The sequence below is a fragment of the Vigna umbellata genome, chromosome 1, assembly GCF_029865625.1.
Source record: "Vigna umbellata cultivar VRB3 chromosome 1, Vumbellata_1.0, whole genome shotgun sequence".
Classification (NCBI taxonomy): Eukaryota; Viridiplantae; Streptophyta; class Magnoliopsida; order Fabales; family Fabaceae; genus Vigna; species Vigna umbellata.
In genome coordinates, this window is record NC_142165.1 from 21,613,032 (window position 1) to 21,685,120 (window position 72,089).

General features: G+C 30.8%; 4 protein-coding genes and 1 pseudogene across 5 annotated transcripts; 3 read left to right on the top strand and 2 right to left on the bottom strand.

The window, feature by feature from the left end:
- Positions 1-7,224: 7,224 nt before the first annotated feature.
- LOC124848958 (small ribosomal subunit protein eS21-like) lies at positions 7,225-8,877 on the top strand. The gene is made up of 4 exons (XM_088109494.1): positions 7,225-7,320; positions 7,405-7,466; positions 7,586-7,718; positions 8,631-8,877. The coding sequence occupies exons 2-4, from the start codon at positions 7,417-7,419 to the stop codon at positions 8,694-8,696; spliced, it is 249 nt and encodes an 82-aa protein (XP_087965620.1). The 5' UTR covers positions 7,225-7,320; positions 7,405-7,416; the 3' UTR covers positions 8,697-8,877.
- Positions 8,878-9,647: 770 nt separating this feature from the next.
- On the top strand, positions 9,648-18,176 carry LOC148204907 (putative protein phosphatase 2C 40; annotated as a pseudogene).
- A 6,761-nt stretch (positions 18,177-24,937) lies between these two features.
- Positions 24,938-26,440, bottom strand: LOC124836905 (uncharacterized). Its single transcript, XM_088100305.1, has 3 exons — positions 26,339-26,440; positions 26,136-26,211; positions 24,938-25,782 (listed from the first exon to the last, which is right to left on the bottom strand). The coding sequence occupies exons 1-3, from the start codon at positions 26,384-26,386 to the stop codon at positions 25,103-25,105; spliced, it is 804 nt and encodes a 267-aa protein (XP_087956431.1). The 5' UTR covers positions 26,387-26,440; the 3' UTR covers positions 24,938-25,102.
- Positions 26,441-29,142: 2,702 nt separating this feature from the next.
- Positions 29,143-34,391, bottom strand: LOC148204908 (uncharacterized). The gene is made up of 5 exons (XM_088109498.1): positions 34,299-34,391; positions 34,072-34,125; positions 29,564-29,617; positions 29,418-29,489; positions 29,143-29,300 (listed from the first exon to the last, which is right to left on the bottom strand). Exons 1-5 carry the CDS (start codon positions 34,374-34,376, stop codon positions 29,178-29,180), a joined length of 381 nt encoding a protein of 126 aa, XP_087965624.1. The 5' UTR covers positions 34,377-34,391; the 3' UTR covers positions 29,143-29,177.
- A 16,359-nt stretch (positions 34,392-50,750) lies between these two features.
- LOC124827938 (adenine phosphoribosyltransferase 5-like) lies at positions 50,751-54,069 on the top strand. 2 transcript variants are annotated; one of them, XM_047301128.2, is made up of 6 exons: positions 50,751-50,937; positions 51,096-51,206; positions 51,999-52,091; positions 52,719-52,868; positions 53,183-53,241; positions 53,650-54,069. In XM_047301128.2, the coding sequence occupies exons 1-6, from the start codon at positions 50,841-50,843 to the stop codon at positions 53,719-53,721; spliced, it is 582 nt and encodes a 193-aa protein (XP_047157084.1). In that variant the 5' UTR covers positions 50,751-50,840; the 3' UTR covers positions 53,722-54,069. The 2 variants fall into 2 exon arrangements, with proteins under 2 accessions (XP_047157084.1, XP_047157085.1); XM_047301129.2 differs by lacking the exon at positions 51,999-52,091.
- The last annotated feature ends 18,020 nt before the right edge of the window (positions 54,070-72,089 follow it).

The following is a 72,089-nucleotide window of genomic DNA, read 5'->3' on the forward strand; positions in this document are numbered from 1 at the left end:
TATTTAATTGTTAGTAAATTATTTTTGCCTATCTATTTCTAGTTATTTACTTTTTGTTATCATGGTGTGAATATATAATTTTATTTAATTTTTTATAATTATTTATTATTTTTCAACTTTTTTAATACTAATTTACTTTTGGTACTATAAAAGAATTATTGCATTAGCTATATAATCCACACTTTTTTCTTTTCTTCTCAAAAAGACTATTTACTTTTTTAAAATAAAATAAAATAATTTTTAGATTGGGACTATGTTGATCCACTAATTAGTTTTTTCACTTTTTAAAATTGGTTATTTGGTTTCCTTAAGTATCTTTTTTCAAACATCACAAAGAGGAGAAAATATATATTTTTTATTTACTTGCTTTTATTATTAGGTAGTTTGTTCTTAAAATGAGTTCAATTGATTATGGTTAAAGAAGAATAAGATATTGACAACCACACCAACCTACCTAATGTATTCATGTGAACTCCATAAAAAGTTTCACAACTAAAATATCACAAACTTTTCTATTTGTTTTTTAGTTTCGAAAGTAATTATAATGTAAACTTTGTAATTATACTTATGACTTTAGTCATATTTTTTGTTGAAAGGCATACATATTACATTTTTTAATATCACGTTAATGAGAAGCAATTTGAATTTTTTTGTTATCCCTTATACTATCTATTTTATTTATCTACTTATATTAACATGTAAATCAAATATATAAAATATCTAGTATTTCATGTTACAATTTTAATAATTTCATTTATTAAGTTAATAAAGACGAAGATGATTTGAAAACTTTCATTGAATTAAGGAGGTAAGTTAACTAGTGAAGTGACAAGTTAAATTCAGAAAGTGATTAAATAAAGTAATAAATCATCTAATGTTTGGTCGATTGGGTATAAAAAGAACACAACAAATTTTTTCTTATTTATCCTAAACTCTAACTAATGGTCCTTTAATATACACTTAAAGAGTTCCGGTAGTTATTATAATAATTTCAAGACGAGTGCATTAAGTGACTCCTAAAATTTATAAGCACAAAAAATTATCTGAAGATAGACTATACAAGTAAGAATACATAGATATTCTCTATAATGATAGAGTATACAAGTAAGAATACAAAGATATTCTCTCTCAATGTACTCTCCTTACTCACTCAATATCACTTATAGTAACAAGATGTGAACACCTCACAATCTTACCAAAACATAGAGCAATCCCAACTCCCTAAACACATTGAGAGCAATCCCAACTCTCAATGAAGAACACCACAATTCTCTCCTCCTAGATAACCTGCACAGGAACACAATCCACTTGATTGTAAATGTAGAAACTGATCTTCAAGGAATACACTAGTAGTGCAGATATGATCAAAACTCTTTCAACTCAGCTTTCTTGTAAGAATCTTGATGATTTAACCCAAATATGATATTGATTCTCCAAGATTGTTCTTAGACGTTCCTTCAACCAATACCTAATCAACAAGTTAGTTATGAAATTGAAAGTTCATAGAATTGTTATTGAAACAACGCGCAAGACAATTATTTATAGGATTTTGAAATCCTGATGCACTTTAATCAATTACGCAATTAATGTAATCTGTTAAGCTTTTCCTTCTACTTTAACAATTTTACATCTATTTCAGATTTAACAAATTAAACAACGCATGCAATCTATTAAAAATTTTATACAAGCCAACAATCAATTAATATGACCGTTATAGGCAATTTAAGACTTTAAATGAAAATGATTTTCACAAGACAAACAATTTAACCGATTATGAAACTTATGAAATCGATTATGTTCAACACTTAAGCAAGTTTCCAAATCAATTTCCATTTCTAACGTATCAATGCACTCAACAAACACATGTTGGCATAACAACATGTTTTAATTGATTATACAACTAATGTAATCGATTACTACACAACTATTTGCCCATGTTAAACATATATTGATATTTAGAGAAATTTAATGGATTATATATAATGTTTAATCGATTATTTCTACCAAAAATATAATGTGCAATATGTTTAAACTTATGATTCATTTATACACAATAAATACATGTATCAAGCATTTCAAGCATAGACATAATAATGATAAAGCAATTGTTATGTCGTTTGTCGTGCAAGAAATCAAAAAATATTTCTTTTGTTCATCATCGAAAACATATATATATATATATATATATATATATATATATATATATATATATATATATATATATATGGGTAAAGCTCCCCCTATCAACAATATGTATGAAACTTTCTTTGAATATCCTTATGTCTCTAAACATTATTCTGATTCTGAGTAGGCTTTTGAATAAAGCTGACAATCTGCACAGAAAAATAGAACACAAAACAATAGACAAAAAGTACTTAAACGTACATTCATTCAAACCATTAAACGACCTATGCATTTGATGTGTTGGATGATTTAAGCGCTTAGGCGTGATGCTTGATATAATCATTTGATGCTAGTCTACTTTGAGTTGCTTGTAAAGATGTTTAGTTGTATATTGTGTAGCGAAACTTGTATTTAGACACTTTATTTTTTTTTTGTCCAGACACTATGTTGATTAGATGCTCTATAGCGTTTAACGCTTTTTAAGTTTATGCATCAGATGCAATTGTGATATCAAACATTCATATATCAGTTCATATCGTTTAGCACGTTATATTGATATCTAAGATTATTCGTTTCATTTAGACTCTTATTGGCTAAAAAACCGTTTGGATATTAAATCATGAGCTTTAGCGTTTTCTTAAATGTTTCCATTATATCATACATTGTTTGTCAATCATGTCTGTTAGACAGTATTTAGTACAAAGTGCTATATTTAAAAAAACATTGTAAATGATTATTTCATTCAACACTTTGGATAGATAATTGTATTGACAAACACTTTTTTTCAGTGTTATGCTTTAACAAATACAATCGATTAAGTGCTTCTTTGAAAAAAAATATTTTGTTAAATATTATACGTTAAACTTCAAAACACGAGTTTCTAGACAGTCTAGTCTTTCTAGACGATCTTGTTTTACCATTTTAAATCATCCATTTTTATATGTTTGAATATCAAAGTGCATCATAAGAATCACATTGTAAAGTATATCATTTTAGTCAATCAGAATCTCCATTAGAGTAAGTTTATATTTTGTTCATTTGTTAAGTCATTTTGAGTTTTTGCATGCATGTGTGGTGCCTTTTGTGAATACAAGGAACTCAAAAGAGTTTAAGATGAACATTTGTTTGTTTATGATCACTATGATATGTTCAAATAGTTAATCTAAATTTTTTAATATAGGTAGAGTATGTGAGATAAAGTTGGTGGAACTTAGTTGAGACATAACTAAAGTCCAAGAGAAGCTAGTGATTTGGTTGTTTATTTTGTAATGTTTAGTTAGTATTGTTAGATATATTATCTTTATTTTATATTTATCTTTTATCTTTAGTTAGTTTGTTATTATTTCTTATTTGTATTTTGGGCTTGGCCCATATTTGTTCTATTATAAATAGAGGACTCTATATATATATTCAACACAAGGGAAATTAATCTCATATGTAGTTTTTCACTATATTCAACATGGTATCAGAGCCTAGTTCTTTTGAGGAAAAAGTTTCTGGTGCCTCTGTTACTATATCCGTGGCTATCGGTGATAACGCCATCTACTGCCGGTGCCAGCGCCTTCGTCTATCGTTGCCACTATCAGAGTTCAAGTTTCGACTAACGATCACATGGTTTTGATAATCTCAGTCAGGCGACCACCATGTCATTAACGACGCCTTCATCGGAGCTCCTACGTGCTCTTAGAGCCTTTTAAAATTGTGGATCTACTCCCTTTTTTCATCGTGCATGGTGGCATGTCTAGTAGCAATTTAGAGAGTCAAGGTCGCTTGTTTTCCTCTTTCAAGTTCAACATCGCACATTCTGCCAGGCAGCTATTCAGAGCATCGAGGTTGCTCTTTTCCTTTTTAAGATGCCTTGATTGGAGAATTTTGGATTTTTTTATGGTTTCTCTCTCTTGTTCATCCATGGCTTCTTTCGCTGGTGTCTCTTCTGACCTCATTTTTTTGTCACCATTGCGTTGACCCGTCCATATATATGTTTTGTTTTTCATGGAAAAGATGGTTCTTGTTAGTTTATTTATTGCCGTGGTGGCTCTCCAACAATTACCTCTTTATCCAGTAGTGGCATTCCTCAATGGCGATTTGCAAGAAGAGATTTACATGGAGCAACCTCCCAGATTTGTTACTCAAGGAGAGTCTTCTGGGTTAGTATTTCCTCTTTTATGCCGTTGCAAATCATTAGCAATTTGGTGTCACTCGAATGCAGAAACAAATATTTTCACTAAGTCTTTATGTATTATATTAGTAACAAGCTTGATACATATGATTTGTATGCACTAGCTTGACGGGGAGTGTTAAATATATTACCTTTATTTTATATTTATCTTTTATCTTTAGTTTGTTTGTTATTATTACTTATTTGTATTTTGGGCTTGACCCATATTTCTTCTATTATAAATAAAGATCCTATATGCATATTCAGAGCCAGGTTCAGGTCTGGTGACCAGACTCAGACGAGTATGTCCCTCCATGGTAAGGTAAAGCCTCGGCAGGTGGCCGATGGCAAATAGTCAGATGTATCATGAGAGTGGGAGAGCAAGAGATGCTCAGTGAGGGGTCATGGATTTTGAAAAAGAGCAAAGTGAAATGTTGACCATGGTGTACTCGAGGATAAGAAAAGACTTTCATGATAGAAGAGATGGAGAGTCATAGTCCTTCCTTTAAAGGGAAGATTGTTAAGTACAAACAAACATATTTGTGATATACTGGTTTAGTAAAGTAGAATGTTTTGTGAATATGATGTTGAGAAATTGTATTCAATTCTGATTAATGAGATATCAAAAATGTTTTGAGTATAGATCATTAAAATATATTAATTGAGTCAATAAATTTTATTTGAAATCAATTTTGAATTTAATATAAACATTTGACATTAGAAATTAGTAAAAACATCCAACGTCATATATAATATAACATAGAAATCAAGTTAAATTGAGGTGTAGCTTTCCTCTGCATGTTATATTTTTTTTAGCTCATCATATCATTATTAAAAAAATTTAAATATCATTAATTTTATATAACTAAATTTCGTTACATAAAAAATGTCATATATTTTCGAAAGTACTCTATTATTTAAAGAAAGAAAAACAAAAATTACGATAACATGCCACATCACAATTTAATTTAATATATCAATTCATATATTACAAAATTAACTTAATAAATTTATTGAAATTATTATTATAATTAAAACTTTTGTAAAATTTTAATAATTTATATTATTATATTATTTATTTTTCAGTTACGAACAGTTTATTTTTAATTTTAAATGGTCTGTTATTATTTTGTTTCAATGAAATAAATTTAACAAATAACATTAAACAAAAATTAAATACATTTACTGAATTTTAAAATAATATTAATACTTTAGAAAAAAAAATTTATTGTTTACATCCGTTGGTTATTACAAACAAGATATTATAATAAATTTAATTTTTTAAACGTATATATGTTATTTCATAGTTTACGTAATTAAATTAATAAATATATTTAATTATAAATACACTGAAATCATTAATTTAAATCAGTATTTACATTTTTAACTTTTATTATCAAATAACATAATAATTTTTTTAAAATTACATTTAAAAATTATTTAAATTAATAAATAAATTTTAGATATTATTGTAAAACATTAATTATTTTTACTATTTTATTTTTAAATTTTAAAAGTTTTCATAATTTCATTTATTATAGAACAATTAAAAAAATTCAATTAAATTAAGAAATAAGAAAATATAATACAAGTTTTTTCTACCAAGTAATATAGAGACACAGTTATTGAGATTGAAAAACTTAAAATTGAAACTGCAAAATAATTCTAGAGGACTTGATTGATCATCTCACAATCTTTTATTTATAAGAATAAATTGATACACAAATACATGATAAATAGAGTAACCCTAAACACAATATAATCATGATAAATAAGGTAATCCTAGACATAATATAATCATGATGAATAGGGTACCCTTCACACACTATAATGATGATAAAATAGGATAAATATCATAACAGAAAAAATTCTCATTCATTATGTGAGTTAAGTATTATTTTGATAAGTTTTGTTGAATTTCAAAATTATGAACTGTAAATTTAGGAATATGGAAAGTTCCGACATCTAGGAATAAATATTGGTGATTTTTTTTTTCTCATTATATTACTTACTTATTGTAAAGTATTATTTTACAATAGGATTACATTTATAGGTTATCCAACAAAAATATATATATATATATATATATAATATATATATATATATATATATATATATTATATATATTATATATATATATATATGACAGGTGAAATAAAAAAAATATGAATATTCTTTGTTGTTTGATGTGATATTTCCCTTTCATTATGTTTTTCTCAATTTTACATAAAAGACACTAATTTAAGTTTCTATAAAATAGTATTGAAAATTAATGCATGCTTTTTTTTTTTCATTTGGGTTTCATGACACATTTAAGTATGTATTTTCGCACAAAATTTTCAATTATGTTTTTTCCATTTAATTAGTCAGTATTCTCTTCTATTAGTAAGTGGCAACAAAAAAAATTAATGGTTTTGATACAGTGGAACTTTTATGGAATAAATAAACACTACCGTTCTTAAACACAATTATATAAAATGATGTAGGTAAAAAATTGTGAATGAGTGAATATTTTATTTATATTTTTTAGTGCAAATAACTCATTTTCACATAATGTGAAAATATATCAATTTAGTTTTGAAAAAAAATTCTAATTTTAGAACCTGTCAAAAATCACATAATTATCTTCCGTGGTTAAAGTTAATAAATTATTTTGTTATTAAAATAGAATTTTAGGGATGCATTTGACAATAAATTAGAAATTATTTCATTATAAAGCTATAATATTTTGAAATAAATTATTATATATATTTTTTTACATATTAATAGTATTTTTCATTTTTCATTTTTATAAAGACTAAAGTAACTATGTATCGCGATGAAGGTTGAAATTCTCCATTTTCTTTTAGAAAATTTTAAATACAAAAAATTGATTTAGAGAGTAGAAAAAAAAACATATTTTAGTGTCCTTTGTTAAATTCGGGCTTTCGAAGAAAGCCCAGCCCAAGAGAAGAAGACTAGAGTTTTGGGATTTATAACAATCGTGTCCCTCCTAGTTCTTTCTCTACCGCACTCCTCTTCGTTCGTCTTCTTCTCTGGTGTGCTTCCTCTCTTATGTGTTTCTGTTCTTTCTTGATTCTTTGAAAATTTCATGTAATCCTTGTTGTTACTATCTTTCTAAGGTTCAACCAAAGATGCAGAACGAGGAAGGACAGATCACCGAGCTTTACATTCCTAGGAAGTGGTATGTGTCATTTTTCTATTCTTTCCATTAATTGTTTTTGGGATTTCCTTTTAAAAGTGATTTATCTGTTTGTTTGTTGAATTTGGGAACTTATATCGATTTTTGTGAATATGGTGCAGTTCTGCTACAAACAGGTTGATTACTGCGAAGAACCATGCTTCGGTTCAGATTAACATTGGTCTTGTGGATGAGAATGGTATCTACAATGGTCAATTCTCCACCTTTGCCCTTTGCGGCTTCATCCGTGCTCAGGTCTCCATTTTCATATCTTTTGGAATTAATTTATTATTATTATTATTATTATTATTATTCTATTTATTAATATTTATATGTGAACTGTGACTTACTTATTTTTTAGGTTATGCCAGTGGGTAGAAGTGTTTTGTATTTTTTGCTATGTACTTTTTTTTTTTGGTTTATTGCATTAGTTCTGTGATTACTGGATGTGTATTGTAAATTAGGGTTTGTTTTGCGAAATTATTGGGGTTGATTTTATGTGCCTCATAATGAATCTCTTTAGTAGAGAAAATAAATGTTTATATGCTTCGAATTGAATGTATAACAAATGGTTTCCTTTTTTATTTAGAAAAATTACTTGCTTAAATTCAGCGTTAAGAATTGGTTTGTTGTTCACTAATTTGCTGGGTCGATAGAGTTTCTGTTTCAGCGGTTGATATCAATTTATTTGAAGGCATTGGATGTTCTTGTAAATAGTATTTAATGTAGCTTCAAGCTGAGTTATTAACTATTTTCTTCTTTTATTTCCCCTTCATTTTTCTCTATTAGAATATTGGTTTTTCTTTCTTTCTCTGTAAATATCATACATTGGCGTTGTTAATTCTTGAAAATATAAAACAATTAGAATTTGTTTCCCGTATACATGCATCTGTGTGGTCAGCCGTAAAAATCCTGACAAACAGATCATTAGTATATATTTTTCTCGTTTCATTGTTGGTCTAAAGATAATGAAATTAATGCAGTGCAATATGATGAATTGTGATTTTGATTTATCAATGTGGAGCTTGCTTTTCATTTTATGAATACGTGGAATATTGTGTTTGCTATTTGTGTTTAGGTCCCAGTTTTTGTATTGAAACTCTTTTTTGTTTCATTTATGATATTTTACCTATTTACTAAGAAGCATTTCTTGCTCTTAATATCCAGGGTGATGCCGACAGTGCCCTAGATCGCTTGTGGCAGAAGAAGAAAGCTGAAGTTAAGCAACAGTGACGCCCATGTTACTTTGTTATGTATTAATTTTTACCACAAAATCCTTTACTGAAGGAGTAATCCTTCTCTTTCTGTTTAAAAGTAGTGATGGTAATTTGTGGTGATGTTTGGCAAGTCAATTTTTGAATGTTTATTTGTTGAAGGCTTTTAAAATGTTTGCCTTTTAAGTTTTCTTCTTCTTGATGGAGGCTTTTGATAATTAAATTACGCTTTTAAACTAATTTAAATTAATTTTACATTTATTTTACTAAGCGTCACTGAAATAAAATAATCTACCATTGCATATTATTTTGACCTTTTAATATAAAATTATTTAATTTTTTTTCAAAATCAATAAAATTATAATAACTAAATAATAATTAAGTTACCAATAAAAGACATTATAACATTATTTTATACTTATTAGATAATTTATTACGTAATTCCAATTCAATAAATTTAGTTAAGAGTCTATATTCATTTTTTTTAATTTATTTTATTCGTCCACATAATAGTAAAAAGTTATACATAATTGGTTAAATGTTAAAAAAGTGAGAGGTTAAAAATGAAAGGAATAATGAATAGAAAAGTTGTAAATAAGTGTCATTGATTTAAAAGAATAAAATATAACTTATAATTAGATAGTTTATTACTTTGTTTATAACAAGAAATAAACTACTTGTAATGAATGAGATGAGTCAAAAATGGATGAATACAAAGTTAGTTGTATTGACTTGTTAAAAAAATGTAAAAGATTATTAGTTAAAAAATGGTTGTTATATTACCAACACATGAAAATTCATTATTAGTTATTATACAAAAACACTAACAAATTTATAATATATAGTAATTTATGATTAAATTATAATATCAATACCAAATGATAATATGGCTCTTCATATTTGATTGCAAAATTCGGAAATTGAAAGAAAAAAGAGAAGAGAAAAAGAAAAGTTTGAAGAAAAGAAAAAAGAGAGAGAAGGAACCGGTTTCTTTGACTAGACCGAAACGTGAGCCATGAAAGAGCATTCATCTTCCCTTCTCTTCTCTACCATCCGAATTTCCAACCACTTCCTTTTCTTCCTTTCCTTTCAACACTCATTCTTCCTTCACCATTTTCTCTCTTCTCTCCTATTTCACCATCTCTCTTTCTCTTTCTCCTTCTTCGTTTCCATAGCTGCATTCTCAGCTCCTTCACTCTCTATTCGTAAGTGCTTTTTTTCCTTTCCTTTTTCTGTTTTTTTTCTTTTTATTTCATTTCACGTGTCTCATGCGGATTTTTTGTTCTACGTGTTTTTCTCTCTTCTGGGTTTTGTTTGTTTTGCAAAACAAATCAAATGAAGAATGCCCAAATGGAATTCTAGGGGAAAGTTTTGATTTTGATTTTGATTTTTACTCACGTTCAAAATAGGCGAGAGCATCACTGAATGTGAACTCGTGCAAGAATGCGCCCTTTTTCTTAGTGTTGATTTTTGTCAATTACACTCTTACATTGAGTATTATCATTACTGTCTGCCACTGTCATTGAAACTTCACTCTGTGTGTGTGTGAGAGAGAGAGAGAGATAGATAGATAGATGGAGAGAGAGAGAGAGATTGGAAATAAACAAGCTCATTGTTTCAATAAATTTTCCTGTTTTTGTACTATGAACTTGATCTTTCTTCCTCTTTTCCTTGTTTCTGGGGGCTTGATGTGAAGGGATGGCATGGAGAAATTCTTCTTTATTCATTAACGTGAAAAATATTTGGTATTTTTTGTTGGAGCCAAATGGTAAAATTTAATAATCTGCAAATTTTGTCAGAAATAGTTTGAGGTCGAATAAGTGTTGCCGTCAAGTAGTGAATATGGTACATGATAAAGCTTAAATTTTATTTTATTGTTTTTCTTTTCCTTTTCGTGTTGCTGTAAATTATTTGTGCTGGCATCAGGATTTAGTTTATGTTGTTTTTCTTGTCTTGGTGCCATGGACCTTCCTCATATTCAAAAGCATGAAATCCTCTTTGTTAGCAAAAATCAAAGATGAAGTTTTGATGATGAATAGATTTGCACAAGTCAAGATCCATAGAGACAAATTGAAGATTTCTGTAATTTATAAAGCTTTTATAATAATCAGAGTGGTAGTGCTCAAATAAGTATTAGGGTTGATTCTTGTAATTTATATTTGATTTATTTACTGTTAAGAATCATCCACAAGCTGTTTTAATCGATTAAACCTAGTGTTAATTGATTAAAACGAGGCTGGCACTGAAAACCCAATCACCCCTGTAATAATCGATTAAGGCTATTAATAATCGATTAGTTAATCGATTATTCCTGAGAATAATCGATTAACACTAGTCGTTGGGAGGTTTCAGATTTGAAAAACTAGCCGTTGGGGTTTCAGATTTGAAAAACTAGCCGTTGTACTCATTATTAATCGATTAATATTTATGTTAATTGATTAAATGCGTTAGATGGCCCGTTTTCGAAGAATGGAAGGGTATTAGGCTGAGTCTATAAATTGGCTCTCTGTTGATCTCAAACAACAACTCTTCCCTTGTGCTCTAGTACTCATAAATCATTGAGACTTGTGTGCTCTTATTCGGCTTGTGAAACTCTTGTCTGTGGAGCTGGTGAAGTGCTGCTACGGTGACAAAGGAAATAGCCGGTTCATCCTTGGTGTGTCTAAGGAGGTGTTCGGAAGAGAATCATCCTTCGTGAAGTATTCGGAGGAGGTGTTCATCCTTTGTGAAGACTCAAAGGAGGTGTAGGTTCATCTCTTGTGGTATCAAGAGAGGTGGTTTCTAAACTTTTACAAATTGTGTTTCTTTGTGATTGTAATTTGTAATTGTTTTGTGTTAGTGAAAAAGGTTTATCTTGTTTGAGATAAGCGACTGGACGTAGGATTGGTAAGATCCGAACCAGGATAAAATCATCTGTGCAAATTTCTCTCAACCTTACTTCTTTATTTGTCTTTATTATTGCTTGGTAAGTTTAATGAGTAGAAATTAAAAGGCACACGTTCGTATTAAAAACCCTCTTGGTTTGTTATTCCACGCTAACAATTCCGCTGCAGCGATTCTAACAATTGGCATCAGAGCTTGCTTTGATAGTCATTCAAATGGCAGGATCACATCAAACCTTTGCAGAGGGTGCATCAATCAATAGACCCCCACTATTCACAGGTGAGAACTATGCATTCTGGAAGGTAAGGATGCAAATATTTATTGAATCTATTGATTGTGAAATTTGGGATGTTATTGCGTCTGGTTCTTCTGTTCCTACTAACAATATACAGGAACCAAAGCCCCGTGGTCAATGGACCATTGAAGAAAAGAAAAGATTTCAGAATGACGTAAAAGCTCGGAATATCATTGCATCAGCATTGACTGTTGATGAGTTCTACAGGGTTTCTGTCTGCAAAACTGCTCAAGAAATGTGGGACGTACTCAGAGTGACACATGAAGGAACAGATGACGTAAAGAGGGCAAGGAAGAACTCCCTAATTCAAGAGTATGAAATGTTCCGGATGAAGCAAGGAGAAACAATTTCCGACGTTCAAAAACGCTTCACCAACATTGTCAATCATCTCATTGGACTGGGTAAGTCATTTGATACGGATGAACTTAACATTAAAATTTTGAAGTCTTTAGACAGGTCGTGGCAACCTAAGGTGACTGCAATCTCGAAGTCACAAAATCTCAACACCATGACTATGGCGGCACTTTTTGGAAAGTTGAGGGAACATGAACTTGACCTCGGAAGACTAGATGAAGAAGAAGCAAAAGCAAAAACCAAGAAAAAGAGTCTAGCCTTGAAATCTGAGGTAGAAAGGAGCAAGAGCAAAATGGAAGATGAAGATTCAGAAGATGAAGAAAATTTGAGACTCATGATAAAAAGGCTCAACAGGTTCATGAAATCAAAAGACAAAGGAAGATTAAAATTCGAAAAGAAAGAAAATCAAGGATCTTCCTCACACTATAAATGTTATGGTTGCGGAGAAATGGGCACTTAAAAGCGGACTGCCCAAATCAAAAAAAGAATGAAGAAATAAAGGAAAAGAAAAACTTCAAGAAAAAGAAAGCCTACATCGCATGGGACGATGACAACGAAACAATTTCCGATTTGGGCGAATCTGATGAAGAAGCAAACATCTGTTTAGTGGTGAACGACGACGCTGGAAGCCAAGTAAGTACATCTAGCGATTCTGATAATTATAGTCAAATTAGTGAAGATGAATTGCATGAAACTTATGCTGCTTTAATAGTAGAATCTGAAAAATTAGATAAAGCTCATAAGAAATTGAAAAAGGATTTTAAAAATTTGAAATCAGACTTTGAAAATATTCTTGAAGAAAATAAAAATTTAAAATTAAATTTTGAAAATATTTTTGAAGAAAATAAAGATTTGAAAAATAAAGTTTTATTTTTTGAAAAAGGTAAATTTACTAGTAGTGATGAATGTGCTTCTTGTGAAAATTTTAAGAAACTACTAGAACACACAACCTTAGGAGAATGTAGTAAAAATAATGAAAATAAGGTTGTTAAAAATAAGTATGTTCCTAAAATTAAAAATAAACATAATAATAGAACCCGTAGAACATGGGTAGAAAAAGGAACAACTTATAGGAACACAAACTTTGTATCATGCTTTTATTGTATGAAAAAGGGTCATACTTCAAATAAATGTAAAATTAAGCATTATGGTGTTCCAAGTGGTAGATATGTTTGGGTTGTAAAATGATTCCTCTTTTTCTAAATCTAACCCAAAGGACCCATACAAGTAGTTGGGTACCTATTGTTTAATATTTAGAATTTCTTTAAAACAAAATTTAAGAAAATTTTATTCCAAGGCCGATGAAACTATTTTTTTGGATATCTTCTAATATACAAAGCATATATAGTTTTCAATCGGAAAACATTTGAAATAGAAGAATGTGTGCATGTTGTCTTTGATGATATTGTAGACCTTGAGGCAAAACCTCTTGAGTCAGTTGAATTAGATGCAGGCAATGATGAAGATTTGTAGAAGACAACAAATGAAGCGAAGAATGATGACAATCCTCAAGATGAAGATCTAAACAAAATGTGGAAACAACCTAGAGGATTATCATTACGCAGTTGGAGGCATATCTAAAGGGATAAACATTAGAAGAGATCTAAGAATTTTTAGAAATATCTTAGGATTGCATTTTTAAATGCGTTCCAGTTTTGCATTTTTGAAAAACTAGCCATATTTTTATGCTTTAAAATTCCTATCTTATATAGTTCAATGTATGTTTAAACAATGTTTTATAAGTTCTTTATCCTAAAATTATTTGCTTTAAATATCCTATTGTGTATGTTTAAATGAATCTTTAAAATTTGAAATACTTTTAGCTCATATGCATACATGCTTTTATTAAGGGGGAGTATTATCTTAGGGGGAGAACATCACACACAACTTTTTAATTATGATCAAAAAGGGGGAGAAAATGTTTAAAGCTTATTTGCTTATTTGTGTCTATTCACTAATGCACTTTTTCTTCCATAAGTTGAATCCAGATTATTACTAAAAGCTTTAAATCAAAGGAGTTTTTGATCATCATCAAAAAGGGGGAGAATGTTAGCAAAAATCAAAGATGAAGTTTTGATGATGAATAGATTTGCACAAGTCAAGATCCATAGAGACAAATTGAAGTTCTCTGTAATTTATAAAGCTTTTATAATAATCAAAGTGGTAGTGCTCAAATAAGTATTAGGGTTGATTCTTGTAATTTATATTTGATTTATTTACTGTTAAGAATCATCCACAAGTTGTTTTAATCGATTAAACCCAGTGTTAATCGATTAAAACGAGGCTGGCACTGAAAACCCAATTACCCCTGTAATAATCGATTAAGGCTATTAATAATCGATTAGTTAATCGATTATTCCTGAGAATAATCGATTAACACTAGTCGTTGGGGGGTTTCAGATTTGAAAAACTAGCCGTTGGGGGTTTCAGATTTGAAAAACTAGCCGTTGTACTCATTATTAATCGATTAATATTTATGTTAATTGATTAAATGCGTTAGATGGCCCGTTTTCGAAGAATGGAAGGGTATTAGGCTGAGTCTATAAATTGGCTCTCTGTTGATCTCAAACAACAACTCTTCCCTTGTGCTCTAGTACTCATAAATCATTGAGACTTGTGTGCTCTTATTCGGCTTGTGAAACTCTTGTCTGTGGAGCTGGTGAAGTGCTGCTACGGTGACAAAGGAAATAGCCGGTTCATCCTTGGTGTGTCTAAGGAGGTGTTCGGAAGAGAATCATCCTTCGTGAAGTATTCGGAGGAGGTGTTCATCCTTTGTGAAGACTCAAAGGAGGTGTAGGTTCATCTCTTGTGGTATCAAGAGAGGTGGTTTCTAAACTTTTACAAATTGTGTTTCTTTGTGATTGTAATTTGTAATTGTTTTGTGTTAGTGAAAAAGGTTTATCTTGTTTGAGATAAGCGACTGGACGTAGGATTGGTAAGATCCGAACCAGGATAAAATCATCTGTGCAAATTTCTCTCAACCTTACTCTCTTTATTTGTCTTTATTATTTGCTTGGTAAGTTTAATTGAGTAGAAATTAAAAGGCACACGTTCGTATTAAAAACCCTCTTGGTTTGTTATTCCACGCTAACAATTTCGCTGCAGCGATTCTAACACTCTTAGGCGGGCATAATCATTTAAAGTTTTATTTCCTAAATATGGTAAATATGAATAAATACCTGAGGAACTCTTAAAAATGTTTACACTCATTTGCTCAGATGCATTTCCCGTACAAATATGTTTTATTAGCATACAAAGGAAGCCAACACTGATACTGTAAGGTTTCAGCCAAATGCCTATGAAATTTTAGGTATATAATTATGTTTACTTTGATCCTTCATTTCTAATGCTTGAAGAATTTACTTCAAATTGGTTAATATTATTTGAATGTTATTTGTTTATTTGTTATAATGTTATTTTGTTGAACTAATGGTTGCTAGTCCGGTATGTGGTACAGCTTTTAAGTTTGTTTAAAGAACTGTTATTGTGGCATTATTAAGTATATGAATTGACCGCTGTTTCTGCTATCTAGAAAATCTTCTGTTTTACGTTTTCTAGATAATCAAATGGCTTTTTCTACCAGATTAAACACACACATAATCTTTGATTATACGTTCCTATATGGATTGTCATTATTAGTTTTGAATGAAACCTGTCTTCATCATACATGCATGTTTGATTGATCAAGTTTAGCTGCTCTCATGTTTCGTGCTCTGAGTTGATACATGTTGTGTGTTAATACTGTTTACTTTTGTGCCAGTGATGTAATATTGATAGTGTTGAGAATGGATTTCTTAAACCAGGAGATGAGCATGCATAGCCCTGAAGGTGAACTTAAAATAAGTTTTGGCTATCAATGCAATAGTGACAGAGGTATACCTTACAAAGAAATCAATAGAACAAGCAGTTTCTCTTGCTTATCCGGTGCTGCCTTAAGTGCAAATGCTACACTTGCCAACACAAATATCTGCAATGGCGTAATAGGAGAAGAAATCCTTCCGAGTTTGGACTCTCCTAAATCGTTTCGAACAATACCCTCTTATCAAGTTTTCCAAAATTGGAAATATTATCATCTTCTGTCCATAGTAGTTTTTCAAATCTAAGTTGCAGCCCTTCCACTCCAACTAACATGCTTGAATATGACTCATGTTCATTAAAATCTATGAGTGCTTCTTCTAGAACTGAAGGTTTTCTTAATGCCATGGATGTTCAAGTTGCTGGAGGAGCGGCTGGTGAAGATAGAGTTCAAGCAGTTTGTTCTGAAGAAAATGGGTGGCTCTTCTGTGCTATTTATGATGGCTTTAATGGGAGAGATGCAGCCGACTTTTTGGCGGGTACCCTTTATGATACCATTGTATCTTATTTTAATATGTTACGTTGTGATTTGGAACCACATTTCATAAAAGCTTCTGACAATGTGGCTGTGGGTGAATCCTTTTCATATAATTTGGATGATAGTCTTATTCTTCTGGAGCACCAATCTCCTTCAAAATTTAAGGGAAACAATTCTGGTCTTGACTGTTTGGCAAACATTACTCCACCTTCCAAGTCAGAAGCATCTCCTAAATCATTTTCACATAGTAAAGTACTTGATGGTCTCCAGCATGTTCTTAGTCAGGTTGAGAATGATTTCTTATGCATGGTTGAACAGGAAATGGAGGAACGTCCAGATTTAGTTTCTATTGGATCTTGTGTTTTGCTTGTGCTTCTTCATGGCAATGATTTATATACACTTAATCTTGGTGACAGCAGAGCAGTATTGGCGACATGCTGTACAGATAACAGAATGAATGGGAATGAGAGATTGAAGGCTATCCAGCTCACAGATTGTCATACAGTTGACAATGAAGCCGAAAGAGCTCGAGTTCTTGCTGATCATCCTGATGATCCTAAAACCATAGTAGCAGGGAAAGTGAAGGGAAAACTGAAGGTTACTCGAGCTTTAGGAGCAGGGTACTTGAAAAAGGTTTGCATTTTTCTTATATTTTAGGCAAGAAGGTTCCAAAAGATTTTGAGTTGTGATTTTCTTTTGTAAAAGAAATTGTACACAATAAGATATTATAAAGATGTAATAACCCTGTACTGATATCCTAGCTCCAAATGATGAGTGGATGGAAGTTCATTACATTTATCGACTTTGCTAGTTTATGAACACCAACTATTTCAAAAGGACATGATTTTCCTCTTTTCCTTCCCTACAGAAAATTCTGAATGACGCATTAATGGGAATCCTTCGAGTTCATGATCTCACTAGCCCACCATATATTTCAACTGATCCATCGTTGAATGTGCACAAAATCTCAGATTCTGACCAATTTGTTATAGTTGCGAGTGATGGTTTATTTGACTTCTTCAGTAATGATGAAGCAGTACAGTTTGTAGAGTCTTATATATTGAGAAATCCTTTTGGTGATGCAGCAAAATTTCTTATTGAGCAATTAGTTGCAAGAGCAGCTGATTCTGCAGGTCATTTTTCAAGATCTCATGCTAACCTTGATTTTCATTGCATGAATGAGTTAATGTTATTTTACGATTAGTTACTAAGTGATGCTCTTGCAGGCTTCAGCACGGAGGAGTTGATGAATGTTCCCGACGGGAGGAGGAGGAAGTACCATGATGATGTGACGGTAATGGTGATCATCCTTGGCATGAATCAACGGACTTCAAAAGCATCAATTTGCACCTAGAGACTGACCAAAGAAAAATACATTTGAAGCTCTTAGATGACCATATTGGTTAAAGTGGTATTTCTTAGGAAGTTTTGATGTTCAAAGTGTACATTAGACCTTTAGAACTTAGAATCATTTGCTTGGTATCCAAAATCTTTCTGTAGTTTTTCCTATTCGTCTGGAACATGAATTTTTGAAATGGTTTCCTTGTATATAATATCAATGAAAATTAGCTTTTGTTTCGAAAAAAATGTAGATAACTGCTTTATATTTTGACAAGGGCAAGATTGTTACTTCATATACTTTTCTTATTAGTTGGTTTGCTTTATATTTGAATCGAGGAACATGCATGCTTGAATATATGAAAAGAAGTAAAAGAATGTAAATTTAAGAATGCATAAAAATGAAAGTGCTTCACTTTTTTGCCTTTCGGGACCTTCCCAGGCAGAAAATCTGCAGTCTCTTGGTTTCCTCACAGCTATTCTTTTTGTACTTACTGATAGAAAGTGACAAAATATTTTGAATGTGCATACTGAGTAATATGATTTGGTGACATCAAAGTGGAAAGAAACAAAAGACTTACATTAATCTTTGATGAAAAGTTGTAACATTCTTGTCATGTTACTCAACTTCAAAATTCAAATTTTTTATAGAAACTATTTTTGTTTCTGAAGTTAGTATTTCAAAGTTTAGCTTTAGTTTAATCTAGCTTGACTAGAGGTAAGTAAAACTTGAAATGTTAGTCCTTGACACAGACATGCATAAAGTTAGTTAATACAAGTAATATCCTTAACTAAATGCAAGATGACAGAAAATTGTAGTCAAACATCTCTTTATTATAGAGCTATCATTAGACCATAAATCTTTGGAAAAAAGTTATCCTATTCTCTGAATAGTATTTTATGTAAAAGATGAAAAAGTTGGAAGTTTAAAAAGTAATGAGAGTTGCCTACATTAATGCCCTTCTCACTGATATGTTAATTTAGGGCAGACAAAAAAGTGTTTTCAGTGAATTTCAACTTTTGCTCCACAAATAAAGTTCTCCAACACCTACATGTCCCCAAAACCACCAACAATTGTCTTCCTAGGTGTATAGTAAATGGAACTTATCATGTTCATATAATACACATTTCAGTATACAAATTTTGATCTGATATATAATACTGTGTATAATTGTATTACTTTTGTCACACACATATCAAAGGTATATTCTGAAATCAAACTACATAACTTTTTGTGGTCCAAGTTGCACAACTTGAACCAGTTTCCAAATTCTACCCACCTGACATTAGAGTCCCCCACCATTCTTTTTCAGTTTTTCTATTCTCTTTTGTGTAATCAAAATGCACAACGTCCTAAATCATCAAGAGAAAATATCAACCTTTAATCTGTTACATTCATATAATCCATACACTTCTTTAACTTTGTTGAAATAGGACAACTTCTTTAATGGATCTCCATGCATTTCAACAAAGGAAAATGATACTCGAACAACCAAATTTGACAACATTTGAACACGGCACACGTGTCAGCGTTTGAGAGGTCCACGTTTTCAAGGGAAAAAGCTGCTCCATTCTGAGAAAACCTGCTTCAACTGTGACGTGGCGAGGGACGGGCACGGGCAGTTTAGGGTGTGCGTTTCAAATTTGAAATGATATTCGAACTTCGTAGAGAGAGAAGCGGCGCGAACATTGGGGACCTAGACAGAGAGACGAGAGAGTTGGAGAAAGGGTTCACGAGCGAGAGAGAGACGGAGTGGTTGCCGGAGTGCCGCCGTTCAACGTTGAAGGTCGTGTCGGAGAGATCGAACCCCTCCAACCCGTTCCGTTTCACGGCGCCGCAGGTCCGACGTGGAGCGCTCGAAGCGAACAGGGCATCGTGTTCCGTCCGTTCCGGCCCAGCGACTTAGGTGTGGCTTGTTTTGGTGTCGATTCATCCCAGGTGGTTCCATCCCTGTCCCGGAGTGCCGCCGGACCTTTCTTCTAGAGATATTGCCGTCATGAAGAGGCGGATTGCAAATGTTCTTGAACCTGGGGAAACGGTATGTATGTATTTTATCATTCTTAATTTTCTGATTTTTTATTTCTTTGTTCTACTGAAGTATCATTGTAAAATACAATATTTATTTTCCAATTCAGTCCAGAGTAGTTGTAGATCATCCATTTGTTTAGGCAATCATTGGTTTTTTATGTGGCCAAGGAGTTGTGGAATTTCTTGCTAAGGGTAGTTCATATCCTTAAAATATATTATCCAGTTAAAAATATTTTACTCTCAAATCTGAACGTGTAAGGAATGTGTAATTTTGACATTGTGCTTTTCAAGTTGGAACAAATAAATACAGAAAATAAGAGAACCCGAATCTGCTGTTGACTCCATAGTTGCGTATGCAAATTTACTTTTAACTTGAGTTGAGTATGGCAACCCTAAACCGTTATCAGAGAAAGCCTGTTAATTGCCATTTTTTCAAAATAAAGGATTAATGGTGTTCATAAAGATAAAAACATAAGAAACAATATTTAAAGTTATATTTGGCTTGTATCTAACTGCAATTATTAATTTTATATCATGTTCATTTACATGTTCTCTTTATATCTTGTAAATCTTTATACTTGACTAGGCTGGAATTATATATCATATATCTACTTCGTTAAGAGTTTTTTGAGGTTCATTAGTTGGGCAGTATTAACCGATATTCTTCCAATAGGTTTTGCAAGGCTTGAGAAGGCTAAAAGGTAACAGTGACAGAAAGGCAAAAATGTCTGCTGAGACTAAGGTTGTATTTGACCAGCTAACTGAGGATGCTATGAAGCTGATGGAGAATGGTGAATACAATTGAGTTAATCCCTCCGGGCTTTGTAGATATTATGCATTGTGTAGACATGTAATCATTTAGATAGGCTGATGAGACTCTATGTCATGCGACTTGTTTTGATTCACTGTTTCTTTAGTTGCTATGCCTACATTATGCTTAACTTTGGCTCCTTGACCTTTTTCGCAGATGTTTATCATGAAAAGCGAGAGGTTTTTGATCGTGAAGCGGGTTAATGTTATACACTATGCTTTATTCTACTTATATTATGTTTTGTTGTTTCATTATGTTTACATTGTTAACAACATGATGTAATATGCTGTTTGATTTTATAATTTATTTGATTTAACTACTTGGTTTTACTATTATAATACTGTTCAACTTATGTTGTTATTATGGTCATGATGCAAGATAGAACTTATTGTTCTATTATCAATATCATACATGGTGTTTGTTTATTCTTAGTGTTTGGAGAAACTATCTTTGGGCCTCCATATTAGTTAAGTGTTGGATTTTGGGGCAGGTTGTTTCTATTCAGTGTTGTCTTAATTTTGATAACATGTAATCCTTGAAAATTGTTTAGGTATATGATGTTGTTGTTGGAGACATTGCAATTGTAACTAACCTTACAAGGATTGTGGATTTTTCTCAGGCTTTTGCATCATCTAGCCTTGTCATAGTGGCTCCTAACAACAAATCAGGATCAAGTGCTTGGGTGTTCCTCAAACCATTTACAGCAGATATGTGGTGTGCTACGACTGTCTCATTTTTTGTGATTGGAATTGTTATATGGATTCTTGAACACCGAGTCAATAGTGACTTTCGTGGTCCTCCTAAGAAGCAAATTGTAATTATGTTAATGTACGCCTTTGTAGCGTCATATGATAACCTTTTACGGCCAGTTTATTAAATTTGGTGCAGCAATAGGTGCCCCAATGTTCATCTTTTGTTTAAGATTCTAAATCCATTTAACGAGTTATTGATGATTTGAATTAATGCAGTATAGAGTAGGAAGTAACTCCTAGGTCGTCTCTAAGGACCAATATTGCGGTTCAGTCATAGATCACACACGAAAAAAAGGGGGGGTTTTTTTTGGATTGTTTTGCAAGGAAAATTAAATTAATTAAAAGTTGAAAGTTAAAAACAATTGACAAAATTATGAAAATTAAAAGTTGAAAGCAGAAAACCGAACGGTTCTAACCAGTGTTAAAACCGAACGGTGATATAAAAGACCGAACGGTCCAAAGCACAGAACGAAAGGTTGAAGTATAAATTGCACAGAAGTAAAAACCGAGCTGTAATAACATTGAGACCGAGCGGTCTCCGAAAATGGATTTGAGCGAACGCTAAATACCGAGCGTCCTAACCGCACGGTTCTTATAACAAGGCCGATCGGTTAAGGCAGTAAATCAGAAATGAGCACAATAAAGCCGAACGGTAAAAGCAGCTTAAACAGTTAATGAAAAGGACGAACGGTATTAGCTGACCGAACGGTATGAAGATAACAGGCAATGGAAAATGATATTGAAAACTAAACCAAACACAAAAACGATCGTTAATGACCGAACGGTACAAGAATATTCATTCATCAAGCTAAAGGTACCAAGACCAGAGCTAAACCAGAAAATAAAGAATCAACCGAACGGTTAAAGCAGCAAGGTAAAGACCGAACGTCCATACTGTGACCGAACGGTAGATGTAAGTATTGAAGGAGCCATTCGATCTCTAACAGACCGAACGGTATGAAAATTAAGAACGAACGATCGATAAACAACAAGCACGAACACAGAGACAAGCCGAACGTCATAGAGCAAATAAAAATCAGATGAAAGATGGACGAACGATCTCTAACAGTGACGTTAAAGACCGAACGGTTTGACAGGCAGAAACAGTAAACGCGCAGAATTCAAAACCAGCAGAAACGCAATTGCAGGAACAGTAAACTCGCACAATAAAGCTATCAGTACAAACGAACGTAAAAATTAAATTGCAAACAATCAACAACAAATGGCAGACACACAACAACACAGATCAGATTTCAGCAGAAATTTAATCGCATCAGTAGAATAAAATTGACAATTCAGTAACAGGAAATTAAATCACATTGTTCATTCAAATTAAAATTCATTACAATACAGAAAATTAAATTCGAACCGTACACCTCAAATTGCTAAATGTCTACTGTGCCAATCACCAACAGCTCCTACTGCCGTGACTTCTCCTCGGCTGGAACTCCCTATGCACCTTACAGCACCTCACGGCACCTCTACTCTCATACACCAATCTCACTACATTACATTATCTGGAGTTCAAAACTAATCTACTGAACTTGGAGGAGAAGAACCGAGAGCCTCCTCCCAAGCGTAACCCTCTCACTCACGGCCTCTCACTCTTTTAAAGCCAAATTCTCAAGTCTCGTTCTGGTGCTGCCTCGTGCGTTTCCAGCCAGGTTGCCATGCTGTTGTCTCCCATTAGCAACCTTTAATGAATTTCTTCCATCACTCTTTTGCTTCTCTGTCAGATAAAGCCATGTGGGGCCCTCCATTTTGTTTACACTTCTGCATGTTCTGCACACCATCGCTGCCCATGCTGGAATAAACAAGGTCTGTGTCAGCTTTCCACTTCTCTCCCATCTCAACATGTGCATCCAATTCGGCTGGACTTGAAGACGGTGTGTGTTGTCGTTGCTGCTGTTTGATGCAGCTGGACGTGAATGCTTCCAAAGTTGCAGCTCCCAAGCTTCTCATGGGCGTGCTGCTGGAACTGCTAGACGGATGGGGTGTGAATGAACAGAAAACGGAAACTTAATACATAGTATTCATATTCAAGCACAATGAATTTAATTTAAACTCTCTTTAAGAAATGCCAGATATTTGAACTAGACAGGAGGTGACCAACATGACAGTAATCCCCAAATCAAAATAACACAAAATTCAATGTATAATAACACTACACCAACACAAAAACTGAAATTACATTACACCAACACAATCAACTAAAACAACAAATTGAAAATCATAACAAACATTGTCAGCATTTGTTAAACCACGACAAAAAAGAGAACAAAAAATAATAGTCATTTACTAATTCATATAATTCGTGCCACATAAAACAACATTTTCTAACACTCAGGGTACAGGAACAGAACTGGTACCTTAGGCAAAATAAGTGGGTACCTGGGTGCCAGTTTTTGCACACCAAGGCCAACTACGTCCATCACTCTCATTTTGGTGTGGCTTGTTTGTTTTCCCTCATTTCAGCTACTTCTAAGTAATTTGGGAACAATTCTTAACATTTTATTAACAAATTCGTCTCGCATAAAAATACATTCTCTAGGACCCTTGGTTCACCAACATTACTGCTACCAAAGCCGAATGAAGTGGGTTATTGGGTTGAAGTTTTTGACAGCAAGGCCAACTAGGTCCATGACTACCAATCGAACAAAATTACAGCAATGTAAGATTAACCAAAGAACTTGTATAAAAATGAGTAACAGAACAACATCCACTTGGGAGACGTTTCATACATAACCAAATCAAATCCAAAAACAACATCATCCATGTATTCAACATTCATTGCACTGACAAATCAAAAAAGAAACCAACCTTGAGTGAAGACCACGTGTGGCGGTTGGAACAGAGACGATTGCCTAAGGTGTGGGTGGGACTGACAACCCGAAAAACCCCTATTTTTGGTCCACCGAACAGCCCAAACTCCGGCGAACCTCCCGCGGCACTCCGGCGGCACTCCGGGACAGGGATGGAACCACCTGGGACGAAGCGACACCAAAACAAGCCACACCTAAGTCGCTGGGCCGGAACGGACGGAACACGATGCCCTGTTCGCTTCGAGCGCTCCACGTCGGACCTGCGGCGCCGTGAAACGGAACGGGTTGGAGGGGTTCGATCTCTCCGACACGGCCTTCAACGTTGAACGGCGGCACTCCGACAACCACTCCGTCTCTCTCTCGCTCGTGAACCCTTTCTCCAACTCTCTCGTCTCTCTGTCTAGGTCCCCAATGTTCGCGCCGCTTCTCTCTCTACGAAGTTCGAATATCATTTCAAATTTGAAACGCACACCCTAAACTGCCCGCGCCCGTCCCTTGCCACGTCACAGTTGAAGCAGGTTTTCTCAGAATGGAGCAGCTTTTTCCCTTGAAAACGTGGACCTCTCAAACGCTGACACGTGTGCCGTGTTCAAATGTTGTCAAATTTGGTTGTTCGAGTATCATTTTCCTTAAAACAAATAAATAACGTGCATTAAAAAGAGCAATAAAGGAAAAAAAATTACAATCTTTTTCTTCTTATTTTCTTACTAAAGAAAGTGTTAAACTTTGCAACTGCAGTAGGATTGCAAACTATCTAGGAAATAAAATAATAATATCCATAGTACAACACTCTCTTTACTATCAAGTCTCACATAACAGAACACCCATTGACATTTTCATCAATGAAGATCTCAAAGGACACCAACGGTGCTGATTGAAAGTGATGACAATCTTGGTCCAGACCAGCCCACGTGTAGGGTGAAGATGGAACGTAGTAAGAAGGATACAATCTGTTATAAGCTGCAACACCACTTTCTGGATATAAAAGCCAATACTGACGTGTAGGGTTCACATTCACTGGGCCCACAAGATCTTGAAACTGCAATCCAGTGTGTGCAGGTGCACCAGTAGCTGCTTCCACTGAACTCAAACCACTGTTTCCATTCCCACCACCAAGGTGCAATTTTTTCTTCTTCTTCTTAGCAGAGCCGGCACCACCTTCGCTCCGACCACCCTCCGACGGCATCCGGTAAACGGAGGGGGAATTTCCCGGCGAGTCATTGCTGCTGCTTTTTTTCTCACTGTTACACTTGGCAGAAGCATTTTCAGTTCCCTTGTGATTTTCCACGCTCTGTAGTTCTCTAACTTCATTTTTCTTCTTCTTCTGCTGCTGCTGCTGCCCATTGCCGGAGATTTTCCCGTCATTCTCCGGCCAAATCTCGGCTTGTTTTCCGGCTCTGACGAGCTTCCTGAGAAGGGTCTCCACAGCAACACTTCCAGTTACTGTTACTTTGTTCAGCTGTGGGTCTATTGTTGCAGTGAAAACACCTACAAAGGGGAACCTTTTCTTTAGAATTCAAAATGAATCTAACTTATTTTTTATGCACTGTTTTGTCCCTTTCGTTAGACAATTTGGGATCTGTAAATTTTTCTTCTTTCCTGGTTCAGAATGCTATGTTGGAGTAATTACAACAGTGCAATACTCCTGCATGGGAAAAGAAGAATGCTCTCTGTAGAGTAAGAAAAAGTGTACGAAAAAAGAGTTGAAATAAATGAAATCCGAAGCTGGATTTGTGTTATGTTTTTCTAGCATATAATTGTGCAGTACGAGTACTTTCATGAGTTTTCTGGTGTAAAATTCTGCTTTCATACTTTTTGTTCAAAGAAATGTGATATAGTACCATCAATGCTCTTCAGAACTTTCTTTACTTTCCTCCTGCAACCTTCACAGTGGATTGAAACTTTCAAGAACCATGTCTAGGAGAAGAAGCAAAGAGAGTTAAATAATTAGTTTTAGTAGATTAAAGAGGGCAAATTTGAAGAGGAAAAAACATGCATCAATTACTGTGTAAGGTAAGGTGGTAGGTAGTAGTAGTAGTAGTACCTGATAGTTTAAAGGTTGTGCAGCAAGTTGAGGAGGTTTTGCAGCCATTGAGAGAGGGAAGTGGAAGTAGTGGTTGAAAGTTGAATTGAAGGATTGAAGGGATTGAAGAGTTGTGCACTTGAAGTGAATGTGGGGCATGAAAAAGAAAGAAGGGTAAATGCCAAGAATGTACTTGGAGGTGTGCACTCTGTTGGGGAGCAAAGTGTGCAGGCAAAGATGATTCTACTACAACCTTCCTTGTTCAAGTGTCATTTTCCTTTTGCAATAGAGCATGATTCTACTACAACCTTCCTTGTTTTTTAATATCTTCTTGTTGATGTGGTAGTGGTCAATTTTAAAACAAGAGTAGGATACTATGAAAAATAGTGATCCTTACTTTATTTTTATAGGCACTCGTGTACTGTGATTATTGTATCCACTGTTTCTTTTTCTAGGCTTGCAATGTTTGGTTTATTGTCTCTTATAAATGTACTACTAGGCTTTTTTTTCATCTGCATGATATTAGTTTGTTGTCTGTAGGAGGAAGCTATCCGTTATGCTTATAGATAAGATTCTTTTTTGCAACTTTGTTAACTTCTTCATAAATCAATTGGCATTTCTATCATATCTTTTTATGAATAGTAGTAACCATCTTTTAGATTTTATAATTTACAGTTTAGATTGTTCTTAGCTATTACCCCAAGTTGGGTTACGACTAAGTTATCTTCAGTGTGCCTTCAGAAACGCATGGAGCAAAATTTAAGGTCCTCAATGTTGTCTATAACCCATTTTCTTATGTTTTTTATGAAGAAAAAATAAAAAGGTATAAACAAAATACTCATCTTTTATGTACATAAAAATCACAACGTATTAAATTTCTCGGTGTCACTAAACTATTTTAATATTTCATAGTTTGACATTTGGGGGATTCCTCTATTGTAGGAGGCAACACAGAACAAATAAATAATGTGATCCAAAAGTTAAGATAAAGAAAAAGTGAAGAATATGTGTGCCGCTTAACAATTAAGAAGAAAAAAGGGGCCATTCATTACTTATAGTTTGAACAAATATCAATTCATTTCACCAAATTTACTGGCAAAGAAAGTAATAGACTTGTGTGTTATCAAGTAATCGATGAAGGAAGTGACTGCAGCAAGATGTAGGTGGAAAATGTCCAATCTAAGGCACTGCAAGATGAGGAAATTTAACATAACCCCTTGAACATTGGTTACAGTGTACTTTCATCTCCAGTGTCTACATGCCACATCAAAATCTTCACACGAGGAAAATCAGCATGTCATGTATTTTCACCTTAGAATGACATTGAAACCCAACACTCAAGCAATGCACATGATTCAGGTAAGACTTGACACACTACCTGATATTGATTTGCCATATGGAAACAACAACTCTCACTATAGTTATCTATCAAAACTAAACACAGATATTTGTGGTAAATGTTGCTGTTTTGGTAAATATTTTTGTGTTAAAGTTTTTCCAACTGTTCAGCGTGCAGGACTGTGAAGAAATTATCTCAATACCTTAAATTATTGAATAGAAATACAGTAATAGCTCTGTGACTTTATGTTTAGAAAATATTAATATAGTATTGCGTTAGAAATAAGTCAGTAAAATACAAAGTATAAACTTCATCATGAAAAAAAAAAAAAAAAACGAAGTTTTTTTCAAAAAACTGGTATATAAAATTGAAATATTACTGCAAATGTCTGGTTAGGTAATACATTTACAGCAGAGTTTTAACATGGTGAAATTGGAGGATGACTAGGACTAGACAAAAGCAATGGTTCACTGCCCATCCAAAACTGCACTTTTCCAAAGCATGAGGTAAGCTTGTTAAGACCTTATAATAGTAATATGTAGTAATATGGTAGGTAAACTCAATAAATCGCTTCGCCTATCAAAGAGTTGAGACCTTCTAAAGCTTTTACTTTCAAAAAATTCTTTTGGTCTTAGTCTTCAATTTTTTTATGTCAAATTCGAATGTCCATTTTCAAAATTTTAAAAAAAAAATTTATCGTGAAATTTTAAAAGTGAATAAATATAATTATTTTAACTTTTTAAAATATATTTAATACATTTTATGTTAACATTTAAATTGTTTTTACTATTTGACTCTATATTTCTATTTCAACGTCGAATGAAAATCATATTTGGTATGTTAAAAATATTTAATATAATTAAATTAAAAACACAAATGAATGAATTTTAAAAAAAAACATAATTAATATTTTTTTAACTGTTATCTTAAAAAAAATACCATAAAAAAGTATAACATTTACCTTTTGTGTATTGAGAACAAATATTTGATATTTCCAAAAATAATGATGATTTATTTATAATATATAAAACAATGATGATTTAACCATACTTTCCTTGGTCACTCAAGTTATTGAAATAAATCGACTTATATTGTTTGTTGATTAAGTTATGAAAATCGCTTGTTTATCTAATTATAATGATACTTTGATAATATTTTAAATTATTTACTTATCACTCTATGATTAGTTCATATTAATATTTATGATTATTATTATTGATTATAAAGTAATTTTGAACTAATTACATAATGATACGTAAATGATGTTAAAATATTATCAAAAAATATTGTCAAAATATCGTTATGCTTTGTTATACTTTATCTAATTCAGAAAAGCAACAAAAGCATACCGCAATTTGTACAAGTAAAATAGATTAGGAGGGGTAACGGGAAATTTACCATTGATTTAAAGTTCTATATTACAATCAATAGTAGTAATGAAACACATCAAATATCTAACAATACTGCAGAGTCATTCTGCTTATCCAGGGTGTAACACTAATACTCCAAATTAAAGGCCGCTTAATTTTCAGCTACTTCAATGTTATTATCTTCTCCTGCTACCACCTCATGTTCTTCTTTGTCAACTTCTTCAATCTTTGTCTCCTGTGCTGGAGCATGCTTGACGTCTGAGGCATCCTGAAGCTACAATCATTCATTGATGTTGGTGCATTTAATAAAAGAAATACAACGTCATCTGGCAAGAACTTTTCAAAAAAAGACCCATAAGTTGTAGAGTCAAATGATTCTTCCAAGACTTACCCCCAAGTTTCTTAAGCTAGCAGTAACATCCTCTTGTTGCTGCTGAAGGGTAGCCCTCAAATCTTGAAATTCCTGATTTTGATTTCATAAACAAAGTTTCAAGCGACAAAACTTAGTTGACAGAAAAAACTTAAAAGCATACTTACTACTCGAAGTTGGTCCACTTCAACATTAAGTGTTTTCTTAAGTTCTGACAGCTCCTGCATGAAAAATGAAAAGCCATTAGAAGTTACATATAAAATTAGAGTGAAGCTGAAGTAACATCCAAACCAGCAATAATAAAAAGAGAGTTCGGCTACGTATCAATATAACCAGAAAAACACGAGTACAGTAAACCTATTGTTCATTAAATCTTTAGTTATAACTACATGTGTGGACCGTGTCTGAACTAAGCAAAATAATGATAAATACAACCATGGACCATAAAAAATCTTTTCATTTACGAAAGTTGAGCAAATAAATGACGTGTAAATGCATATCCACCAGCATAATAAAATATCAAATTTCTTGTTGGTTGTTCTACTCTGAAGGTTAAGTGTATACGCGCATCCAATAAATGGATTTTTCACCAACTTACTACACTTAGAGAAAAAACAAATATATTTTAGGTCCTACATAGTATACATTTATTACACACTATGAACTTGGTCCAATAGAAAAAAAAATGTACTAGTTACACAAAGTTCTTATGAAACTACTATGAAATAACTTTATCGGCCATCAATCATTCTCCTCCCATATCTGCAATGCCAAAGGTGCACCAAGTCTTCAATAACAGCATTCAAGAATGCTGATGCTATTCGTGCAACTGTGTGTTTGATTTGATTTGAGGGCGTAGAACATGTATATTTGACATGTTCACTTCCATGATTAATCCTCTCTCTAAATGGATTTTCTGGTTCATGACTACATATTAATGCCATTTTTAGACAGGTATGTGATGATTATCATATTTTTCTTCTGAATATATGAAATGTTTTTCTACTGGCTATATAAGGCCATGCTGAGGAAACTCAGTTGTATAAAGGAATATCATCTGTCACTGGTTCAGCTACCAGGTAGGAACCCGTAAATACAGTCTGAGGATAGAAGATGCCAATCTCATAATCCAGTGCCAAAATGGTTTGCCATAATATAATTCCTTTTTTGAACGAATGGAAAACCATTTTGACTAGCAGAGTAACACATAATATAGTATTGATCCCACTACTATTTATTCTCAAGTACTCAAACTTATTTCTGTCAGAGACTTTGCTATCAATTTTAGAGATACAAAACCATTTCTGGGTTCGTACTGGGAAGGTTATTAGTCCTTCACATGATATCAAAGTCTCTGGTCAAATGGTAGAAGCTCAGATTCTTCATGGTTAACATTTAGGACAAATATTGAAGGACCCATCCATTCTCCACATTTTATTAGCCCAGCCCCATTCTCAGCCCACCCACAGCCCCAGCCTTGCCACTGCCACAGCCCAACCCCAGCCCCAGCCCCAGCCCCAGCCCCAGTCACAGCCACAGCCCCAGCCTAGCCCCAGCCATAGCCCAGCCCCGGCCCCAGCCTAGCCCCAGCCACAGCCCAGCCCCGACCCCAGCCTAGCCCCAGCCACAGCCCAGCCCCAGCCACAGCCCCGGCCCCAGCCACAGCCCCGGCCCCAGCCCAGCCCCGGCCCCAGCCACAGCCCCAGCCCCAGCCATAGCCCAGCCACAGCCCAGCCCCAGCCACAGCCCAGCCCCAGCCCAGCCCCAGCCCAGCCACAGCCACAGCCACAGCCCAGCCCCAGCCCCAGCCCCAGCCAAAACCAAGAAATAGTGGTGAAACTACTATGAAATATAAGGATGAAATTGTAAATTACTTTTAACGACTGAATATAATATCTTCAGTCTTCATACATGTTCTTGGAATTTGGGCTAAGAAACTAATCCAACCTCATAGAATCAATGTCAAAGGTAAGGGCTTTCCACGTCCTGTGAAGACTATATGACACAGTAGCTAACTCGGAAAGCACAATCAATAGTTGTATGACCACCGTTTTAAATATGATAATACAACCTGATTTTATACTTGACAGAAATACTAAAAAAACAACGAAAGGAATTACAGATAAAATTGAAGTCATGTTTACGCACACAATCACCATCAATATAGAAGCAATAAGAATATAGTAAAAATGTAAAACAATGGAAGATGATGGCATAATGAATAGAAAATAATATAGCAAATTAGATAAAAAAAAATAGCATATAATGTGAACTGGGAGATCTAAGGAAGTAGAATGAACAGAACATAGGATAAAAATAATCCTATACAATGTGAAATAATAAAGATCAAAACAAAGGTAACTTGGTTTGAACGAGGATTGAGTGTTTTCAAATCCTCAAAACTAAAATTTGTGAAACCAGAAAAGCTCCTGGTTTTACCGTAGACATTCTCCACCGCAAAGGAACTCTTGCATTTTGATACATGAAGCAAGGGTCAGGACATAGAATTTTTCTTGGAACAAACATAGCTTACAAAAAATAGAAGTGAAGTAGGACACTATAAAAATTGGAATTTATTACACAAGAGCATAGAAACAAAGGAATAGAAAAGGGAGGGAACTTAAGGAGACGAATAATGAAACAGAAAAAGGAAGATCAAGAGAGCCACATAACATGACTTGTAATATGTAAACGTGAAATGAAATACGGAAAATGATTGGGAAATCTTGTTAAGATGAACTAACAAATCCAATGCCGTTTAGATTGAGAATAATAAGTTTGTGACAGATGTAAAATCTAGTATAGATTATCTGAATATCACTTCTTTACAGCGACACTCATGGGTGCACCGTACCAACTCCAGAACTCCTTACACTTGTTGAAAGCAATGGTTCACCAGGTGATCTTAGCATTTCTAGCATTGACAGAAATCAAAATACAAACTTCAGTGTAGAGAAGGATAAGAAGGCCAAGGCTTAAATTGCAGACCCAAAGGTTTCCTTTCAGATACACAATAGATTTGGCACAAGAAATGCCTAATCAAGTTAATTATAAAATTAAAAACATATGTTATGTAATTGTCAGGCGAGTGTTGAAACAACCAATTGGTACATTACAGTTGTGCCATTTCCCACGTCAGTACATGGTTATGCATACCCAATATAAGCATTTAACCACACATCAACAATGAGTTGATACACACATGGAACACACCAAATAATTGCCTTTAAAAGCACAAAAATCATGATGCACCCTAAATGAAACTTTATTTGATCAGAATACAAGTGCTGACAAAGAAAACAAATAACAGAGAAAAATTACGAAAGAAAAAACAAGTTGCTAGTTTTCTACAAGCAAATCAAACATAATAGCCTCAAATGCAATTACAAAAAATGGAAAAATACTGTTACACTATTGGTATAGCTAACATGGAGAAAGACGTCCAGAGTTATTCATGATCTAAAAGCATCTACTAAACTCAAACAAGTTTTACCGTGTTGCTATACTATGGGTCTGTTTGGACATGTTTATTCATAAACACTTTTAGTAGAGAAAAATAAAAAGGAAAAAACAAAATGATTTTCTCAAAAATACAAGTAGTTTATGCACAAGTTAAAAATAAGAATTTAGACAAGCTACACAAAAGAACTTTCACAAATTGGGTTACGTATAACTAATTGTAACTTACAGAAAAACTCTTTTCATTTTTTTTTCTTTCCTAAAAATGTCTAGGAAAAAGTTTGCCCAAACATACCCTATATGATAGGGAATGGTAGACTTAAAATGAACAGCATGAGAGAAAGGTGGGAGTGGAAAAAATGTGATTGTTAAATAAGAATGTGTAACCAATGAGAAAGGACGATATACATATTGATTATACACATACAGAAAAAGAAAACCAGTAAGGTTGGGATACCAATGATAGAGAAAAGGATGAGAGAAGATTAGATATGATAATTTGGACACGTACAAAAAGATCACAAGAGACACGCAAGCGAAAAGAGTAGGTTTTGGCACCACCATAGAGTGGATTGCATGAATTTTAATCCAGTTAAAAAACAAGAACAGGGAAACCAAGAAGAACTTCGGAGGAATTTGTCAAGGGAGACCTCCTGATAAATATTTTCTTGAAGCTTTGGTTAATAACTGAGTTGAATGTTGTCGTGCGATATGTAGTCATCCTCATCCAGTATGATACAACTTGGTCCCAAAATGCCATCTTCAAAACTACACGAAATCATGGTTTAAATTGTGGGTTGCAATCGCAATGGGGACTGCGGTGTAAAGGTGTGTTTTGTCACCACAGCCATATTGCAACAGCAATTTACCACAATGTCAAAGACCAAGACGAAACTGCAGTTCAAAACTATGTCTGAATTTCAGGTCGGCAATATACGTTTAGAAAGAGGAAAAAAGTTGACAAGTTTACATGACATTAAAAAAAATAAAGAAAATTCAGTTAAACATTAAGTTGGTGATACTTTATCATCTCTTTAATATATAATAAATTAAGCCATAGATTGTCTATACCAGAATAATCAATCATTTAATTTCTTCTATTTCAAGAATACACCCAAACACGCAAAGAACTCCAAGGAATCCTTTTCAGACGACACTATAAAGCAAAAATGCAGTGTTTCGCAAACATGGATCAATCATCATCATCATCACTTACATCGCGATAGACCTTGACTTGTGTATCTAATTTAAACCTCCAACTTTGCAAATCCTACAAATAGATCCAAAGAAACAAATTAAAAAAAAAAAAAATCAGCAGCAGCAGCAAACCAGCAGGTAGAATAGTGAACTATAATCTTCATAGCTAACAAACAATGCACAACTAAGAAAAAAAAAAACCTGTTTCAAACTCTGAAAGTTTAATAAGAAAAAAGAAACACTTACATTTGAATAGAAATGTTTAATAAGGACATTGGAGGAAGAAGTTAGTTGTCCAACTTTCGTGTCAAGTTCTCTCTTCATCTAAGGGAAGAAGAGATATGAAATTAGAGATGATGAAGAAAATGCTTGATGATTAATAGAGAATATCTTAATGTAAGTATTGGAATTGATTCAAAGTTTTTCCTTGCCATGAATCTACAGAGCTTTGAAATCTTCTCCACATCGCAAATAGGTCTCTATTTTTGTTTTTTCGAATAAAACTATATCTTTAACGGATTTTGATATATGTTGAAAGATGTTGAGATCCATTTAAGAATCCAACGTATCTTTACATCCGTTTAAATATTACTAAAGGGTTTAAATATATTTGAAGGATAAAAAAGGAAGGGTGTTACTCCCTCCACCCCCACACGTCTCTTCCTCCACCTCCCCAATTTTCTAAAATGTCAATTATATCCTTCTAAAATGACAATTATATCCTCAAAAGTTAAAATTTTTTATTTTTATTATTTTAATATTTTAATTTATTTAAAACTTCTGATTTACTTCCCTCTGCACCTCTTCCTCTCTTCCATTTTCGTTTACCTTTCTCTCTTCCGTTAAGCTTCTTCTCCACCTATAACAAATTCATATTTTAACAAATTCATATTTTAACAAAATTATTACGTTTAAAAACTAACCATATATAACATTTAAAATTATAAATTTAAATATAAATTACTGTAAAATAAACAAATAAAATAAAAACGAAACGTAAAAGGAACACTGCCTCTGGACGGATGACATCCTTCAACGGATGTCAACATCCGTTCAAGGCAAAACGGATTAAACGGATGTCGACATCCGTTTTGCCTTCAACGGATGTTGACATCCGTTGAAGGATGTCATCCGTCCATAGGCAGTGTTCCTTTTACGTTTCGTTTTTATTTTACTATGTTTTGCGGCTCATGCAAGGATTATAGGCTTGGATATTAAAAGGATTATTGGAAGTATGAGAAGGATTTAGGGTTTAGGATTATTAGAAGGATTATGACTACGTACCTGGAGAGGAACCACGACAAGGACACTACACCATAAACGCACTGCACCACGTACTGCACCGAGAACAAGAAGAAGATTGTTTGATAATTCTTTTCACGATCACCAAGCTTTGTAGAAAAATATTTTACTCATACAAGAAACTACGTAGGTTATCAGTGAAATATGTTATAAATGAATAAAATTAAAAAACAACAATTTTAAAAATAAAATTTTACTGAGGGGCAAAATAGTAAAGGAAAAGTGGAGGAAGGGGCAAAATAGTAAAGGGAAGGTGGAGGAAGAGATGTGTGGGGGTGGAGGGAGCAACACCCAAAAAGGAATGGAGAGATGTTGGGAACAGAGGGAGTAACACCCCTCCAAAATTCTCTCCAAAAAAGTCCAAGGCATTTTTCATAGGAGCCTTGCTTCCTACACCTCCATTATTACTAATTTTATTTCATACTAAAATACCCTCACATCACTGTAGAGGAAAAAAAGGAAAAAGAAAAAGAGAACGCTATAGAGAAAAAAGAGGAGAGAATGAGATGAAGAAAAAAATTTAGGCTTGAACAAATTTGATATGTTTTCAAAAGCTTGTGCATAAAAGTATTTCAATCTATTTTTGAAAATTATATTCCAAAAATCATGTTTTGGAAATTTCAAAATATTTGTTTAGGAAAATTTCCAAAACTAGTAATTTAGAAGTCACTTTTAAGAAGGGTAAAATATAACTTTGAAATTTGTGATGGTGAGCCAAGAAATCATGGGGTACAGGAAGAAAATGCTATTTAGATTTCCTCAGAAGCCCAAAAAGAAGCAGCAGTGTGAGATCATTAGGAAGAGGAAGAAAAAAAGAAAAGATGTTTGACAAAGAAAGAAGACATGGTTGGTTAGATGGGACAAACATGTTCATCCATGGATCCAGATATACAAAAATCTTATGCTGGGTTTCGATTTGACGGGAAATTGTTTCAAAGAATATTTTTTTTTATTGAAAATCTAAAATGTAATAGGATAAAATATGTGGTTTGGATGAAAATTATTAATAGAAATTTAAAATCAATTTATGAAAAAGTAATTTAATTAATGAAAATTAAAGAATTCTAAATTTCAATAAAATAAGAATTTAAAATTTTGTATTTTTTACACTTTTATAAATCTAACTTTCTTTTATTATATTTTCTGTTTACCTAATTTTCAATCAAACGTGTTTGTTTCGATTTGGAACTCATTGAGTAAACACTGTATTTTTTTTGTATTAATGTTGATGAATATTTCTTTTAAATTAAATTTGAATATGGCTATTTTTCGATCATCATTACTAATATCGTGTTCTTTTTTCATATATTTTATTTTAATTTCTTAGATGATTTTAGTTAACATTTTCTTGTCAAACAATAAAAGTATTTTTCATTTAATGTTAAACAAATCTTGTGTTGACACCAATTAAAATTCTTTTTTATATGAATCAGTTATTTTTCTTATTAAGTTTATCAAAACATAAGTTCGATTTTTTTTTTCTTTTCATACGAATTTTTATCGCGGTTTATTTTCATCAACATTGATAGAATACTTTTTTTAGGTTGCCATTGATAAAAGTTATTTTTTAATTGATACTGTTGAGATTATTTATCTATAGACATTGATCATGACCATCTTCTTATTGATGTTTGTTATGATTAATCAATGGAGCTTTTTTTTTTCAGTCAATTAAATTTGTTAGACGAAGTTTCTTATAGTTGGCGATGATTCTTATATTTGGTGTTTTTTATATTGTATAATAACTAAAATACTTGATTAAAATTGAATAAAAAATTAATAAATTTGAAATTAACTTATTCAAAGAGACATTTGAAAAAGTTAAGAATATAAATAATTGAAATTGATATTTGATTGGTGTAACATGCTACATAAATGGGAAGCTTGAAATTGAATGGTCACATGGGCACACAAAAGTGGTGAACATGAACAATCAGCCATGTGGGGGTTTAAGGAAAAATATCTAAGATTTGTTGGAAACATGTTATTTGTCCTTAACATGGAAAAATGGATCTTTAACTGAATTAACTTACTTTTTCTTTAACATTCTAGGATTTACGAATTCCAACCATATATTGTGACCTATGATACATACATCATAACATCCACAATTCTCTCACCTTTTCTACTACCACACAACCTGCATTCTCTTTTTCTATTCATAATTTCTACACCAATTTATGTGACATTATTCACAATCATGCAATAACATAACACAAAATCAGACACAAAAGGTGTAAAGAACTTTCTGCATTCAGTGAAAAATGTGCAGGTGTAAAGGGGACCACTTATCAACTTTCAATAAGTTAAACTATCTAGACAAAATAACTTTTGAAAAATTCAAATTAAAAAAATATTTAATATGATTTTTTTTTCATATTATAAAAGGCTTTTTTGATGAGGAAATATGCAAATATATTTATAATTTGATTTTCGAGAAACCAAACTTTTTGATCCAGCAATTTTTTAAGATTTATCTGGAGAGGAAGTATTTAAATAATGGAGCTGAAGCAATATACACTGAAATCTTAACTTTTGTAGAGAAGATGGCTATAACTTTTGGATCAGCTAACGTTCCAATATCTGCACCCAATATATTAAATGAGAATCTCTATTAGTGATTCTCACTCTCTCCTTAATTTTATTTAAATATTATTTTCAGAAAATTTATTTCGATGATTTTTTATGGACACTTTTATACAAAAATAAAATGAAAAAGTAAAATAAAATTCTTCTTAGATTAAATTATGCTATATATAAATTAGTTTTCTAAAACTATTTCATATTAGTTTATTTTAAAAATACTAATAACTTTTTAACTTTTACTTTTATTTATTTTTTGTAAATATCCTTCTAAAATTTTTTTCTTTCTTTTCTTGCATGCAGAGGAGTTTATTTCTTTTTCTTTAGTTTTTTTATTTTATTTTTTGTCTCTCATTGTCTCATCCTAAATATGGTCTCTTTCAATATCATATTTTGTAGTATTTGGTGAGACAAAGAATGGTCCTCTCCAATTAATTTTTCTTCGAAATAAGTACTATGTTGTCATGAGAATCTTTCAATTTTTTTCTGCTAGCATTTTAACTCAATATTAGCTTGTTGGAAAAATTGATTTTTTCAACTAGCTTGATTATTGATTGAAGTTTGGTTGTATTGCTCTATGTATCTAGGACTTGATAGTTTTCGAATCCTTCACAATAATTCTGTAGACCACTAGTATACTTTGATATATTACAATAAAATCATATTACTTACAATAAAAATTCGGACTCATGAAATTTATAGATAATACATCTTATCTAAGAATTACTTAGGAATAAAAATTCATAAACGATACCTACAAATTTATGAGTATGTAATTATTTATGAATTTATTCGTATTATTTATAAATAAATTCATAAATAATTATCTGTAAATTTTATAAATAATCATATACAAATAAATCCATAGGTAATATTTTTGTTTTGAGTCTTATTGTTTTACCTTGACATTGATAATGACTTAGATTAAAAAGATTAGCTAAAATTGAGTTTAGATTGTATGAATAATGATAGGGTTTAAACATTTTTATACTGATTTGTGTTGATTTTACGGACAAATGTTTGATTGATAAAATATTTATGCATCTTGAAATGGAAACTTCTTTATGTTTGAGTTTGGAAATTGAATAAAAAGATTATATTATTTTTTATTGAATTGTTAAACATTTAGAATAGTGTCTCCAACAAAATTAAATGCATATTTGAGCTTTGAAGGATTATATTAGGTGGAAAGGTTTACAACCTAAAATTTTAGTTCTTGATTATTGTAGTTGAGACTTTCAAACTCGTTAGGAGTACTCAAAATGCTACAATAGGTTTTTGTTGAATTTTAAAAAATGTTATGTATTCTTGGATAATTGCTTTTTTTTTTTATATATATATTGCTTGAGTGTCGATGGGTGATGCTTAAGTGAGAGCTTTAACCTTGAATGTAGAGGTACGCCATTTATACACTTGAGCAATAAATCTCCTCACTCAAACTAAGATTTAGAAACTTAACTGAAAAAAAACAATGGTTATTTCCTCTCTTTAGAAGCTCTTCACTTAAAGGATGAAGTCTTAATCACTAGTAAAAAAATATGGATTTTTCCTTAAAATTTTACATCAGTTCCATTGCAACCGAGGCATAAAGTGGCATGGTGGCATTTTTATAATTATCACAAACGTATATGCCTCGATTCACAGATAATCGAGGCCTAAAAGGTCTATGACCTCAGTTGTTTACAGAACCGAGGCCACAAAGACATAAAATAACTTAAATATTTTATTTTTAATTTTTTTGAGAGGCTTTAGGTGGTGGTTCTTAAAAGAACCGAGGCCATAGAGCCTTATCGTCTCGGTTAATATTATAACCGAGATAATAACATATTTTTAGGGTTAAATTTCGCAAAAAGAGTTTCTTGCACATTTAAAACATTTGTATCTCCTATGCGTCGCTGCTCTCTCTCCATGAATTTCAGACCATCATCTACCATTGTCTTTCATTTTTACCAATTAATTTTGTGCAAAAGTGCTTTTTGGATGTTTATTTCGTTTTGTTTCAGCATAGAAGCCGCCTTCAACCTTCAAGGTTAGTTTCATTTTAAGTTTTTGATGTTTTTGTTTTGCAAAGTTTGAAAAAAAAACAAAAAAAAAATCGTAAAAATAGAAAAACAACGTATAGATCGATTAACCAGAGTGAAAGTTAGAGTCTTTTTAAGTTTTGCAATGCAAATATTTTTTAAACTTTAGATTACATGTCTGTTTCTGGGTTTGTGTTCTTGTATATATGTTATGGAATGTTTGCAGAAACAAGCAATTTTTTTTTAAAAAAACATACTTTAGACAACGATTTTGGTAAGAACCGAAGCAAAAAAGGGTCTATTGCCTTGGTTCTAGACCCCAACTGAGGTCGTAGACCCTTAAATCAATTATTTTTAAGGGTTTATGGCTTGGTTCAAACCAGAACCGAGGCAATAGACCTATTTTTTTTTTACTGCTTCGGGTTTTTTGAACCGAGGCCAAAAATCTGAACTTTTTGTCTCGCTTGAATATACCTCGGTCATAAACCCAAAAAACCGAGGCAATATTCCTTCGTTGTACTAGTGAATGTTTTGGGTGAATTTATGTTCTTTGTTTTCTAAATCTTTTACAACCATATATCTTTCAAGTGACATGTTATAGCTGGAGTGAGGATGAACCCAAGAACAAGTTTGTTTCATTTGACTTTAATGGTCAAACATTATTAAAATGCTCAATAAATATAATTTTTTTAAAAGTGACACAATGTAGCTTAAGTGCGAACATTATAACAACATAACTTTTGTTATTTCTTCCAAAATTTGCTAAAATAACACTTTTGACTTATAACTTTTTTTTTCACTCAATTGTTAATGCAAGACTATGAATGTTAGGATCAATGTCATCATGCCGAGAATCTCATGGAGAAGACTCTTAACTTCTCGAATGAACTTGTTGCAAAGGTCATATTTTATAAGTATATGACTAATGGCCTATAATCTGACTAGTATTTGCAAAGTCATACTATACAACGTGGACTCAAGGATCACATTTTCAAGTTATAATAAGGAATATTCAAGTGGTACGAATTTGAGGAGAAATTATCTTCAAGAAGGAGGGTATGATAGAAGACTATATTCTGAACATATATAAGAAAAACTTGAGAAAAAACATTTGCAATTCAAAGGATTTATGAGAAGGTCAAAGATCAAAACATGTCTCCTTAAATCTTATAATTTTTCGTGAATGAAAAAACTTAAAAAAACATGAAGATCATGAGCATAATTGATGAATAATTTAGAAAATTAAATAAATTGTAATTTTATTTTAATTTTATAGAATATTAAATTCATCAAGTGAGCAAATTTGTGTTTACTAAGCGAGCGAGCCTCGCTAAGTGAAAGTCTGCGTCTGTAATTTTTGTTTTTTGTTATTTTTATGTGTTTTGGACTTTGAGCTTTATTTTAGAGTTTTTATGTTTTCTTAAACTTATGTGCCTATATATATATATATATATATATATATATATATATATATATATATATAGTATCAAAAGATGATGTAAACATTTTTGGGTCATATTATATGCATTTGCATTCTTTGAGAGAGGATTTGGTTCTTGTATTAGAACTCTCATTCTTATCAAAGATTAACATCTTTGTGGCGAATCTTCACTTGACTTATCAATCTTCTAGATTGTGACATTCTCATCCTTGTCTTATTATGCATTCTTCTCTAATTTATTTTTCTTATGCCTATTAAGGATTCCAATTCATAAAAGATCATACTCTTTCCTAGATCAGATCATATCAAGTTCTCTAAGTGAATTATCTTCCATCTCATTAGAGGCAACCCCTTCAACTCGCCTCTCATGCTTATGTGAATCTTTTTAAGGACGTTGAAGGATTGGAAAAAGATGTTATTAAAGACATCTACTTTAGGTCGTTAAGTCATCTAATGGGACAAAAGAAAATCATCAATAAATTCTACCATTTTAACTTAAAAGTGAGGTAAATTATCATCTAAAAGAGAAGTTATATGGATGTAAAACACCCTTTTATATATGTTAACATTGCCTCTTGCCATTAACGTTGAGCCAATAGGATTTGAAATGTTACATGACATGGCATTACATGTTACATGACATGGCATTACATGTCATCATGTGGTGAACAACCTTGACCCACTTCATCTTAATCTATAAAAAGTTTAAAACTTTAACATATTTTTTTAGAAGATGAGATGAAAACATTGAGTGAAGACCAATAAAAAAATTTGTTTGTAAATTTTTCATTAATAAATCTTACCGATGAAATTCTTGTTATGTCGTTAATTACCAAAGAAAAAAATTCATCGACAAAATGCATCGATAAACACCATGATCTAATACATCTTCTTCTTCCTCCCTCATTCCTTTTCTTCCTTTATTTTTCTATTTTCATGAATTCTGTCACCAATAAAAAGAAAATCACAAGAAGTCATCGTGTGAAGGAGGAAGAAATCCCATGCAGCTTTATTCTCATTAAGGTAAGGTTGTAGTGCCATGTTTTTGCAATGTGTGGTCAGCATTGGTGATGTTCCCTCTCGCATTATTGCATTGACATTGTGAGACCCTTGCAGCTATGTGAGCAGGGACTCGCCAGAGAAGCTGAAACGCAAACACCGCAAAAGGAAAAGAAAAAGATCTTGTCGGTGGTGTTGATGGCATGTCTAATCATTGACGTGGTAAGCTCAATTGACGGTGGGGGCAATGATGATGAAACCCGGGTTGAAGTGGTGGTGGGTTGTTCATGGGACAAGATGAAGAAAGGGATATATGTTGACACTGAACATGAGATTTGGACGAAAAATTTGTTCTTTCTTTATTGACATATTTGTGTTCGTCGATAAATCTATTGATAATGAATTATGTAATTATTGATGAATTTACCAAACAGATTATTCTATTGGTAATATATATTTCATTTACCAACGAACTTTATCAACAAAAAAAATTAATCGATAAATGTGGAATTCCTCAATAAAAATAATTTTGTAAAAAAAAAAGTAAACGTATTTCTTACCTAATATAAGAAAAAACAATGATACTTTGACAACATTTGTTGACATTTTAACACCATCTACGTGTCATTCTGTAATTGGTTCAAAATTATTTCACAATCAATAACAATAATCATAAACATTAACATTGACCAATCATAGAATGATACGTAGATGATGTTAAAATATTATCATGTTATCTTATAAAAAAACTGTGTGAAATTCCTCAATAAAAATAATTTTATAACATTTTGAAGATTAAAAAAACGAAAAATAAAATAGAAATAAGCCAAGAGAGAAGAGCCATGGAGACATAAAGAAACATGTCCGTAAGATATACAATGATGAGTTTGATAACTTTTTCATGATTGGTTATTAAACTAGTATTTTCACTTCAAGGATCAAGCTAAACTGGTACAACACGTATATAAAAAATCAACACATATTTTAACGATAAGCATGTATCCACAATCATGGTAACTTCAGTCACATCAATAAGAAGAAAATAGCATTATAACATACAAAACATGATTAAGAAAATCATCACTAGTTATTATTTAAATGGTTGATACAAAATGTAACACTCAAGTTGAAGGATCAAAATATTTTTAGTTTAAATGATAAGATTATCATATATATATATAAGTAAAGATATATTTAAGCCAACAGAAAAGAAGTATACAAATTAAATTAAAATTGTGTAATACAGATATACTAATTTTTATTCTGATCATGTGTGGTGTTAAGTTGAGATTTTGGTATTATAGAAAAAGGAAAAAGCATGGAATATTATGATGTTATTGGAAAAGAAATTGTACGGTGGATGTAATCTAATCTAAGGTCAAGATCTGAGACTTCCCACGTCGGTACTTCATCAATCACGAGAGAGAATACATAGAATGTGACGTGCTTTTTCTAGATACACTAACCATCATTAATCAAGTGATTATTACGAGGTAAGAGATAATTTCAAATTCTAAGTATGAAAAATATAAAACCATTCTTTTATAAATTTATAGTAATTAAAAAATGATTTTAAATTTGTAGAAATGAAAAAAGAAGAAGTATCAATATGTCTTGACTTGATTAATAAGGGTTATTTGAATTGTTAGGAGTGATTAAATGAAAAAAAAATTAATATATTTATTTGTGTAGAGAGTTGGAAAATGTGATAAAAATGATACTGTAATCTGAGGGATGTGATGGGAAGTGTAAAGGTGATAATAACTTGAATATAATGGAGCTCATCCCTTATCTTCTTGTTTATATACAACTCAAATAATGATGAGTGTCTCTTTTCTTAATCCAAAAGGTTGAAAATGTATCTCATTTAATCAAACATTGTATACTTTAGTTCAGATAGTTTTGTCTTTTTTTTTATTTAATACTTTTGACTTTGTTTTCGAAAAGGAAGTGGGGTTATTAAAATAATTTGAAAAATCAAAAGCTAGGTTTTATCTTCACCGGTATTTCTTTATCATATTTTATTTTTGGGTTAATATTTTCTTTTGTGTTTTTCTTTTTTCTTTTTAATTTAGTTTGTGCATAGTGATGATACTGTGTTCATTTTTTATTGATAGGTACTAAAAATAAATCAATTACAGGCTACAAAATTTTTTAAAAAATATTTTACCTTCACCAGAACTACAACAAAAACATAGCTCCAGACACCAAAATCAAACAGAAACATTTTAGGAACAAAAATATATTAAACTTTTATTGAAATGTGCTGGTTTTGAATTTTTTTTGGGTCTCTCAATTCTTTATCTATTTTTATTCCCTTTTTATTATATAATTTCACTGAATTATGTCAAGTAGACACGTACCGAAAAATATGGAAGTAAATATAAAAGTATATAAGATATAAATAAATTCTTCAATTATTTTAAAAAATCATTTGAAAGAATTAAATATAAATCAGTAATACGATATGTACATCAAATAATAAATTTTATTAAAATTATGATATTATATTGAGATTGTAAATTGAGTGTTGCTCAATCTTATTAAACCAAATTTAATAAATTGAGATTTATTTTTATATATTATTTAATTTTATATTTAATCTGTCTAAACTCTAATATAAGTCACACAAATTTAAAAATAATACCAAAAACTGGAAAAAGTTATTATAAACATTAAAAAACATAATTTAGGAAAAAAAAAGTTTAAGTTTAAAACTTTTATACATGTGGTTCCTAACATTGCAACTTTTATGAGGAAAGGAAGAAGATAACATTATCAAACTAAACTAATTATAAAATTTAACTAGATTTTTTTCATTTTATTTTGAATAATAATATATATGAAATTTAATATTTTTTATATTAAATATTAAATATTAAATATAATTATGTGACGAAAGGTGGTGAGTGAAAACCTGGGGAGGTGTCAGTCATAAATCTCCTGCATTTGGGTTTCATGCACGTGGACTGCTCTCTTACAACAATCCACACACAACATCTCTCAGCGCGTCATTTAGATAATAAAACTTTTTTCCCACATAGCACTGTTAAGCAAAATTTTTAGCTACGTAATAATATTTACTATGATAACATAATTTATTATTTATAGACAACAATTAATATCCGATAATTGAATTTTTATTTTTAATTCTTTTTTTAATTTATTATCATATTATTTATATAAGAATTTTTTATTTTTAAAATATATATTTATTTTTCATTTTTAATACTTAAATAATAATCTTCTCTATTTTTTTAGATTTTAACCAATCTTTCAAGTGATCAAGTATTATAAGTTTTTAACAAATTAATTCCGATAATAAGATTAGACTCACCCAACAATCAAACCATCACGGACTCTTGATTGATAAAATAAATTTTATTCATCAAATAATTTATTCACTTAACAACCCAAACTTTACGAGCTTTATTCATAAATTTCACCTAACGAGTAATACTCTCTAAGCTTTCTAAATTTTAAAGCATAAAATAACTCAACCATAAATTTCATCCAATGAGTAAAACGATTTAAGCTCACTAATATTTAAAGCATGAATTCACTCAGTAAGCGAATGACTCAACTAATAAATTTGCATAATTTCATAAATGTGTGTGTCTACAAGGGAGAGAGAGAGAGAAAGAATGGAAGAATATCGATGAAGGGATGAAAAAGACATATCAATCTTTTGATAAAATATGTTTCAAATTACATTAGTACAAAAGAAGACATAACATCTTAAATAGGTTTTGAGAAAAAGGAAAGGGAACCCTAGATAACTGATTGAATTAGTTAATCAGGAAACTAATCATGAATAGAAACTCTAAAATGGTTTCAATACCTTCCCCTTAAGTTCGATGGTGAATACTCAACATCCCAAACTTGAAAACATTCATCTTGAAGTTGGTGTAGTGAATGGATTTTGTGAAAACATCAATGAGTTGATTATTGGAACATATCAAAAGAGAATAAATAGATTATTTTATAGTCTTTTGTGAACCACATGACAATCGATGTCAATGTGTTTTGTGCGTTCGTGGAAGGTAGGGTTATGGGCGGTGTGTCTAGCAGATTGGTTGTCATAGTAAAGAATGACAAAAAGATCAGTTTGAACGTGCGGGTCGTGAAAGAGGTAGCTAATGCATTGGATTTCATAAGTTATAGTGCCAAGCGCCTTGTATTGAACTTCTGAAGAGGACCTGAAAATAATACTTTGCTTCTTTAATTTCCATAAAACTAACAAACTCCCTAGAAAAATACAATAGCCTATAACACTACATCTAGTTTTAGGGCGAGTTTCCAAAGGGCAATATACATAAAAAAAAAACGAAAGTGTAACAACCAAGTTATAAATAAAGTACAATATACATAAAAAATAGAAAAACGAAACTAACCTTGAAGGTGGGTTCGCCATCGGAATAAAGCGCCGTCACCGGTGAGGAAGAAAGAAGAACACATCGATGCTCCAAAGTTGATCTATGCACAAAATCAATCGGTCAAAACCAAAGAAAAATATACCTAAAGTATTCAATAAACGTGCATTTGTGTTAAATGAAAGAAATATTACTTTTGGTGGTCACGAAAATGTTCACCGGAGTTGTTTACACTCGTGGAAGAAGGATTTAAGTACAGAAAGTGCATGAAATGAGGTTCTGAGCAAAATAAATACCAATAGGACAAACCCTCTAATTGGCTCAAAAATTCATTTTGTGTTCTTGAACACCATTAGACGTTGGACTTGCCACCCAATTATGTCTAATTAGTCCAAAATGTAGTAAGCGTCTTTTTAGTTCATGTTTTTAATGACTCACACAGTAATATATGACATTAGACAGGTGAACCATTGACGTCAAATAGTTGTATGATGTCAAACATGTAGACCACCGACGTCAAATAGTTGATTTAATTACAAAAATGTCATCGATCATCTTTAACGTTGACTGTTTTGCGATCTGACATTAAACGTGTGAAGTTGAAGACAAATTTCGCACTAATGTCAAGTCTATTATTCAGAGCTTTAAGTTTAGTGTGATGAACTTGAAACTCACCACAATGTTGAGTTTGTAGAATCTTTAAGTCTTATTCAAATTTATACTATATAATAGTTATTACCTATTGAGATTCTCTACGTTTTTCTAGAAAATACCTCCATATAAGTATTGATAACACTCACGATGTGAGAATCTATTCCTTAGTATTATGACATTGATGTTTGGGTCTTGCTTTGAATAAATATTGTATGTAACATGATTGAAGAATAGTTTTACCCAAACTTTATGATAAATGCCAAATATTTTTATTAAAAATGTATGAGGTACTTCCAAGATCAACAAAATAAGATTTTCTAAGAGTTAGAATTAATAACTAATAATTTATTATCGATTAAGTTAAAATATACTTGCCGAAAATTTTCTAAAGCTCAAATCAATAAGAATTTAAAAAGAATACTTTATAATATATAAATGAATAAAGTTAAAAAGAATACTAAAATTTAATAATATATAAATGAATAAAGAGAATTAAGTGAATAGTTTATTATAAATTATAATATACTGAATATAAATTTCTTGGACCCATAAATAAAGAACATATAAAAAATTTAGCTACCTTATGTAACATCCTCAAATATAGTATAAACTATATTATAGATCTATTACAAATAATAATATAAAAGATCAGTTATCCATGAGTTGTCAAAGTATTTTAACAATACAGTTATCCAAAATAACTATAAAATTAAAATCTTTAAGAAAATAGATACTACACAAAACATAAGAACAAATCGATCAGTTATACAACACCCTGTATAAACCGAACGGTTTATAAAATGTAAACATTAAATCTGTTGAACGATCGGTCCTAACTAAACTGCAGGTTTAACGGCTTCCAAAGCCTGCTCCAACGAACAATCATCATCTTCTGCTCACATTCACAGGTTGATCATTGTAATAGAGAAGTCGACCGAACGGAAAACATAAGACAAGACAGGAAAAGTAGGGTGAGCTAGAGTAATTTAATTAATCCAATAAAACATATAGTTCAAACAAATACAAGAGTAAGCAAAAGCCAATCATGTCAATCATGCAACAACCAAACATACATTTCCAACAATGACCGAACATATAATATGTGCAATGACCGACCACTTTTACTCTGATTGTCTGGACTGTATGAATTGTGTAGCTACGACGTTTTTGCACCCGGTTGGTGTAGTAGCTGGGATGCCCTCAACAGCTGCCACTGGGGCTAGTTCGTTATACCTCGCCCAAGTTACACTTATGGACTAGGACCTCCTACCATTCTCACACATGAGTTACTCCTCTCTACGTGAGAATGAGTAATCACAAAATATCAAGATAAACGCCAACTTAGCAATACCCACATTCATACTCTACAATTCCATAACCATTCCTGAGATATTCCTCCTTGGAATTCTCTTCTATATTACTTAAAACACCATCATCATTATATAACATATAATTCCATTCAACAATCATATCTTTACTCATACAATCGAGAACTCTGTGAACGTTGGAGACCGAACGAAAAGATCAACATAATCCATGCTCAAGACCGAACAGGAGAAACCCTCCCTACATAAGAACATGACCGAACGATCATTTAGAGAGAAACTCAAGCAGGAGTTGAACAATTGAACTTATACCGAGAACTTATGATTTAGAACGAACACTATTGGCTTAGACCGAATGCCATTGGCTTAGGTCGAACACTATTGGCTTAGGCCGAACATTATTAAAATCGAATACAAGTACCAGACTCAGTACTACGAAGAGACCGAGTGCTAGTACAAGACCGAGCACTACCAACAACGAGCGCTAATACAAAACCGAGCACTACCAATAACGAGCGCTAGTACAACACCGATCACTAACACTAACATAACTGCTAGTACAAGACCGAGCGCTAACACTAGCATAATTGCTAGTACAAGACCGATCGGTCATTAACTGAAATCCCACATAAGCAGAACTCAGTTAAGACCGAACACAATATAAACTTAGCACTACTAAGAAACAAACGCTAATACAAAACTGAGTACGACTAGAGACCGACCACCCACCTAATATTGAACTCATTTTCCCCAATTTCACCATCACCCTTCCTCACAGTTCACTCGGCCATTGAACCAAAATTCTACAGAATCCCAAACCTCATGAACATAACATATAAAAGTCCACACCAAGATCACTGAACATCAAATAATTCATTTTCACACACATGTAGAATCATCAACAACATATTCATACGTCAAAATCAAGTAATTAAATTAGCTAGTTTCCCTTACCTTTTTAACTGAACAGTAACTCAGCTCATAGCAGAATTCATTTCCCCAAAACCAAAACTTTCTAGAATACCTATAACCCACGGATCAAGAAGGAATAATCAACCAACAGACCAAAACATGATCAAAATTTGTGAAAAGATGAAACAGATGAACACATGCAACCAGAAATTTGACTTGCATGTGCCCGAAAATAGATTTCTTAGGAAGAGAATGAACTTACCGGCTACAAACTTGAATTTGATCGGTGAAGATGGAAGATTTTCAGACTTTGATTACTCAACACTATCAGATTGAAAATCAGAAGAAGAAGAAGAAAGTGAGAATTTTGTAGAGAGAAGGAGGAGAAAAGGATTCAGGAACGTAGAGAGAAAAAGTGCATGCAGAGGAGAGTGACACGAAATTTTGAAAAGTTCCTTTATATACTACCGTCAAAACCGATCAACCACTAAGCTACGCACACCTGTCTTCCACTTTCTAAGTTTGTAAAATCTTTACGCATACACCTGACTTCCACCCACGGCTGAATTAATGGTCATGAGAGCCTTAAACAATTTTTATTCTAAAATTTGAAATTATGATAGACAATTTAGTTACAATAAATTATGTTATATATATATATATATATATATATATATATATATATATAATTCAGATTTGATAAAATATTTTCTAATATCTGAAAAGATAGTACACCCAGATTATATGTTTTAACTTTTAATTATCTCCACACTTTTTGCTACAACAACTAGTATAATTTTTGGTCTAAATATATTCGAGATTTCATAGGAGCAAAACGAAAATACTTTTGGCACCAACCAACCATCTTTGTAATGTTTTTGACTTTGCATAGTGAAGGCATTTGAGTGCAGAAAAAGTTACGGAAAAACGACAAAATACCAGTGTGATACACGTGCTCGAAATTCGCGTTGTCGTGCCACTTCCCACAACCTTGATTAGTTGTCTTTTAACTGTGTTCTAGGCGTTGTTGGCTCAACCTCAAACAAAGTTCACTGCCCCACACATCAACCTCAAAGTCCTTCACAACACAACACACAATCATAATAACACTTCCTGCAACTACATTTTACTTGTTCCCAAAGAAAAAGAAAAACAACACTTTTTCTCTAACAGAGACCATGTTTGTCCTGGAGAATGGTGCGAAGAAGGGGGAAGACCCAAGGCTTCAGGCCATCTCCCAAGCCATCAGAGTGGTGCCTCACTTCCCCAAACAAGGTCTTAATTTCATCATTATAATAATACTAATGTCTAGGACTAATACTCAAGATAGTAATACTCGTGAATGATGATGATGATGCTTGGTTTCTTCCAAGTTTTTCTATTTTTCATTTCTTACCCATTATGCTGTTGTTATTAAATTAAATGAACCACAGGAATAATGTTTCAAGACATAACAACATTGTTGTTGGATCACAACGCGTTCAAAGACACGGTTGACATTTTTGTTGATCGTTACAGAGACATGGATATTTCTGTTGTTGCTGGTAATCTAACTATATTTTACTCTAACTTCCTCTGCATGAACGACCCTTTTAGAATTCAGAACCATGTTTTCATCTTTTTTATTTAACTCTTAGTTATTGTTACTATTGAAAGACTAGCAAATATGAGTACTGTAGTGTATGTATGGAGTTCTTTGCATGAAAAATGAAGTAAATTTTGTGGGAAATTGAGGTTCTGCATCAGCCATGTTCTTCTTCTGCTTTAGTTTTCAAAAGGGTTTCTTTTAGCCTTGTTTTTTAACGCAACTGATATATCAAATATTCATAGTGTATCTGTTCTTAGTCCTCATTATATATATGTTGAACTGTTTTTCTTAGTCATTGTAAGGGGAATGACTGTTTAAACTTTATGTTGGGTAAGAACTGAGTGAGAGTAACTTTGTTCTGGTTCAACTTGAGAGGTACCTTTAGGTAACAGTTAAATCAAACTCAGACATGATAACAAAGTTGTATTTGTCCGTAATTTTCCATAATAATAAATCTTGTGTTGGAGTCACAATCACAGTTGCATGATAAGCCATTTTAACTTTTTAAGCAAAAGATGCATTCATTGAATCTCTAAGTTGCATACCTTTCATGAAGGGACACTGAATTAAACTATTCAAATGGCACTACTAAATCATGTTAAGATTATGTTTTTGGCAAATCCATTTGCACTTGCAACCCTGTGAAGATGTTCAATATCTTAATAATGATGACCCTTCTCAGTTAGGAAATGATGGCTTTTATTGGTTTACATGCTAATGCAATTGGATTGGATTGGATTATATGAAGGGGTTGAAGCCAGGGGATTCATTTTTGGTTCCTCAATTGCGTTAGGCATTGGTGCCAAGTTTGTTCCTTTATGCAAACCTGGAAAGCTGCCAGGTATATCTGTGTTGTGTTGAATGTAATTGAGCACTACTATTAATCTTAATTAATCTGTTTTAATTTAAAACTAGAATGTACCAAACATAGGCTAAAAGAAATGAAGAGCATTTTGGGTGGATGGCAGGGTCTATTCTGAGTGGAAGGGCCTTGTCATAGTCATATATAGTTTGATCATTCATTATTACTTTGGGTGCTGTTTTACTGTTAATGTTTGTGGATTACTAGTTCATCACAACTCATTTGGCTCCACCTTTAGCATTTTTTGTTCTTAGAGGAAGAACCTAAACAAGCTCCCAAAAGAGATACATATATATGGAACTCATCATTTTAATTGGAATAGATTTCTGTGGATGTACTGTTCTTGATCTTCATTGAGCAATCTAATCAATATAAATCCACTATTTGACATAACACAATTCATTCTGGTTACGAAAAAAAGATACTAAATAAAACATGTTGCTCACTTTGAAACAGTTCATTTTCTTGTAAGTTGAAAGTAATACTCACATGAACAAGATTCTTAGAATCTTTCAGCTGTGTCTGTCAATTTAAACTGCTACTTGTTCCAGTGCATTGATTTGGTCTGCAAAGTGATGCCTAATCTTTGACTTGGTTCATGTTTAGGGGAAGTAATTTCTGAAAAATATGTTCTAGAATATGGCACTGATTGTTTGGAGTTGCATGTTGGGGCTGTTCAGTCCAGCGAACGTGTCATAATTATTGATGATTTGGTGGCCACAGGTGGAACTCTATCAGCAGCAATTAGACTTCTAGGTGATTTGCTCTTGCAGCCTTTTATGATTGAAATAACTCTTTTGTTCTATATTCTCTTTTGGAAGAAAAAATCTCTTATAAAGTGAATGTGTTTCTGTGGTGAGTAAGTAAAGATGCATTCAGCTTTGATTTCTCATGATTGTAGACCATGATTCACTTTAAATTAAGGGTTCATACATGTAACTGTCTTGTCACACTCCTAGGTAACTACTAGAAATAAAAAGCATGTTTAAATATATATAAAAAAGCTTTATGAATTAACCCCCATTTTTTGTTGTTGTTCCTAAAATGGTTAAGTTTCTTTTCAATTGTAGAACTTGCTGGTGCTGAAGTAGTGGAGTGTGCTTGTGTGATTGGTCTCTCTGATCTCAAGGTAATGGCTAAACTGAATCAATGTTTTTGTAAGTTGTGTTTTACTAGCTAGTCTTAGAAAATTCCATCTTGTTCTTGACATGTTCTTGACATGCTAAAGTAAAGTTTTTTATCAAATTCATTACCTTTTTCTCATACTATGAGTGATCCCATAATGGTTAGAAATAAGTGTTGGAAATCCCATGTAAGAACAAATTACAGTATATGAGTGTGGGTGAAATCTCACATTACTCAACTTAGGATTGATTTAGCATTAATCTTACTACTTTAATATCATTTTAAGATATCTATAGTTTGAAACTATATAGCAAATATCGATTGGTATGTTCCATGATGTGATTTATAAGACATGATTTCTTATTTTCCTTTTCAAATCAATGGAAATGAAAACACAATAGCCTTCTTTCAGGTACGAAGCAAGCTTAATGGAAAGCCACTTTATATCCTTTTGGAGCCACGTCAACCAGAAAATGGTTATTGAAGTGGAAAGTGAAATTACACACTACACATGAAGAAATGGTTGCATATAATGACCCTTTGGAGTTTGGTGAACTCTACAATGGCTTTGTTTGGAGGTCTAACAATGTCAACACGTTTAGGATTTCAAACATCCTTAGCCAATGAAGGAATCGTTATGCTAATTTAGAGACATTTCAATAGAGACCAAATGGTACCTTAATTTATTCTTTATGGAACTTGATGTTCTTATCCCTTATGTTTAGGAGTTATGATTAATATGTGCGCCTCAAGTCAAGATTGAACTTCCTTTTGGGCTGTTTCATATTATACACTATTAATGTTCAACACAGTAAGTTTTTTTTTTTTTTAACATATGCTTGTATTGTGGCTTGTCACTTTTTTAATGAATAAATTAAGGGTTTTGGCTTGGAAAATAGAAAAGATTTTAAATGGTATCGGTTTTTCCTTATGTAATAAGTTTAGATTCTTTTTTTATAATAAGACTTTTCTTCTTATGTTCATATTTGTATAAGTTTTGTTGACAGTTGTTTTTTCTTCCCATATTCATAATTGTATATGTTTTTGAAGCTATTTTATTTATTTTACACGAATTTGGTTTGGTTCAAACGTTTTTTTTTCTTTTTTTATTGAATTTTTATGTAAGGTCAAAATGATAGAGGTTATTTAAAATATAAGTATATCTGAAATGTCAAAATATATAGTAATACTTAACATAAATTTTATATAATAAATACAATAAAGGTTTTGTGAGATAATAATTTTAGATTTTTTCCAAATATATAATATGATAAACAATAAGATGTGATGAAGTTAAGTGTAAATTGTGGTACCTTGAGTATGTTTGATATTTATGGTTAACTTGTTTCAATAGTAACATCTCTTTTTGGATTTGTTTCCATTCATAACTTTAAAAGTAAGTATTAAAAAAAAGTTTTTGGTAAAAATCTCATCTAAAAATAGCGTGTCAAATGAAAAAATATTGCACACATTTTGATTTTACAATGGAGGCACAATAATCTCACAAAGAAAAAAGTGAAGGCAAAGAAACGTCATTTTCCTTCAATAAAAAAAAGTTGGTTTCAGTTCTTGACATATAAAGAAGTATAAAAGAAATGTTGGGGCTCGTGTATGGTTGGTATGTAAAGCTTTATATCATGAGATTGTCTAGATTAAGTAAAATAATAATAGAAAACTAGATTGTTTGAATTAAAAAGAAAAAAAAAAGTAAGGTGGAATAACAAAAAATTCTTATTAATTTGTTAACACGATATAATGAAAACTATTAATTTGATCATTTATAAAATTATTAAAATATTCTAGTATAAAAAGTTAAATAGAATTGAATGGTAAAAAATATTTAAAGACTCATCGTTATGAGATGAGTATCTATTTATAAAATAATCACCGATTATTTTATATCATTAGACTCCTTAATTTTATAAAAATATAAAAAATATATTTTTTTAAAAATATTTTATTTAAATATATATATATATATATAATATATATATATATATATATATATATGATATAAAAATCTTAGGATAGGCAGGTACTTCATTTTCATAAACTTTTCTACTATCATTCTCTCTAAGTTAAATATAATGAAATTCTTCCAATTTTTAGATTTTGAAGGTGAAATTCTACTCCGCCATAATTGCGAACAAGTGTAAGTTTAATTGTCCTTAAAAGCTTGGATGAGTTTATGTTTTCTCAGAATCTTTCTTGATGAATTTTTTGAATGAGAGAAATGTTGCCTAAAATTGTTAGATAAATGGGAGTAAAGATTTGAGTTAGAGCGTTCGTCTGTGATAAAAAGAGTTCATGAAATTTAGGTTAGAAGTTAAAATTCAAAAATAATATGAGATATGTAGTGAGATGGTTGGAAATTCAAATGTGAGTTAAAGTTTTACATTTGATAGAAATAAAAAAGTGAAACATATATAAAGAGGAAGACCCATGAACGTATTTCTTTAATGTTTTTGGTTGAAAGTAATGTCATTTTCTTATATGATTGGACTTATATCTCATTGGTATAGTGTCTTTCCGATAAAACCTCCCTCAACAAATATATCACTTTGAGAGCTATTATAGCAGATCATATAACAGTTGGCACTGATGAGAGTGATGCTACAACTAAAGAGATAGTATCAATAACATTAGAGAGTTTAGTTGAAACAAAAGAAATACAGTATGATAAAAGAAAAAAATGATGTTGATCAAGTGAGTCAAACATGAAATTAGCAATGTTTATAAACCTAGCTATGTTGTAATTTGATACCTATAACTCAAGCAAGCATGAAATTAGTTTAATTCTATATTGATTGCAACTACTGTATGGATAGAATGAGATGAATTTGATTATATGGATTACTCAATTATGTGAATTCTGCATATTTGATTTAAGAGGTGAAATTTGGATTATTAGAACTAAACACGTTGTCTCAATTATAATAGTTGTTATTATTAACGTTGGCTAGTCCACACTCTCTTTAAATATTTTAAAATATCTTTTACACTTAATAACAACCAACCCACCCTTTCTTCAAATATTTTAAAATATTATTTGCTATTAACATCGGATAGCCCATCTTAAATTTTAACATTTTACCATTTTTTTTATTTCTTACCGTTAACTAGCCCACACTAACTCTAAATATTTTAAAGTATTCATCATAATAGAATCCGTTAGTCAACACTAGCTCTATAATTATTTTTTTTATTCATTCGCGTAAGCTAGCCGCTATATATAAATATTTATTCATAGTTTACTATTTATTTTATTACTTTATTCACTTACTCTGTCACCATGAATATTTAACATTAAGACAAAATTACGGTTATATAAAAATTTATTTAGTACATTTTAAATAAGAATAATAAAAGTCACTCTTCATCTTAATTTTTTTATATACAAATATGTCCTAATATTATATATATATATATATATATATATATATATATATATAAATAAAAGTTATATCAATTTTTTGAACACCTTCAAATCTAAATAGAGTTTTAAATAAGGTTATGTTAAATATTATTATAAATTTTTACATATCTATTTTAAAATTTATTAATTATATACTATCATATGAAAATTTATTAAAAATATAAATAAAAAAGAATACAAATGGTATTTATTAAACATAAATAAATTATATTTGTTATAGAAAAAATATCTAAATAAATACAGTTAAATTTTATCCTATCATTTTGCTAAGTTGTATCTACCAATTGAATTACCTCTAGTGTTTAAAAATGTTTTATAATCTTTACATTTTCAATTTATACTATACACTTTTTAATAAAGTATATGAAAAATACTAGAAGGAGCTTAAATAGTGTTAATGAATTTTTTTTTTCAACCCGTATAACATATTTGTCGAGTACAAGATTTATCAAATAAGGGTTAAATGTTTGATCTTGCAATTGATTATAAACAATTTGTTAAAGAAGAACCATTTGATATGTAAGTTTCTTGTATGTAAAACTAAAATGCAACTACAAGTTTTATAAGAGAAACATTTAGACAAAAAGTAAACAATCACATATATTTTTATACTAGTTCACTCCAATTGAGCGATGTCTAATCTCTTCTGTCCATAAAGGGTTCCACTATAATCTTTAACAAGATTATAACTGAGTATTCTCACCTTTCCTGGTATCCATAGGCTCTTTTGGTATCCACCGATATACTGCCTAGTTGAGTTTCACCCACTCCTGGTTGTGCAGTATTTTTCACCACTCCTGGTTGTGCAATATTCTTCACCACTCCTGATATCCCTAGTTAGCGAATAACCTTTCTTTACCCTAAACTAGTTGAGTATTCGCACCACTCATAGTACTAGACAATCATGATATCCTCTGATACGCTGCCTAGATTTCTTTAACTCATCAGAGTTTCAACAACAAGTGTTTTAATTCTCTTTAGAATTGCAATCAACGATTGTTTACAAGTTCTTTAAACTATTACTCTTGCATAGAGGATATGTTTACAATACAATACAATCTAGAGACTCACTGGTTGTTTCTTTGTTTTCTCTTCTTACAATAGTAAACAAATATTACAATGAAGCTCGAGAGTATTGCTTGACTATTCTTCTTTTTCCCTGCTTAGATATTTTCTTTTGCTTGAGCTTTTATGTGCTTATCTTCTAAACGCTTTTTGTAGGATGGATATTTTCGTTGAAAGCTTTTCTCTTGGCTATCCTCTTGATTTTTTCTTTGAGTGATATTCTATTTAAAGGCTCTTTGACAATATATCATTAGACTGAGCTCTTAGCCTTGAATCTTGTGTCTTTTCTTTCTTTCGTGTGAAGCAGCTTTTGGTTAAAGTCAACTTGTTAGGAGACATGTTTTTTCAGTACTTTGCTTGAAGCATGTTGTACTCTCTTTCAGACACTTCTTTTTATGAATGTCTCTTTTGTATCTAACGTCCACTTCTAATATATTTCAAATAAAGTTGTGGATTTGTATAGTAGGTTATCTACATAGAATAGACTAGATTGTGCATGCAACATATATGTCTTTCTGTTGTTATTTTTGTTGTTTTTGAATGTTAAACATTTAATGACATTTAATGCTTGTTCAGAATAACAAATTGCTTTTCAAATTTTGAATGTTTTTTTTTAAGAATTTTAGTGGTTTTAGTCGGAGACATTGTCTCGACACTTTTTTACTTCTTGAGAGTTCAATTGAATAACATTGTAGGCGTTGTATCTGAAAGTTTTTATCCTAATTAGTTTCCCTTAAGTGTTTTTCTAAAGTTTTTCTCTGTTGAGAGGATTTTGTCTTAACATTTAAGAATTTAAATACTTAGAAGTTTTATATTTTTTAATCAAGATGATGCAGTTTAACTTTTTCACGTTACCCTTTTTCTTGTTTTATTTTGTTCACTTTTCTCCGCCACCATATATATTAATGTGAATTTATATATTTAATATTAAGATGAAATTGCGAAATTATACAAAACGTTATTCAATACATTTTGAATAACAAAAATGAAAGTCATTATTGATTTCATTTTCTATATAGAAATATGTCTGAAAATAGATGTATTAAACAGATGTGTGAATAAAAAAAAAGTGAAAAATACCCATAAAGAGTAACTTGAATTGATAATGGTTAATGGTTAATGGTAATATAGAAAAGGTTTTAGAATTAATATGAGTGGATGGAAATCCCCATCCATATATGGAGAGTGAAGAATGATTCTGAAAAGAGTGATGTGGTCCAAGAGGAAGAATGAGAAAAGTGATTGGGTTGATGATACTTTGGATGAATATATATACATAGGCATATGAATTTGAGGAAGCATATAAAGAAACATGCATAGCTCTCTCACCTTTCATTGTCACCATCCACTCACTGTGATCTCATACTTCTCCTTCTCTCTGCTCTTCATGATATGCAACTTCTCTTTTGGGAGCACAACAAATAGTGGGGCTCCAACATTTCAATTATTTCCCAAATCCTATCAGCTTTTCTTCTAGGGCAACAATTATATCACAATCTAACACACAAAACTCCACAACATACAACTGGCTTCTGCCCAACAACCTCAAACTTATTAACACATTCTTTATTATTAAACACACATCCTTTCTTCTCTCTTTTGTTCTCTAGTGCTAACCTAACCTAAGCTTTGCTTTACAATATCACATTCTCATCAACACCACACTCACAGTCTGATGCCCTTGGACCAAACTACCTAACACACCAGTGCTTGCCGGTTAAAACTATAAACATCCACTTTTAATTTATATTATTCATACCAAAATAAATATTAATGAATGTTTTAATAACGCCTTCATTACAGTTTAACATGATTGGTCCATAAATAATAAATATAATTAAGATAGGTTTTAAACGTTTTGATAAACCTTTTACAAAATCAATTTATTTATATCTATTAGGTTGACCTTTTATTAGTGTAACCTCTCACAAATTTCATAAACTTGTCCTTTAAAAAGTAAAAGAAAGCAGTTTCGATTCATATAGTTCATACATATACAGTTGCGTCATATATATTAAATAAAACTAATAGTATTTTTTAAATGGTTAATTAATAGAAATAGGTAGAAAGAAGTGAGTCTAATTAAGGTTAATTGCATGTTGTGACAGTCACAATTGCAGCTATATATGTGCTTCGCCTGCATTATGGTCCACTGTTCTTTTCTGATACAGTAACTTGAAAACAAGTGCTTGTGGTCATACACCTATCTTCATGCTTCATCCCTCAGAAACGTTTGTTTTCATTACTAAAGATCAAACATGCAGAGATAGAATAAGTGAACATCATCATCTCCACCTTCACAAATAAAACCCCAATATTTTGGTTAAACAAGCCAGATCCATCACCGTGTCAGTCCAAATGCTGGTGCTTTTCAATTCCAAAGCAAAAAAAAAAAAAAAAATTACCCAAATTAATGAAAAAATAATCAATAGTTTACATGCAATTTATGCAGATTAACCCCACAATAATAACAACAACAACGATGAGTTTATTCTTCCAGATCGGTTAGATATGAATCACTAGAAAAAAAAAATCTAAAATTCAGTTAACCAAAATTGAAGGAGAACATGTCTGTAGGAGCACACAGAAGAACACACATGAGCAAAATCTGGAAAAAGAATGTAACATTAATTGTGCAGAATATGAGAGAGAAATTGAAGCAGATCATCTCAGTTATTTTCCACAACTTTCTTGAATTGTGGTCATAAAAACTCTGTTGTATTGAAGATCTTCTTCCTTCATTGGAGAAGCCTCAAACAAAACACAGTTCAAGAAAGCTGTGGAAGATCACCGAAAAGATCATTCATCACAAAGTGAGACCCTTTCTATGAAATAGTTTTCCAAGAATGAAACAACTGGAGAGAGAAGAATGAGAGTGAATGAGAATAGGTAGAGGTTTCAATACATATTTATATATATGTAAGGTTAGAGAAATTTCATTATGTAATTGAATGACAGAGGAATTTTTGGCCTTATTTGTAGAGAAAATTAAAATCCTTTATTGCCACTAAAAAAACATTTAAGAATTTATTAATGAGATAGGCTACAAAATTTGAAAAAGAAATAAACATTTCGAAATAAAAGGCATTGTTAGAGTTACTAGACATCATGAAAGTTTGTGAAGTAAGATTTTTTGTGTTAAAAATATTTTTTTTTCCTTCAAATAAATTATAAAATTTTAATAAGTATCTTAGGACAATAGTTAAAGAATTAAAAAAATATTTAAAATATTATAAAAACTTTGAAAATAGGTTTAAATTCATTTTTTATCCTTAAATTTTATTATGAATGTAATTTTCATCCAATAAAAATTTAATTGCATATTTAGTTAAAAAAAAATTAAAATTTTGTAATTATGCTCTAATACTAATATATTATCTAATTTTACATCAAATTTATCATACATGCATTTCATTCGTTATAATAACAATATTAATTACTTAATTCATGAAAATTAATAGCGATCATAAAACTCCATCTGTTTCTTAATATATGATGTTAAAGGTGTGGTTACACAACTCAATAAAAACATAACTTTCATAATTCTTAATAATTTTTTATTTTTTTAATAATACACTTTGTATTTTTTTTAAACATGTTCTTAATCTTTAAATTTATATATATAATTGGAAATTGGGATGTGACGATGTCTTAAATTTTCACATATATTGATCTCTAAATTTTGAAAATAATAATATACATCATTAATTTTTTATATTAAACTTTAAAAATGAATAAAAACATTATCAATGATCCTTGAAAGAGAGGAAGGAGCATATCACATTCCATTATAATTCAAATAAAGATATAAAGTATACTTTTACTCTTAATTGTCGCATCTATATATTATCTATATATGTATATATATATATATATATATATATATATATATATATATATATATATATATATATATATATATATATATATATATATATATACTATATTAATTTTTTTATTCAATTTAAATTTTTAAAAATACCTTCTTAATATTAATAATAATATTACTAATTATTTTTAATAATAAATGAAACCGATAAATTTTATTTAATACAAGTTAATTTGATTTTATCAACAAAGTGTTTAGTGAGTGTTAGATATATTAAGATAATATTAAATATTATTATATATTACTAGTTTGAGTTAGAATTAGATTTTGACATCATGTTAAAAAGTGAAATTTAAACTCAAATCTTAAAATTTATATTGAGGTTTGAACTTATATACGATAATTTGGTTTTATATCAAGCCGATGTGAGACTGACAAATCTCTGACGTTGATACATGTACATCTCGAGCGTGAGAGTGAGTAATAGATGGTCTGATAGTGGCCCAATAATACTAGATACAACAAACAACAAATATTACTAGAATAAAGTCTAATTCATAATTATGATATCATGTTAAAATAAAAGAGAAAAAGACATTAGATGAATTCCTAGCGTGTATTGAACGCATAGGATTATGCATTTATGAATAGAAAAATGAAAAGAGGTGGGCCTAAGTCCATCACATGTAAAACTATTACATAATATTATAACTAATAATATCTTAGCTATATCTAAGTCACAAATATCTCAAAATAATTTATATTAAAAAATTAAATATAAAAATAAACGTAGAAGAATATTGATAATAAATATAAAAGGTTAAAAGATAAATGGTTTGCTAGCCTCATGGAATTTTTAAAATAAGTGCTTGGTCAACAAGAAAATCCATAAATTATATTTAATACAAGTTAATTTGATTTTATTAACATAATATTATAACTATTACATAATATTATAACTAATAATATCTTAGCTAACTGACAAATATCTCAAAATAATTTATATTAAAAAGTTAAATATAAAAATAAACGTAGAAGAATATATTGATAATAAATTTAAAAGGTTAAAAGATAAATGGTTTGCTAGTTACATATGGAGTTGTGAAAATAAGTGCTTGGTCCACAAGGAAACCCATAAATTATATTTAATACAAAGTTAATTTGATTTTATTAACGATTAAGTTAAGAAGTAAAATTTAAATCTAACTCAATCTTAATATTTGTAATGTGAGATTTACACATATTTATATACTATAAATTAGTTTTATCTTTACTCAATGTAACAAATCTCTCATATACATCTAAAGTATAAGAGTGAACATTAATAAGTGGTTTAATAGTGGCTCAGTAACAATAAATCTAATAAACAATAAACATTAGAGAGTTGCTTCCTCCACCACTCCAAGTGCTCCCTACACCCCCAAGTTTTTTTTATTCTAAAATTATCCTTTCTTACCTTTACTATTTACCTTTTTAACTTTTGGTGTCAAAACCTTAATCCCCTCCCTACCTCTCATTTTCACTTTCACTCAGCCACAACAATACTTTTACTTTCTTTTTCTTTTTACTCTCACTTTCTTTCTCTTTTTCTCTACAACCCCACCCCACTCTCCCATTCTTTCTCTCTTTCTCTCTTTCTCTACAACCCCACCCCCATCCACTCTCCCTTTCTTTGACTCTCTCATTTTCTCTCTTTCTCTGCAACCTCACCCCCCACTCTCCCTTTCTTTCTTTCTCTCCTTTTCTTTATTTCTCTACAGTTTCACCCCCCACTTTCCCTTTCTCTCATTCTCGTTTGGTCTCTAAGAGATTGGTGCTTCTTTGCTCTTATGTTGTAATTGACTGTATGATATGTGTTGTTTGTGTTCTGCTTTGTATGATCTGTGCTCTGTGATCTTTGCTCTTTTTCTCCTCTGTGTTATGTCTGCATTATTATGTATACACGAAGAAGAAAAATAAACGCAAAGGCCTCAACGGATATGGGAGATCCGTTGGGCCTTCAACGGATGTCGATATTCGTTGAAGCCTTCACGTTTTCTCCTTCACATTTATTTTAATTTAATATCACTAGTACAAAAACAACGTATAACGTCACGCGTTCAATCACTGAGCCAACATTAAAAATGAGTGATGACATTTTTGTAAATAAATGCAATTATTAAACATTGTTTAGAATTGAAATTCGACGTAAAAGGATATAAAACATCAAATGACTTTTAAATTCGACGTCAATAGGTTAGTGAATTCTATAAAAATTTGAGCGGGAGATTGAAAATTCATTCACTTTATCTTAGCGCACGATACCCTCTTCTCTTCTCACACTTTTCTCAAACAAAGTTTGACGAGCATCACATGTAATCTTTCTTTCATTTGATACAAATGTATGTTAATTAATTACTTTATGTATGATTTTTGTTTGTTTTAATCGATTATTTTTGTGCTCTTGTCCTTCATAGGCGTATTTTGTTTTCTCTCTCACTATGATAAAACTTTATTCCGACGAACCCACCTTTTGAAGGTTAGTTTTTGTTTTGAAGAACTTATTTGTTGTTTTTTTTTTAACTTATTTTTTTTGTTGTTTAGTTGAACTTGTTTGTTGTTGGTTATTAATTTTTGTTGTTGATACTACACTACACGTTCATAGTTCATGCTTTATAAAATACCAAACACTGAAATTTATTATTTTTTTGCTTTTCAGGTCTAGTAGAGTTGTAAAAAAGGATCAGAATTAATTAAAAAAAAATTGATTAACGTCGAATATTGAAAAAACACTCGTTCAGCCTTTGGAACTCACTACTAGGACTCCCCTTAACTCGTCCAAGGAGCCCATTTTGCTCCCTCAGCCTGACTACGTAATTCTGCATCACCAAAATTGCATAATTAGCACCCGTAAACCACCCATGACCTATTCTAATAATTTTTACCGACTTCTAACTCTTCTAGATTGGATCATAAACTATTTTAGACTTAGAAAAAAGTGTATAACCTATCTTAAACTAATAATCAATTGTTTACAATAAGGTATCAACTAAAAAACAATTCTCAACTTAAAGACCAAAATTGCACTCTACATATTCTAGCTCATTTTAAAGCAACTTCGGAATTATAACAAGTCAAAAATGACTTACCAATACCCTCTAAACTGACCAATTTAACCTAAAATCTATAATTCAAAATCTCACTACTTCAAACCCCCAAAAATTGTACCTAAAAACCAACCAAAAACACCTTTAAAGTACTATTAACTCATCTTAAATCAGTTCTCTTAACTCCAAGTCTAAACAAGTTCCAAAAGATTAAATTAACTATTTAAACCACAAATCCTCACCTTAGACTAGTTTTTCATAAAATCACTCTCAAACCTTCATTTTAGACCAAACTTGACCTAAAAGTCTACTCATACCTTTATGCTTAACGTTTCTGCCAAAATTAACACCAACGCCATCAAACCAACCATATTCACAATGTTGATCCAAGTTCACACAGAATTCACACAAAGAATCAATCATCATACCATTCATTATCCTCAATCAACACAATTAACATCAAAACACACCTAGTTAAACATACAATCATGCATCCCAACAGTTACAATTTTATACTTTTAATTTGATTTAAAGACAAACACTAGTTTTCCTTACCTTATAATTTGAAGCTATTTAGCTCTAAGAACGCATACTCATTGCTTCAAGCACAATGTACTCTAGAAACACCTACAAAACACCAAATTGTGATTGTAATGAGTCCTTAGAACCTCATATTAACAAAGAACTAGGAAAAGAAGGCCAATGACACATGCGAAGGGTTCATAAGCATGATCAGGGACAGACAACAAAGAGAAAAAAAAAGGTAGAAACTTATTTGCTCTAAACCAAAAATTGATTGGATAGAAATGGAGATTACTCTGCTATGATCTCCTAGGCACATCCTAATTATCAAACAGATGGTCGAGGAGTTAGATTTCTTAGAGAGAAGGGAGAGAGAACTTGAAGAAGAGTTTTAATGAAATGATTTGTGTTTTAAATAATGAGACGAGTTTAAGAAATTTTATTTATGTTATTGAATTATTTTAAAGTTAAATACTCGATCTCATTATCTTAACACTTATCAATTTTTATACTCTATTATCTAGGTTATGATAGATAAGAAAATTAAAATATAAAGTATTTAGTTTTTTGAAATCAAATATTTACAAAAATAAAAAAAAATAATTATGGACAGTTCATATATTATTTATTTTAATTTTTAAAATTGTGGAAGTCTCCTATCCAAAATGTTAAGCTATAATTATAACATTAGTATCGAAATTTCTTTTGACAAATAAATACTTGGAATTAGTTGTAAAAAAAAAAATAACATTGAAAAAAAAAACACTCTAGAAGCGTCCATAACACAAAGTCTAAAATAACACATGTATTTTTAATAAAATTTTAAATAAATAAAATAATTTACAACCATACCCATTAATTACTTTCATTCTTTAATTATATGGAAAGTTTAAGTTTGTTACACCACGCTTCATTGTTTAATAAAACCTTATGTAGTTGAAACCGACGCTGAGATCTTTTAAGGGTATATATATATATATATATATATATATATATATATATATATGTTCTTGTTTGTTCTGATTAGCTCTTTTTTTTCTGCATTGTAGTTCATTGGTCTCTGTTTTGTATGGTTGCAAAAGACTTTTCATTTTTAAAGTTTTTGCTAAGGTTTGAGTTAATATAGCTTACAGTATTGTATATGAACTTCTTTGTTCCCACTTAATGTATTAGGAACTTCTCTGTACCCTTGCTTGCATAAACAACTCATTTAAACATATTCAGTTGCCCCTTTGGTCATTTAATATTCATGCTACCTAATAATGTCTTTGACCAACTATTATTAATCGATAATTGACATGGCTTCAGCAAACTAACTACACGACATCCATTCTAACCCTCATGATATGCTTGTATGTACTGTTAGATGTCTCATGTATTGATTTCATACTATGTGTGATGTGTTATGTGTTGCTTGATGAATTTAATGTCATTGATTCTGCATGTGTTGTGTTCTGGTGCTTTCTCAAAATTATATATATATATATATATATAGTCTTTCTTTTTTGTAAACACTGAGAACATTGTTGTTGTTCATAATGAGTATATATTTGTCCCTTAAATTGTCATATTTTAGCCTTTTGCACCATCCGAATTTACTCTGAGATTATCACCAGCTGCCAACTCTGCCTGCTATGCATCCAAAGTCCCTAGAAGAGCTTACAGCAATGCCACTTACATCTGTTTCCCACGCTATTCCACTACACTATACATTTACCGACTATGGATATGATGTTCAAATGATCAGTAATATCGAGGTCATATACAAGTCCAAGGTCCATTATACTCTTAGGTTTATGTGCCCTCCATCATAATCAAATGGAGCTATCTCGTTCAATGATGAGTTCTGGATAGGCCTTTTAGAGTTATGTGTTCTGTAAAGTATATATATATAGTTTTAGCTGAGGTCATGATTGCTGACTAGCAGCTGGCTCAACAGAAAGCAAAAATTATACTTATGATCATTTGTTATCATATACTAATTGTTGCGAATGTTGAATAATGGTAGGTAATAAATTGATGCCAATGTTAATAAATATATTTTTCATTTTAGTATTAGTATTTGATTTTTATGCTTAATATTTGTTATAGTTGAACACTCCTTGATGATGATTTTTAAAGTATTGAAAAATGTCTTTTTAAATTTATAAATGATGAAATTAAATATCTAACGAAAATTGTATAATAAGTATAAGAATAAACGAAAGTAAGAAAAAAAAAATTTAAATAGCATGTTGAGGATTGCATAATAAAAACTCACTTAAAAACTATAAATTATTTAAATAATTAATAAATTAATTTTTTTAATAAAAGTTAAATTAAAAATATCAAAATTTATTATAAATTTAAAACTTAATTAAATGAAATGAATGGACTAATCCAACTTACAAAATTTTCCGGACTACCGGACAAGCCTCGAGGAGCCGACAATATTCTTTCCCTTTTATCAATTCTACGAATAAAATGTAGATTTAATCTCTCACTTGTTTGAAAATTTTAATTATTTTTTCAAATTTTTATTGATTTGAATTGCGTTTATATTTTTTTAAATGTGATAAAATTTCATTTTTTCTATTAATAATGCATTAAGGATATTAATTTTTTGTGTTATTTATAGATTCCTAGTTCTTTTATTTTAAAAATTTTTTAAATTGTTTTAAATTTTTTTATTTGTTAATTTTTTAATTAATTTTTTAATTCATCACGTGTCAAATGAAATTCTAAATATAAGGTAGCAATTATAGTATTATGGGTTAATTTTAGATAAATGTTTCGGATGGTAAAGGATCAAGAACTACTTCCTTCGTATTTTGGTCTTTTCATTTTGTTTACTATGTTGTTCTTTTTATTGCGGTTTTTTATTTCTTCTTTTTTAAAGTTTGAATGGGTATCTCACTCCTAGTTTCAAGTTAGTTTTAGTTATATTTAAATGTCTAATAAATATTATTATATGCCTTCTTATCTTACCTCTATATATTTATAAATTTCGGAGTGGATTTTTTAATTATGATTGACCCAATTACGGTGTGATATCTCATAAGTATGTTTTACCTTGTTAATCATATTGGATTTGTAATTAGGGTATAATTTCTCATAAATATATTTTGCCTTGTTAATCATATTAGGCTTATTAGACTTGTGGTAATTAATGAGGTTGTTCACCGACCAATCTAATTACTTTTTAAAGTTCTAGAGTTTTAAACCAATTGCTTTTGGTAACACGACTATTTTTATATGGTACAATAAGTATTATAAGAGAAATATCAATTCATATAATACTTTTTAAACTTTGAACAATTTTAATCATTTATAAGACTAAATTTCACTTTTATATAAATACTATAGTAATATTTTTATTAAAATTCATAATTTTATTAATATTTTTAACAATATTAAATTTATTTAAATTTATATTTTACATTAAACTTGATTTAGATTTTATTTTAAATATTTATATATTAATAATTTTACATTATCTCTACCACACGTAAACTCTCCATTAAACTCTATTTAACTTTATATAAAAATTATAATAATTTAAATTGATATTTTATTAAATATTTTTAACAATATTAACTTTATTAAAATTTATATTTTACATTAAAATTTATTTAAGTTTTATTTTAAAATTTTAAATATTTATTTTAAATTGTTATAAAATTATTTTAAAATTTTACATTTAAATTTATAAAACTATTATTTCTAAACTAACTATAACATTTATATAAAAACTATTGATATATAAATATTTAAGTAAAATTTAAATAAAACTTAATATAAAATATAAATTTAAATAAATTTAGTCTTATTAAAAATATTTAATTAAAATGTTAATTATAATAAAAATATTATTATAATATTTATATAAAAGTTAGATTTGATTTTGATTTGGAGAAAGAGAAAAGAACAATTTGTTTTATTTTAAAACAAATTGAGAATAAATTAAGATAAAAATAACAAATACAAAAATTAAATTAAAGTTTTTTATATAATACTTATTTCAAGAATAATATGTGACCTTGTCATCTTCACATATGATATGTTATATTATTATTTTACTTTTTAATATATTCCCTTTTTAACAAAATATAAAAGTTAAATTTTTTAATCATAAAAATATCCTTAAAAGCATATTCTAAAGTAAAAGAAAAAAAAAACAATTTTTTAATTATTAAAAGTATAGGCTTTCACAATGATAGAGGTTCTTAGCCACTGTATATATGAATGCACATGTGCATGCCAGGTAAGAGGTCTTTCTTTCTTCTGGTTTGAGTTTTCCCTGTCTACAGCCACTTAAGTTCTGGAATGCTCTATAAGATTTTTGGGACTATAAGACGTGTGGAATAACAAGTTACATCAAACAAGCAAAGAAACATGGTGGGTCTAACCCTAATTATGACTTCTCACACCCTGCAACTCAATTCCACTTCTCACACCCTGCAACTCAATTCCATCCCAACACTACAAAACTCTATTTTCTTTATTTTTTTTTAAAGGCTAAAACATTTTTTATTTATCATCTCTCATTTATGTGATAAAGATCGACACTGTATACTATATGCTACAATTTAATGTTTACATAAAGAAAGGTATTTATGATATCTTTTTATGAACATGCAGGGATCTGTCTGTGGGATCCAACTTCAGTTGCATGCAAATATCTCAGCTCATAAATAATTTTATTTATACATTTTGTTTTGTATGAACGAAATATCAAAAGTTATAACTCTCTTTTAGGAAACGAATGAATGAATCTTATTGCAGATTATGAATGGATCATTATTTTTTATAAACTTCTAAAGGAAAACAAAGACATCTTTATAAACTAAAATTAATTTATGTAAGTCTTATTTATTTTAAATATATAAATATAAGGAATGCTTGGTTCTTTTATTATCCCTAATTTTGACAAGAATAATTACTTATTTTTCTTTATTTTTTATTTTCACCCATAAAAAGAAGTGTTTTTTCTTGAGTGGCAATTTGTCCTTTTATCATTATGTTAAGGGTAAATTTAGCATTAGATTGGAAATAACATATGTAAATAAGCGAAAGTAAAATGCCGAAAAAGTTTATTTCGTTTCGAACTTTTCAATGAAATTAACATATTTTGTTTCGAATTTTGGGTTAAATATGTTTTTAGTCTCTAAACTATCAAGCGATTTTGTTTTTAGTCCCTCTTTCAAAATAAGGTACTTTTTGATCCTTCACTTTTAGGAAACCATAATTTTTCGTCCTCAAAAACCAACGGCGTTAAAAAGAAGCTGAACTGGCTAACAGTGGAGTGCCACGTCATGTTTTTTTTTTCTGACACTAAGTCAATCTGTCCCTTACCGTACGGTAATGCCGAACGGTATTGTTAATGGCCGAACGGTATTGGTAAGGCCGAATGATTATGATGACTGAATGACCGAACGATATTGGTGGTGACCAAACGATATTGTTAATGACCGAACAATATTGATAATGGCCGAATGGTTATGATGACTGAATGACGAATGATATTGGTGGTGACCGAACGGTATTGGTGGTGACCGAATGGTTATGATGACTGAATGGTGATGGTGACTGAATGATGATGGTGACCGAACGGTGATGGTCAGATTGACTTAGTGTGACAAAAAAGATGACGTGACACTCCACCGTTAGTCAGCTCAGCTTCTTTTTAACGCAGTTGGTTTTTAAGGACGAAAAATAATGTTTTCCTAAAGAAAAAGGACTAAAAAGTACCTTAGTTTGAAAGATGGACTAAAAACAAAATCGCTTGATAGTTTAGAGACTAAAAACATATTTAACCCTCGAATTTTTAAGCTTTTAATTACTTAATTAATGTTTCTAATAAAACAAATTAAAATAATTATTATATTTATATATTAAATTATTTTACTATAATTAATAATTTTAAATTAAAATATTAATATATTTAAATAATATAATATAGAAAAAATATTTTTTCATTTTTTTTAATTTCAATTTTTAATTTTAAAGAGACAAATTACCAGACCAGGTGGTCTCCCAACTTCGTCTAGACACTTTCATATTAGACAAAATAGACCTAATCAAACTAACAAATTAAAAACCACAATCCAATCTACTAACTTCTGAACATAATTTATAAAAAAAATTGGTTTCATGTACATAAAGTTTATAAGTTTTTGTAAGAGCTATTTCCGTTACTTTTATAATTGTTTTAATTTGTTAATAAATTGATTTTAATTTTTATAAGTACTAAAAGAATTTATATTTTTTGAGTGGTAACCATTTAATCTTTAGATTATAATTGGATGGTGTGACTATTATATGTAAGGACTTAAAAAATATTAACGGGAAGATGTGACTAATTCTAGGAGAAAGAAAATGAGTGTTATTTATTTATTATTATTTTGGTTATCTAATAGTCTCATTAGTTTTTACATGGCTGGTGGAAATATAAGTTTATAAGAGGGTCAACGTGCATATTCGGAGGCATGTAAAAAGTGACTATAATTAGCTCTATAAAATCGTGCACTGGGAGTGGAAACAAAAATCAGTGTCGAGTGCCATGTTCCTTATTGGAATGTTACAAAGTTGTTCACAATGTTTGTCTTCGAGCTCGTCCTAAAAAGAGGGTTACGATATCGGTTGAAAATTATGAGAAAGTACACCAACATTAATAACAATTTAACAAAGAGTTTTAATAGAGTGAAATTTTAATCTTTCTATCAGAACATGTGAGGAGTACCAAAGACAAATAGAAAAAATAGAATTTAAAACACAAAATATACCAACAATTTTTAAAATGAAAAATCCTTCAATACAAGATAAAAATCATGAGTCGTCCAGATAATAATAAAGTATAAAAATAATCTTCAATAAAATACCAAATAATGTTTTCAACTAGTCAAACTAACTAAGCATGAATGTTTATGAGAACA

Bases quoted from the DNA above. Each gene is read 5' to 3' on its own strand.
- LOC124848958 (XM_088109494.1), top strand. From the start codon at position 7,417: ATGCAGAACGAGGAAGGACAGATCACCGAGCTTTACATTCCTAGGAAG. The intron at 7,467-7,585 runs GTATGTGTCATT...AATATGGTGCAG, and splicing joins CTTTACATTCCTAGGAAGTG to TTCTGCTACAAACAGGTTGA. The intron at 7,719-8,630 runs GTCTCCATTTTC...CTTAATATCCAG, and splicing joins GCGGCTTCATCCGTGCTCAG to GGTGATGCCGACAGTGCCCT.
- LOC124836905 (XM_088100305.1), bottom strand. From the start codon at position 26,386: ATGGCTGCAAAACCTCCTCAACTTGCTGCACAACCTTTAAACTATCAG. The intron at 26,212-26,338 runs GTACTACTACTA...TTCTTCTCCTAG, and splicing joins CACAACCTTTAAACTATCAG to ACATGGTTCTTGAAAGTTTC. The intron at 25,783-26,135 runs GTACTATATCAC...TCCCCTTTGTAG, and splicing joins AGTTCTGAAGAGCATTGATG to GTGTTTTCACTGCAACAATA.
- LOC148204908 (XM_088109498.1), bottom strand. From the start codon at position 34,376: ATGAAGAGAGAACTTGACACGAAAGTTGGACAACTAACTTCTTCCTCC. The intron at 29,618-34,071 runs GTAAGTGATGAT...TTTTTCATGCAG, and splicing joins AAGTCAAGGTCTATCGCGAT to GAGCTGTCAGAACTTAAGAA. The intron at 29,301-29,417 runs GTAAGTCTTGGA...GAATGATTGTAG, and splicing joins CTAGCTTAAGAAACTTGGGG to CTTCAGGATGCCTCAGACGT.
- LOC124827938 (XM_047301128.2), top strand. From the start codon at position 50,841: ATGTTTGTCCTGGAGAATGGTGCGAAGAAGGGGGAAGACCCAAGGCTT. The intron at 51,207-51,998 runs GTAATCTAACTA...GATTATATGAAG, and splicing joins GGATATTTCTGTTGTTGCTG to GGGTTGAAGCCAGGGGATTC. The intron at 52,869-53,182 runs GTGATTTGCTCT...TTTCAATTGTAG, and splicing joins AGCAGCAATTAGACTTCTAG to AACTTGCTGGTGCTGAAGTA.